The sequence below is a fragment of the Castanea sativa genome, chromosome 1, assembly GCF_040712315.1.
Source record: "Castanea sativa cultivar Marrone di Chiusa Pesio chromosome 1, ASM4071231v1".
NCBI lineage: Eukaryota > Viridiplantae > Streptophyta > Magnoliopsida > Fagales > Fagaceae > Castanea > Castanea sativa.
The window spans coordinates 86,518,881-86,590,969 of NC_134013.1; the positions used below are offsets into that span (position 1 = coordinate 86,518,881).

Here is a 72,089-nt window from a genome sequence, read left to right on the forward strand (position 1 = left end):
AAAAAATACTCTTTAACATGTAATTAACGTTAATCGTATCAAAAACTGAAAAATGAAAACAAATAAGTAAAATAACATAAGATTAATATATATATATATATATATATATATATATATAAAAGAAAGTTAAAATTTCTTAAAATGAGATCACCCCTTATATGTTTCTTAAAAGTAGCAGCACACTCGGTGTATTTGGTTCGCTATAATGTGTCTTTAATGTGAAGCACATTACGATGATATGACATTAAGAATTTTGGTTTATTTTGAGAGCTAGTGGAACTCCTTGTTACAACTAGATTGCTCTGCATGATTCTTTTTTTTTCTTATTCTTAAATAATTATCATATTTTTCAACTGTCATCTCTATATATTAGTACAATCTTAACTTCCTTATTTTCTTTTTCTTTTATACCATTTTGGATAATCTTCCTTTTCGATTGCAAATTTAATTCATCCGAGTTTTTATACATGAAATGCTTGGAGATTCAAGAGAGAAGGGTTTCTTTTTGCAGAGTTAGCAACATATATATAGGTCTGAAACTTGCATCTAAACAAATTTTCTTCCCCTCCTTCCCAATTAATTAAATAAAAGAATTATCCCTCTGATTTGCAAAAATATATTTCCTTTTTTTACTTTTTTTTTTTTTATACAAGATAGAATTTTTACTCTAGCCTAATTTAAGTGTATACGTGTGTGAAGCTCTCTCCTGGAGACTTGAACCCCGGCTCTTGCCCCTACACCTCACAAGCATTTATACTTGTGGAGTGACCACCGCACCAAGGGTGCGCAGTAGTCTTTTTTTTTTTTTACTTTTAATATTTCCATTCAATGTGTTATAATACTTCTCATTTTTTTTCCTTTTTTTTTTCTTTTTCTTCACTTCCTTTAATTAATTATCTCTTTAAATGCTTACAGTAATTTAATGAGTCACAATATATAAGGATGGTCTAATGAATCGCCAAGTAATGAATTGGATTAGATGAAAATTTGTGTTTTCTTTATATTTTTTTTTGCCAATCACTTTTCATTTTTGTTTCTTTTTCTTTAATGTTTTGGCAATTTTTTAAATCATATTAAGGTGTTTAAGGATATGTATAAACTCATTTAATTTATTTCCATTTCAAGGTTTTAATTCTTCTTTTTTTTTAAATTAAAAGTATAGAATTTAATTTACTACAACCTAAATTAAATTGTAATTTTTCTCACTTGAAATTTGAATACAAAGTTTCTCCACCAAAAAATTAAAATTTGAAACCAATAAATATGGTAAAAAAAACTTTTTTTTTTTTTAAATTTGATAGTGTCTACAAAGCGCTAGCATGGAAGAGTGTAAAACCCCCCAAGGTGCTACTTTACCCACCAAACTCATAAAAAAAGCTCCAACCAAGAATGAGAATCTAAAAATATTTTGCAACCTGCTACAGTAAAGTTTGGAATTTTAAAACTTACTGTAGCAGGATGGAAACTCACTTTTCCTATTCTTTAATATATTTTCTCTTTCTCTCATCACTCTCCCTCTATTTCTTCTGTTTGTTCCTTGCTAGTGAGAGAGAAAAGAGTGATGAGAGAAAGATAATTTTTTTTTTCTTTTGCTGAATAAGATAAAATATATTAAAGAATGAAAAAGGTAAGTACCCATCCTCTACAATAAGTTCTATAAATTCAAACTTACTGTAGCTTGCAAAATATTTTTTTTAGGTCCCCATCTCCCACTGAAGCTTCTTTTTATGGGTTTGGTGGATAAAATAGTTACTGGGGGGTTTTACACCTCCAATACTAATGCTAGTGCACTTACATCCTTAAATGCCTTTTTTTTTTTTTTTTTGGACAACTACCTTGAATAGGATTTAAATGTTAACAACTACCTTGAAAACGTCATAATATAAGAATCTTGAAAGTAAAATAATAAAATAAAAAATAAAAACAGCCTTGAAGGTTGAGGAGACAGATAGGACGCCAAAGTTTTTGATTTGCACTTCAATATTTACACTGCCATGTGTAGTTATTTATTTATTTGCTGGCGAAATGATGGCATGGGGTATTGTTTGTCAGTCCATATAAATGCCCCATTTGATGAGAGATAGTACAACAATAAAAACTCATGAAAAGATGTGGTACTCAGAATTCAGTTTAATAATTGAAGAAAAATAAAAACCCCACACCATCTTTTCTTTCAATTTTATTTTATATAAAACAACTGCTCTGTTTTAAGGTAAGTATAACTCTTACCCTTTCACACACATACAACTCTTTTTCTTCCTTCTAATCCTGTTCTCTATTTTATTTCATAATCACTAGGAAGTAGCAGCGAGTAGTGACACTATACTTTAGACCCAACCAGTAGAAACATACATAAAAAGTCAAAGAGATAGTACTCTCTTATGACACATGTTAATTAGATAGCAGTGACAGCAACTTTCATTCCAGATTGACAGTGTCCAGCAATACTGCAGATGAAGAAGTTTTGGCCTTTCACAAGTTTGATCTGATCCTTTCCTGTCTTGTAAACTTTGGAACCTCTTGGTGTTGTGCATGTATTGTAACCCACTTTGTTCACAGCTACCAAGTTGTGTGCTGCAGGACTATAGTTGAACACTGAAAAGTCAAGTGAAGACAGCCTTCTTGGTCAATATATATCACAAAGTTTGTCATATAACAAAGAAAAGACAAATAATAAAGTTAATTTTTTTTTGGCTAAAACAAGATAAAGTTATTACTAATCTTTGAGTTGTAATTGATACCGACAACAACATAATAATTTTTTTTTAATTATTTTAAAATATTTCAATGTTTGTCGTATCAATTTGTATGTTTTATATAATAAATTTTATAATATTTATAACATTGTTTTTTTTTTATGATGCTTTTAAAAATTTATACTTATCCTACCAACACTCCATAAAGATAGAAATAAAAATAGGAAGTTATATCTTACCAACCCAGTACAAGCTTTGGTGATTATTGTACATAAAGCTTTTACTTTTTGTTGGTAATGTCGTTTGTTCTTTTTTGCCCCACATTTATTATTGGTAAATTGTATTCTTTTGATTTTTCAACCAAATCCAATCTCATAATAGGGTCATGTCGGTTTCACAATATATTTATATTTCTTTATTCTATTTTTTTCCCCATGTTGATGTTATAATCCCTCATTTTCCATGATGCTATAGTTAAAAGACTAAGCTCCTAAAATTTACAGGCCTTACACAAATCAATTTAGCTTTTTCTAAGGAAGAAGTATATATAGTCTTAGATAACTCGGTTTATGTTATCATGCTCCTATGATTAATTCTCCTTCAATATTTTACTAGATAATGTCATATCTGTTGTATGATCTGTTACAATTGGAACATTATTACATTAGTTTTATGTGGATCTATTACTGACACTTTAATAATATATCGATAAATTCATTATATTCACTTGATCTATTACTGACCCTCTAACTGCTGGCATGCAGTTTTTGTTGTGGTGTGTGAGTGTATTTCATCATCCCATCTCATACCCATATATATGTGTGTGTTTCTCAAATAAAAAAAGATCTATTATTGGGAACAATATATGCACTCATGAAAATGTTGTCCCTAGACTTATTATTACAAAAATAGCAAGGACATTAAGGATCTTGTACTTTAAAGTAAAGCTTCATATACTAACCAAGTGTGTCACCAGCCCTGAACCGCTTTCCCTTAGGCCAGCCAGCAACGTTGAAAGTCCAACCACCTGAATCTCCAACAGTGTAGGTAGCTGCATGAGCCATCTCAGAATGAAGCATAAACATCAACATGCACAGAAACACTGTGGCAACCATTGCACTCCCTCTTCCCTGAGCCATTTTTGCTAAAAACTCAAACTTTGAGAGAAACAGAAGCGGAGAAAGATTGTGTTTGTGTTTGTGTTTGTGTTTGTGTGTGTGTGTGTGTGAACTTTGCTAAGGAAGTTGGCCTCTTTAACAAGGGTGGTAGTGGACTTGTGGGCCCATTTTGTTGAAACATTTTTCACAGAAAGAGATGGGTCTGGCCAGTGTCATAAATACTTGCTTGGACTTTAATGTTTGAAGTTGAAATATTGTCCAGAAAAGATTATGGGTTTGGCAAATAACAATCAATGACTGGGGTCTTCCACTATTTCAGTTTAAATCCTTGAGTGACACCTTTCGTTTTTTAGACAAAATTTTTTTTTCTTTAACTCTTGAAAATTTGTGACAAATAATGGTGTCATCATGTAAGCATCATTACGTCCAACCATGACTTCCATTTTAGTACATAATACATATACATATTTCTAGTTAATTTTATTTGTTGATTTTGGCACTCAGTTTATTTTAGTGTGTTTTAGGAATTTGGATATATTTTCAACTTTAGCTTTTTTTTATCTTACAGTTTATGCATATTTTTTATCCTTCAGTTTATGCATAACTTTTTAAAATCTCTTTTTTTTTCTAACAATATTTTTATATCCATTTACTTCTTTAACTAAATAAAGTGTCTCAAATCTGAACGAATGAAATTTCACCTGAATCTTATCTTCTTCTTTTACTTGCAAAGGATATTATATTATAAATAAAAGATAAGATACATAAAAATAATAATTAGAAAAATAGTCATGTTAACGAGTGTCCTTAAGGTAATTGTTAATAAAATATTTTAGAAAATTTTTGACACTACTATTATTGAAAATATACAAAATTACCAAAAAAATTAGTTACTTTTCTCATTTCTCATAAAATAAATTCTAAAAATATATCATAAAGCAATGACCTTACTTTTCCGTTAAACTTCTCCCTAAAAAAAAGAAGAAAAAAAATCATAAAAAAAAAAAGAGCTCATCATAAAAGTCTATGTTGAGCTTCACAAGTCAAAAAAAGTACAAAAGAGTTGCATCAAGATACCATAATAACCCATTTAGTAGCACATTTATTACTCACCAAAAACCTGTTGGCTCTAGAATGAAGTAGATTATATTATCATTATATACTGTAGATCAAGAGGGAGTACCCAATTTTGAATTTTGATTTTTTTTATCCAATATAACATCATAACATGGCATGTACCTTTCTTTCTTTTCTTCTTTTTTTTTCTTCTTTAATGAAACATCATTGCATGGAACTTTCTTTCTTCTCTTCTTTTTATTTTTTTAGTGAAATATAATGGCATGTACCTAATTAGTCAATTCCCAAAAGTGAAAATTCCAAAAGATTGGGCTAACTACCACCACAACCAGGGTCAAAAAGTTATTAACTTGAAAATCTTAGTTCTTTACTCCCCCAGTCCATAAGTTGTAGATTTTCCGCACCACATATTCCATGTTTATACACCTTTTATTGAAATCAATGGAGAAAAGAAAATTTGTGTCCAAATTTCATGACTGTAAAGCATCTAGAATTCGGTAGAAGCCGAAAGCCCGATAGTGAATTCACCCCCTTTCCCACCTACCACTCAGTCCAATTTTTAGTTTTATTATAAAAAAAAAAAAAAAAGGAAGTCCATTGAAGAAGTATGTTCTAGTTCCATACACAGATTCAATTCACGTAATGCTAGTCTAGCTAAACATGTATCTTGTTAAGATAAACTATTTCTCCATTGAAAATATCTTTCTTGGAATATATTCAGGTCGGCTCAATACAATTTCAGATCTAAAAGATAATGGAATATTCTTGTATATTTCAAATCAATTAAATAGGATGTAGCAAGCAAGGAGTCAACCTCATACCGAAAGTTGTACCAATTTGACCAGTAAAATGATATATTTTGGTACGTCAATACCAAGGTACCGTTTCAAGTTTATCACTATTTTTTTTATTTATAAATAAATATATATAATAAAAATAAAAAATTTATCATAAAACATTACCTCAATTCAAAATAAATTATTCATGGTTTTAGACTTTAGCATCAACTAAAAGAAAAAAAAAATAACACAATATAAAAAACAAAAAGCTTAACGTCTGTTTGGTAGCTGATTTCAAGTATTGTTATTTTAAAATTATGTGACAAATTGAGATTTAAAAAATGTTGTGAAAACATGTGTTTAAAGTATTCATAATACAAAACAATGCGTTTGGTACCATGTTTTGAATAACATATTTTAAAATGTGAAAAAACATAATTGTGTATTTGATATATGTATGTGTTTTTTTAAAAGTTGACAAGTACAATAAAAGTAGTATTATTTTATTTGAAGAGAGAGAAAGCTCCCTCATATGGTCTAATCATATGAGACCTATAGTTTTTAACATATTTACAAAAATGTCATTAAGGAATGTTATTTAAAAACTGAAAATTAGTAAAATGAGTTTTCTAAATTCGGTGTTCAAATACCCTAAAATGAAAAATGTAACTCAATTACTCCTAAAATAAATCATATACGAAACGCATTGTTTTATTTTTTGGAGACCACAATTTTCAGCATTTAACTGCTGTTTGAACCCCCTTACCAAATAGGCCTTTATAGTTCATTTCATACTAAGAAAACAAATAATACAAATTAAGTTACCATTTTGCACTTACAAAAATTCCAAAACTAAAAAAAAAAAAAAAAAAAATTATGTATCAACCGATACGCCTAGTATTTAAACCAGTACAAAACGTTAAAATTTCGGTACCAGTGCACGTACCGATACAATAGATTCGTTGGTAACAAGTTTTTGTATATAAAATCAGTTTTTCTCTATTTTTTAGATGCAAAATTTTTATAAAAAAAATTGATTCAAGTTTTGCTAACTTCCATTTATCAATTGATAATATCATTAAATAGGATGTTATCAATTTTAATTTTAGATGAAATAATGTTTACATTCCTTAACTTCAAAAAATATGGGTTCTAATTAGTTCAACTGGAAAGTTTCAAATAGTTGAATAAGATTTCTAAAGTTCAATACCTACCTATACTAAAAAACTTATTGGTGTCTTGATCTGATAATAAAAAATTATTATTAGAAGCAGACGTCATAGATTAAAACTCTCCACAAAAAAAAACAGTTCAAAAAGTTTGATTTTGTCCATAAACTTTAGCAATCGTTCTAGTTTATATCCTTTCATAAAACCAACATGGCAATTTTTTAGCATCAGAATCAGATGATCTGACTTGGAATAATTTATTTAAAAATAATAAGAAAAAACAACACAGGACACCAAATGGTTGGTCACACAAACTACTACATGTAACTAAAACAAAAGATCTTTTTTTTTTTTCTTCCTTCGATGCTGAACAAAGTAAGAGCAGGCTAAATTTTATTTGAGAACTTATCCATGGTAAAAAATTGCAACCTTCTCGCATTTCGTGCAAGGTTAAAAGAAATAAATAATAAAAATAAAAAATAAAAAACAACAACAACAACAAGGATTTATATATTTCTAACCCAACAATTCTTTTTAGCTTTATACCTCAATGGTAAAGCTTGCTCTCCTTTCTTGGTTTTAGGTTCAAATCTTACATCCCCACAGTTGTAAGTTATACCTATCTAATTATCAAATATATAGTTTTTCACCCTTTAAAACTATATTTGGCACTCCACAGTTGGCTGGTAAGCACAGCCGAAGTGACGACAATAGTAAGGGCACCATCTAGAATAACCATAACAATAATAATGTCTCACTAATTTCTTAGTTTCAAGGTGACGTTTTAATTCCGTAAACCCTCTGATTTTTTTTTTTTTTTTTTGTGTGTGGATATCTTCAACAGCCAAAACAAGGAAAAGCTGGAAAAAAAAAAATGAAAGATTACCAAAATAATGGAAAAAGACCAGGTTACAAAGAGAAAAGTCTAAGAAGTAGGAGTTTCTTGATTATCTTAAATTCTTAATCTGGACAACCCAGCTCTTCCTTGAGGGTCTTCACAGCCTCCAAGACTCCATTCTGAAATAAGTCTCACAAATGTCAGTTTTGCTATGTGTATCCATTTTGCTGTCAGATGTTTGTATGTGCTTCAAAAGAACAAGAGTCTTTAGAAGCATATAGATTAGGGACCTATGTTATTCTCCAACCCCACCCCCCCCCCCCCCAAAAAAAAAAAACCAAAAGGAAAAAAAGTTGTGTATAGCTCTTTTACATGTTTTTTCCTGTTAGTTAAACGTTGTCACAGCTGTAAATAATATAGTAAACAATTAGAAATGAATACATATATAACAGACACTCAAATGTTTCAGAAATATCACCAACAAATGCACACACATAATTGAAGTTAGGTATTACCTCTAGAGAAATCCTTTCAGCGAGTTCTCTTGCACATGCTTTCACTTTAGGAGATAATGCATCATTTATCGCCCTTGATAGCACATTTGCAGCTTCACGGATGCTCATATCATCGTTCTTATCAGGAAGTAACTGATCTCTTTTCAGTGGTTCTGGCGCAACTCCAAGCCAAAACATCCTCTCAGCCCAATAGAACTGATCTAGCATAAATGGACATACTACCTGTCAAACAATATTAGAAGTGAGAGAGAGAGAGAGAAAGAGAGAGAGAGAGAGCTTAATGTACTAAAAATGAATCACAATGAAACAATATTTTCACAAAGGAACAATCCAATTGCAATTTGCATTGCCCAGTTAAACATTAAGAGGTTGAACATGGATATTAAGTTAACAAAGCTTGCTGATGTAGTATCTATGCTATGAAATACATAATACATGTGCACAGGCGCACACAAAATGCTTGTGTAATCTGGGGGGTTGAAGAAAAAACAGAGGTCACTATTCTTATTTAGAGACCCCTGCTTATATTACCATTGTTGGCCCACAATAGGCCAAAACACCTGAGCACTAAATCAAGTACGATTAGGATCTCTCTTTTCCTGGTAAAGAGATATAAGTTACAAATCCTCTGGTTGTGCATGCAATATATCACTATAACAATGTCAATGAAGTACTTAAAGGCAGCTTTCGAGTATCGTTTTTGAAGTGAGAAATTTTAAATGTGTTGCTATGAAATGAAAAGGAATCTGTCAATTCTTCGAGGTTCCAAAGGGCTAAGAGAACAGAAAAATGAAGGATAGGTAACCTAGGAGTCAACACCTAGGCCTACTTAGAGTCAACACCAAGAAAAAGAGAACCTCTAGGAGTCAACACCAAAACATTGGGAGAAAATCAAGAGAAATTTAATTCAGCACCAAAAATAATCTATCTCCAAAGGAGTACAATACTATTCTTATATAGACAACTAAACCCTAATATTGACTGACATAGGAAACCCTAATTCTATTTGACTAAGGAAGTCTAAGTATCTAACTCTACGTGACGGGAGATCCCATCATTGAATTATAAAAAATAAAATCAACTCTAATAAATAAAATACTAATAACTTAATTAACTACTAGGACCTAAAATAAACTAAAATCAACCAATAAAAATACAACTGACTTGCAAAATTACATAAAAGTAAATTAAAATATATATTTCCTCATACTTCCCACATTAGATCATGTTCAAAGACTATCTACTCCTAATCATGCCATGAGTTTCAGGAATAATAATCATATAATGATGATTCCAAGAGGACCCATAGATAGCCTGTATCTCTAGTACCATTTGATACTTCTCAAGATAATGGCTATCCTATCTTTTCATGTCCATTATTGCAAGAAAAGCAGTCATTATATATAAGTTTTAATGGCTAAACCGTGTGATCAAACATTAGCAATAGTGACAACAAAACAGCAAAGAGTTTAGATTTACATCTAACCTGTGGGATTCCTGTATGTAATGCAGCAGCAGTAGTTCCACTAATCTTACACAAGGAGAAACAACAAAAAGCCAACTAAGTAACTTGACTATTGCATATTTCAATAAGATGCATAATGTCAATATGACTCACAATGGAATATTCCTACCTGCCCCCATGATGAATTGCAACCAAACATTTTGGAAACAGCCACTTGTATGGCACGGAACTATTGACATGATAAGAAGATTGAAAACAATGATTAGAACCAACTCAATCACAATTGTAAGATTCCTAAAAGGTACCGCATTGTATATTGATGTGTACACTATCTATGATATAATGCCAAGAGTAATCAACTAGATTCAGCAAAACTAGTGTTAGAGCATCATATTATAATATGGTGACTAACTTCATGCCCATGATACTATTTGAGTGAATTGCTTTTTCAAAAAACTAGTGTTAAGAGCACATGTTTTGCATGTGGACCTAGTTTACTAATGACAACATAATTAAATTAAATATTAGTTTGCAGGCTCTGAATTATCTACTCAACCTGGTGAATTTAATTTTAATTATAATAGATTTACATTTTTACATATTGCAAATGGCACCATTTAAGAAGTTCCATCTGCATGTGCATTTATGCAGATGTACTTAGGTTATATAATTAGAGTGTAGAATACACATTTTCACTGTACGATGAAACAGTTAATGCAACTTGCAAAAAAAAATTCTAGGCTCTCTCTGGCTTGCCTTAAGCAGAGCCTTAGAGAGCTGATAGAGCTAAGTAGCTCTTTAAGAAAAATAAAAAATAAATAAATAAACAAAAATGCTACTGTCTGGTAAGCTCTAAAAAAGCTTTTTAAGCTCCTCCAAAGCTTTACATGGAAAAACTGAAATTTTGAGTTTTTAGGAAAAAGCTTTACAATTTACTATTCATAAATCCAGAGCTTTAAAGCACTATTTACTATAATTTGCCGAACCCTCAAAACACTAAATATCTTTTGAGCTAAAGCTCTACTTCCTACAATAATGTCAGGCACATTATTAACTTGATAACAGCACAATGCCATTTACTCAATGAAAAAAATGATAATATCTCTCCCCTCTCTTTGAGAGCTATATATAATTGTGACCGCTTATGCTTTTGAATGAGTGGTCAATCATTATTATATAGCAGGATATTCACCTGATTAAAAGGTTCCGGCAATGAAGATAAGACACACCAGTGTTACCTTACCAAGTGGCACCAAGTGCCCACAGGTGTAGGGTACATAAATATCAAGAAATACCATGAAAATACTCCTATAACAATCTATAACTTAGCATATAAATATTAAAAACATTAGTTAAACCCTACAACACAAGAACAATAAAAAAAAACACTCAAATTATTATCTAACCTATCCGTATATCCATTATAGGACACCTTGCTTGAAGTAGCTTGGTAAATCATTAGCAGATGATAAGCAGCTTTCAGCAAGTATTGGCAAGTGCTCAGGATAAATAGCTAAAATCCCCTTTTTTTATAATTGCCTATGCAATCCTAGAGTGCACATTTTTTTCCCTAGGTAAATACTCACACCTGAGGGGACTTCAACCCCCACCTTCACCTCCCAACCCATCATGGGAGGTGGAAGTGCCATTTGTCCAAAAAGCCATTGGCACTATAGTGTGTACCAGTTATGTGTTTGATATCAAATAAAATGCATAAGTTGATAGATTGCAATTATCTTTTGAATCTGATAACTTTCCATTAACAGTAGTCATCTTCTTCCAACAAGTTTTCTAATATTTGAAGAGACATACCCAGTGAAGCAAAAGAGCTGACTGTTAAAGAGAGAGATGCAATCTACACTGAGCTGTGTTTGACTTGAACATGATGATGCTTCTGCAGCAATCATACGGACAGCTGCATCTAAAGCTTCAAAGCCAGCTGTGAAGAGGATAAATCTGTAACTTGTGATCTCTATAACAGTTCGAAGTACATGAAGGAATGCTTGGGGATTTTTTAGAAAGCCCATGCTGCAGACAATAAAGGCAAACTTGGTTCAAGAAAGTAAATGAGGCTAATGAAAACATCAACATATCAGTACTATGGTAATAAAATGGTGGCAGTGCAAGACCTATTTGCATCAATATATATATGGAACTAGTCCATTCAAACAGAAGAGCAACAATAATTTAAAAGCTATACCTCCTATAATCACATAATGATATATTTTGACCCAACTAACAATTTGAACAGAGGAGCTCTGGTAAATAAACTTTATGGAGGCATTTAAAAGAAATTGAGAACAAAACAAATACACATATAAAGAACTTGCCTTCCAACAGAGCTCAGCCCAACAAAAATTGGTGGCGTTGACGCAGTCTTTAGAAAAGTGTGTAAATCAATATGAGCTGAACATAGTTCATCTTTTCTCTGCAGATTCCCTGAAGAAACAAGCGCTGAGATTTCACTGCACTCCTTACAAGAAAACTGCCACTCCATAGGCAGAAACCAAAAGCCACAAACCCGGACATTTGAAGGCCAATAACCTGTTAATATCATGAAATAAACATGGTAATGAAATTGGCGAAGAAAACTTGACAAATGAAAGAATCTGTCTATCATGGGGCACATTATATTATTTAAAAAGAACTGGGCAACCTTGTTGTTACATGGCAAATGGCCTCGTCATTATACGTTCTTTGTCAAGGGAAAAATCTATCTCCAAACAACGGCTACTTAGTTTAAATATTCTTTGCCAATCATAAATAAATCATGCAATCCTATGCATACTATTCACCACAGAAAGCTAGTATTAGCTGTAGTTTTAGATAAACTCTTATGTACCAGGTTAATATTTGAGGTCTCTTTGGCAGCCTAGAAATCCATTATCCAGCAGAAGTACAAAAATGCTTCACTAATAAGATATTGGATTATGATAGAACTGAAATGATTTGAGGGTTGTAAATAGCAGTAAAAGGAAAGAGTATGTAAATCATGATATAATTTTGACTTCAAGTGTAGAATGCCCTTTTAGGTTATTCAATGCTCTATTGGTAGAAGCCATCCCTAGCTCCCAGCATGTGGTTTGTACAAATTTGAAATCCTTTTTACTAACCATTCACTAAATCTTTTTCAATAAATGAGTATTACAAAACCAAAAGGAAATTTTTTTTTCCTTTAATATTTCATGTTTGCTGTTCTTTCTATGTATTGCTATTTTCCTATGTATCAGAGTAATAAATTGGACAGTGATGGTGCATGTATAGCATGATTAGATATAAACTACATCCTTTGCAAGCCAAATGCTACAATGATTACCTTCAGATCAAGAAAGAAGCATTTCTTATCCTTGGTAGTTAATTAGGTCGTAAGTATTTTGCTTTATATTTGGGTTTTCTTTAGATTGTAGAATCAGGGGAATCTTTTACTTTCTTTTTTTCTTTTTTTGATAGGTAATAAGACTTTTATTGAAAAAATTGAACGTCATGTTCATGATGGTGAACACTCTAAACAAGAAACAGATACAATATAATCAAGAACTAAAGGAAATAGAGACTAAAAAATCAGATAAAGAAATACAATTTGTACACCTTCAAATAAGAGCCCAAAGGAACAGAGTATCAAAGAGGAGAGATATTAGATGATCTAATGTTCTCTCCTTGTCTTCAAAAGTGCGGGTATTGCATTCCTGCCTAACTAACCACATTAAACATGCGGGGACCATATTCCAAATAGTCGAATGATGCTTTCCAAACCAATTTCTCCACATAAAGAAAAAAGAGCTGACTGACCTTGGCATTACCCATTAGATCCCAAACACTGCAAAAGCTTCACACCATAAGGTGTGAGAAAACTTACAATGAAGGAGAAGGTGATCTACTAATTCCCCATCACAGTAACATAAACAGCACCTATTAACCAGAAACTGACCTCTCCTGACAAGATTGTCAATGGTGAGTATCCCATCATTAACTGTTGTCCATAAGAAGAAAGACACCCGTTTATGTACCTTTGCACGCCAAATGCCCTCCCAAGGAAATTCATCAGTGTTAGGACTAGATAACAGATTATAAAAAGAGCGTACATCAAATACCCCAGATGTAGTCAATCTCCAAACCAAGTGATCATCCCTCTCACCCCTCGGCATAGAGGAATAAATAAGCTCAAAAAAGGGATAAACAGTTTCTGCCTCCCAATCCAGAGGACCTTGACGGAAAAGTAAATTCCAGCTCCTATTTCCTTCAAAATTAGATATTACCAAGTCAGAGACCCATGCTTCTTTAGAAAGAGAGCAAGCAAACATAGCAAGAAAAAGTTCCTTCAAAGGAATAGGCCCACACCAAGGATCATGCCAAAAATTAACACGGCAACCCTCCCCCACATTATACAGAATTTGACTAAAGAACTTCTCTGTGCCTTCCTTAATACTCCTCCACATCCCACACCCATGAGAACCTCTTACCCCTCTAGTGCACCAGCCTCCTCTCCCCTCACCATATTTGGCTGCTATATAACTTGACGCCATAATCTGTTACTTTCATTCCTAAAACGCCATAATCACTTCCCAAGTAAGGCCTTGTTAAACAGCCCAATCCTCCGGATCCCCAAACCACCACTCTCAACAGTCTTTTTTTGTACAAAGGAGATTAGAATTGACTAATGAGGATTTGAGTGTTGATCGTAGAAGACATGGATTCACTTATGTGATTTTCCTCCCTCTCTTTCCCTTCTTTTTCTGCTTTTTCTTTTTCTTTATTACTGTTCCCATCATTCTTCAGTACTTCCTTGACAGCAGACAGATCTGACACTTTCTTCCCTTTAAAGTTTAAACCCTTTCCCTTAACTATCAAAATCCCAAAGCCCACATATATTACATGACTATTAGCCCTGAAATAGTCCTTCAAATGTCACTTTAGAAACTCTTTAATCCTGATTTTATGCTGCTCAGAGTTTCCAGAATTTTGCAACAGCCATCAAACTTCATTCTTTTGAACCCAGACACTATATATATATATATAGCTTAACCACTTCTAAAATCCTAAAATCAAAAGTTTCAAAAATCAAAACTCATCGAATTAGCAATTGCAGGAAAGTTTCTAATTTGTCCTATCCCAAACAATCAATCAGAACCTATAATCTGAAGAATAAATAATAATAATAATTTATGATTCTATGCCTAAAACTAAACCCAAAAAGGCTGAAATTGTCTCTTCACCCCTAAATGTTCCCATGCTTTCTCGTATTTAGTAGAAAATTACTAGGTTTATACTTCAGACATTCACCAACCTTTTGCACTTTGCACTGAGGGGAAACAAAAGACTAACAGTTTAAAGTTCAAGAAAGGAAATTTTGAAATAATAAACGAAAAAAGATAAGTATACCAGGGCATTCAACAACTTCTTTGCTAAATCCATACCTGTAATACAAAATTAGTGAACAAATAAGAAACTGGAATTAGTATGTTTCTAGTCAAAGTAAATTCATTATGACGATGAGGGAATTTGTAAAACAGGGATGTCATCAAAACTTAGTCATCAATGAAGAGAAAATTAATCATCATACTAGCACACTCTTACTTGTTTAAATGTACTGTTCATTTGCTTATGAAAAATATTTTATCTCATATCTTGTAGCAAAACAAAATTAAAGAAGAAAAGAACAATTAAAATAACAGCCTCATTAACTGACAGGTTAGATTTCCGCAATTTATTTTAAACCTAATTGGATGAACCAGCTCCATGGAATACACAAGCAACAAGGCTTGATAATTTCAACTAATGCTTGAGAAGAAGATCCAAACAAACACTTCTTTTTTTCTTGTGTTACATCATAATAGAAATTATGTTGATTTAAGCCTTTCTCTTAAATTTATCTCTCTTATACGCACACGCCCACACACACACAGAGATAGTGTATGAAAATCATGACTTACAATAATAGAGGAGATGAAGGCCTATCATGCCACGTGGGAAGACCTGTTACTGGATCCTGAGTTCAAGAAATAAGCACTCGGATGAGTTTAAACAGAAAGCCAGAGAAGCCATGTACCTCCAAACAGTACAAGCATACAGCAACATTTCAACTAGGCACTTTAACCATCTATCTTTGTTTGCTTTATCTCTTTTTTCTTTTTCTTTTCCATTTTTAAATACAGCTATATTCTGTTTCATGAAACTTTTCAAATAAAAATTTTGTTTTATAGATGACTGAATGCACCAACTTTTTTTTTTATAAGTACTAAAAGCACCAACCGTAAAAGGGCAAGGGCTCAGATTCAAATCATCACATCTCCAAGATCCCCAACTATCAGTGAAAAGAGGCCACATCCAATGAATCACGTCTTTCCAACAGACCTATGTGCATAGAAGTACAATAAAGATTACATATACAACTTATGAATGTGACTGTTAACCTATTTTAATAAGAGAGAAGCATAAAAATATGTTTACTTGTTAGTGATGCCTTTACCATCAATGAAATTGCACATCCCATAACTAAATTTTTACAAAATGTTGGTATTTTTAATAGTGTATGAGTACCTTGTTAGTTGTAGCTTCCTGAAGATATCTATACAAAAGAGGAAGTTCTTTTTTAAAGTGGCGCTCAAATGACGAAGGCGCACTACACAGGAAAAATAAATAAATATATAAAGTAATATGTCACACATAAAATTGCGGGAAATATCACATGAAAATTGACTGAGAAAAATATATGGTATTTATGAGTGAGAAAATATGAAATGATGGAAGAAAATACAAAAAGTTCCTTGGAATCTCTAAATGCTGAAAGTGGTTCAGAATTCAGATTCACCAAAAAATAGTAGATATAAAAGTTGAGAAGGGGCATTGAGAAAACAAGTGCTAGTCAGACACAGAATACTCGAGATCATTGTAATTTTTAAAACATGATACCAAATTTTCCCACAAAGTAATTTCACTCATCATGATGTCAGAACCTATAACACCAAAATGGAGTAAAATCTAAGTTGTTAATGTAGGAGAGACTACGGCAATGTTAATTAATAAGGAAAACAATTTATGACTAGCCAACACAACAGAAAACATATTAATACATTATAGAGAGCATTCAATTGTATGAAAAGAATATGAGATTCTTCCATTACCTGTAAGGGACAACATATGGAGCAGCAACAATGCAACGGACACGAAATGTTTCTGCAAGGCTCCACCCTTCCTGCATCATAAAATCAAGCAAGGACATCTTTCAGGTATCAATCATTTAATTACACCTACCGGTTGAATTTCAAATTCATTTTTCAAATCAACAAGTCTATTGCGTGTGTGTGCATACATGTGGAGTGAAAGCAAGAGAGGAGACTTATATTTGTTATCTTGTGGAATGCCATATTCAATTAATGTCTTTTATTAAGGAGGGGAGGGGGGTGGGGAGAAAGACAAAGAGATGAAGACATGCAGTATAACATTTTCTCATATCTTCTATAACTTATCAGACCCAACCTACTCTCTCCCACCATCCCTATCATGACAGAAAGACTGTTTGCATAACGATCAATTATTGATAGCAAAGAGATAAATGTTAAAGTTAAAAGGGGCAGATAATTCTGTTTCTTCAATTTTTGATAAATAATTATAATAGTTTTTAAATTTTTATGAGAATATTAGTTTCATGCAAGTAGTTTTATCTCCTTAAAAAATCCAAAAGTAAAGTGCTTTACAGTTTTATTAAGTATCTTGATTGTATATTGACTCTAATTCGATGGTATCTCCATCAGCATCACAACATTAATCGTCATAAACCATTGCTGAAACTTTTTGTGAAAGTTTTCTTTTGACTTAAGGTTTGTTCCAATTAGAGAATACCAATGCAAAGAAATTTATCACAATAAAATCACCATCCAAGCTTTGGCCACATCCAAATATCCTTTGAACTAGAGAATAGCATTCTCGTCTATGTTCTTTTGTAACCATTCTTTTTTGCAGTGAGAATGACAACTCCAGTAAGCCTGACCCTGATAAGACAAAGGAATCCGATATATTTTACTTTAAAGAAGTAAACTTTTTTGTCTCTGTAGCCACAGCCAGTCTCATCCATGGTATTAAATTAACAAGGAGACCAAAGTCAGCAATCCAAACCTGTAGTAGTCTCATGGTTCTGATCTGTAGAAAGGACCGGTGGTGATGAAATTGGATAAAAGGCAACATGTTTTCCTGCCAAGTGATGACCTAAGTTCTGCAACCAAGGAATCATGACATCAACATGCTTTGTTCAAAATTTTTATTTAATTGTGAAAATATTTACAACCCATAAAGGTTTTTTTTTTTCTTAGATGACGTAGAACGTCACCAAGGCAGGGGGCCTTTGGATCCACAACTGAGGAGTAAACCACAAATAGACGACTCCACCCACCAAAATCGTATCAAGTAATCCAGGGGAACTCCTAGTGGGGATCAAACCTAGGATGTCTGAGTCTACAGCTCATCCCAAGCCTCCAACTACTAAACCCTAACGGGTGTTCCATTAAAGTATTATTAACTCAGCAATATGATAAAGCCATTCAAAATTAATGAAGTAGGAAATTCAAAAATTCAAAAGCAATCCGGCACAAACCTCATGTGCTGAATGAGTTATTAGGACCACATTGTATTGTTTCTGGTCACAAGCATAAGCGGCAGCAATGGCCTGGAAACAACAACCAAAAAAAAAAAATGAAAAAGAAAATATTCAGTTAATCAAAAAACCATATTTCAAATATAAAATGGAAACAAAGTAAAGAAACTGGAACAAATGGCACCACCATTACAAAATCTAGATGCAATTCAAAGAGAAATCAATCCATATACATAGCCAAAATAACAGCCTGAATTCTTTAAAACTTTTTTTCTTTCAGTAAAAGAAATAATTTTTTTTATTTTAATTAACAGATATTTCTTAAATCAAAATAAAGGCTTAAAAGTGATGTTAGTCCCTGATGATTAACGCAATCACTTTTAGTCCCTCAGATGACATGACTAAACTCAAAACTGACATGTCATCACACCATAGGGACTAATAGTGATCACTTTAAAGGGTGCATTTTTATAGGCGGTTGTAAAAATGTGTTTTGAGTTTAAAATAAGCTTTCATAAAATAAAAATAAAAAAAGTTATGATAAGTTGCTATTGCAAAATGGATTTTTGGGTTTTGGGTTTTAAAAACGGTCATTTAAGCTCCCAAAACGTCTAACCAAATGGACCCAAAGTATGTTAGGAATTAAAAGTGATCACTTTAAACTTCAAGGACGGAAATCTCTAATAAGCTAAGCTAAATTCAAGGGACCAAGACTATATTTTGACTTGAAAAGTGAAAGTAAATTTCTTTTCTGATGACATTGCCAGTGCCCACTTCCTCATTTGTAATTTTCTTCCCAGAGAACCAATATAAAATTAATATCAAGCTCATTTTTTTAATTGCTGAGAAAACTGAAGAAAGAAGAACATTTTCTATTCTTGTGATTATCACTATACAGTATACACAAGAATGGAAAGTGAAATCACTCAATTACACAAGAATCAATGAAATCTGGGTACCCTTTTGCTTCGTTTTTCTATAATTATTTTCTGAGCAACCAAACAGGAAATGCAAAGAAAGAACAGAGGGACTCACAGCGATGGGGTAGACGTCGCCTTTAGTACCGAAGGCCATGAAGATAGCAATTGGTTTGCTTCTTTCCTCCATCTCCATCTCTGCCTCCATTGTTGTTTGCTTCTTTTTGCTACAGACTAATATTATGAGACTTCTGAATTTGGACTTCCATTTTCGAAAAGTGCAAGAAACAAACACCCAAAACGATGAAGATTTTGCATTATTTTAAAATTTTTTAAATTGGGAAAGTGTTTTTTTTTTTTTTCTTTAGTGTTATAAATTAGGGAAAATTTTATTTTATTCCCTAAATTTTATAAAATATTTATTTTTTATATCAAAATTTTAAAAAGTTTATTTTTTGTTCTGAGAAATTCATTTTTCCTCTTTAAATTATTGAAAATTATTTTCTTCATGTTCTTAAACTTCAATAAATGTTTATTTTTCGTCTTAAAACTATTTACACTATTGAAAATTATTTTGTAAGTGCACAATTTGTATCTTGACCCAACCGCGTAATGGGTCCAGACCCAAAAAGCCTTATACAATCAAATTTATAGAACGTAGATTTGAAACCTAGGTTTTATGGATATTGAATAACAAGTATGGTGAGTTAGATTGTCATTTCCTACACAACAAATGAATAATATAACAGAAACTCTCCTTGGACATAAGCCGAGGATCACTTGTATTTACTTTCCTTCTCTAGACAATATATTAAAATTGAAGATGATGTCTACAGTGCTTTCTTTCTTTTTTTTCTTTTAATATTCCGTCCCCCTTTTAGAATGCCTCTCATTTCCCTTTATATCATCCTCCTTCTTCCATCCATCTTCCACGTATGGATCAAATCAATAATCCAGATATTTGTTCCATCCACCGCCCTCTGGAAGTCTTCAAACAACAGCTATAAGGCTAATCTATACTGTTCAGATATCATTTCCCCATTAATGAGGCCAGAAGGGTAGGTGCAGAGTCTTTAATGCGATGATAGCAGCTTTTTCCTTGATATTTCTCATTCGTTCTTCCTCTCTATAGCTGAGTGAAACATATCTTCACTCCACAGACCTTCTAGAATTCTCTTCCAAACACCATGACGTGTCATACGATCTTCACTTGACTTGGTCAAGGAGATGCCCCTCCTCGAACAACCCCATCAACCTTTCTAGCAAGAGCTTGCTTGTGGACTTCAAGGATCTGCTCGGACAAATTAATACCTCTAAATCCGGCCTAAGGCCCAAATACGTATTTTGACCATCCTGCCCCCACAATTTTCTTTATATCTTTAAATTTTACTAAAAGTTTATTTTTCGTTCTTAAATTATTAAAAAAATTTCTTTTTAATCCTTATTTTTGTCTCTAAACTATTAAAAAAACTTTTTATAAAGTTTAAAGATGAAAAAAGACTAATTTAGATACTAAAATAGTATTTTACCTTATAAATTATAAAGTGGTTTGAATTTTTTAAATTTTTAAATTTGAAAGGAAAAAAAAATTATATATAATAATATATAACTTGAAGTGTTCATACCTTAAATCCATTTAACTCAATTAGTATCTAATATATTTTTCAATATATAAATATTAAATATTAAATTAATATTAATTAGGTTGATATTTATATCCATATTATACTATAATTAAGCTCTTTCCCTCTCATAAATCAAGATGTTGTGCATTAGATATCATTTTAAAAAATACACATGCTATTTTTGTTAATTCATTTTTTGTTGCATTGATTTTAGTCCTTTAAATTTGAGTTTTTTATTTTGGTCCACCAAATTTGATTTCATTTTCAAAATTGTCCTTTCGATATTTTCAACAACAATTCAATGACAATTTGGTCATATAGTACCAACATCTCTCTCTCTCTTGACCATTTTGAAAATAAAATCAAGCTAGATAGACCAAAATGAAAAGTGTGGGGAGGTAAAATGATTAAAATATGTATTTGGGCCTTGGGCCTGATTTGGTGGAGAAAGTCTATTCGAGCATAGCCTTTGAGGCTCGCAAACCAGTTCATGCTATAAGGGTTGAAGGAGTTGTCCGAGGAGGAGTATCTCCTCGGATGGGTCAAGTAAAGGTCATAGGACATGCTAAGGTGTTTGGAGGGAGAACTTTGGAAGATCTGTTGGGTAAAGGTATAATCCACGCGGTTATTAGAAGTAAGAGCGTATGATAAATATCAAAGAAGAAAAGGTTGCTACTACCACATTAAAGACCCTACACCTACCTCCCTGGCCGCATTAATGGAAAAATGACCTCTGAACAGTAATGTTCAGCCTTCCAGCTGGTGTTTGAAGACTTCAAGAAGGTGCCAGATGGGACAAGTATCTAATTGGAAGATCTGTTTTACACGTGGAAGAAGAAAGGAAGAAGAAAATGGATATAAAAGAAGAAGAGAGGTATGAGAAGGAGGGAAAAAAAAACGGTAGTTGTAATATTGTTCTTAAGGAGAGAAAGGCAGTACAATTGGTCCGAGAATTACGTCCAAGGAGAGTTTCTTTGCTATTTCCATCTATTGAACACACAAATAACAGCAATCTAGCCTGATTCTTCTCTTTATCCAACATCCATAGTCTAGGTTTTAAGCCCACACTCTACAAATTTTATTGTATAAGGCTCTTTGGGCCTGAGTCCATCTAGTGATTAGATCAGGTACAAATTGTACTCCTACAATTGGCGCCGTTTGTGGGAACCTAGTGTGAAAGGAATTGGAACATTATGGCAGGCTTAGGTTCGCGTCATGCAGAGTCCTAGGGGTCCCAGCGTGAGGATCACTTTGAGCGTCTCGAGTGTCAGAGGGATCGAAAGGGAAGTGTGCATACGGTACACCTCGATACAAGCCATTCGCGTGGTGGAAGCAAAGCCACCCATGAGGATGATGCCAAGGCCATGCAAAAGGAGATTGACCACCTTAAGAACAAATTATGCCGTGTCAAACGAAGGCAGGCCTCACCTCTTTCCAATCCTTCCTCTGAGGGTTCCCAGGGAAGCAGTTACAGTCCAAGGTCCAAGACTCCTCCTAGCGAAACCTTCTCTTATGAGAAGGATGAGCTTCCGGGTCGTAGGCATAAAAAGTTTCCCCCTAGGGGCTTAGGAAATGACGTTATGAGCAGGGCGTTGCATCAGCTCTCCAAGTCCCCTTTCTCACGTAGGATCGAAAAGGGAAAGCTTCCACGACAGTTCACCCAGCCCACTTTCACCATCTATAATGGCAAGACCGACCCAATTGAGCATGCGAGTCATTTTAATCAGAAGATGGTGGTACACTCTCAAAATGAAACCTTGATGTGCAAAGTCTTTCCCTCTAGCCTAGGACCTGTTGCTATGAGGTGGTTTAACGGGCTGAAAGCGAGTTCTGTTGATTCTTTCATGGAACTTACTAGGGCATTCGCGTCTCGATTCATTACATGCAATAGAGTTCCTCGGCCTTTGGACTCATTGTTGTCCATTGCCATGAGGGAGGGAGAAACCTTGAAAACGTATTCTGATAGATATAGGGAGATGTTTAATGAAATTGACGGCGATTTTGACGAAGTGGCGATTAACACCTTCAAGGTGAGCCTCCTAACTGATCACGATTTAAGGAAATCTCTAACCAAGAAGCCCGTGAGGAGTGTATGTTGGCTCATGGATCGCATTGACAAGTATAAAAGGGTTGAGGAAGACCAACAACAAGCTAAAGGTAAGGCGAAGGTTATCCCTCAAGAAAGGAGGGATTTCAAGTCGGATAGGTATAGTAACAACAGGCCGAGGAGAGATTTCTCCGGGCAATCTGGCTCAACCACTCCTCAAGTAGTTAACACCGTATTCCGAGAACCAATGCACCAATTGTTGGAGAAAGTCCACAAGGAGCCCTACTTCAAGTGGCCTAGTAAGATGGCTAGGGACCCTACGAAGCGGAATCAGAACCTTTTTTGCCAATACCATTAGGATGTAGGCCATACTACTGAGAACTGCCGGACACTTTGGAATCATTTAGAATAGCTGGTCAGTGAAGGAAAGTTTGTATCAACCCAACGGACAAGGAAACCATTCGGGTCCAAATAATCAGAAGAACAACTCATCTCGACCACCTTTAGGAACGATTAATGCTATCTTCGCTGCACCTAGAAGGACTAGCTCTTGTCCTACAAGGGTGATGACGGTGTCACATACTCCAGCCAAGGAGTCTGGCTCGAGGCTAAAAAGGATCAAAAGGAGTACACCTATTTTAGGATTCTCAGATGAGGATAAAGTTGGGACCATTCAACCACATGACGATGCCCTGGTGGTTACATTGAGGATAGGAAATTATGACATGAGGAGAGTGATGGTTGATCAGGGTAGTGGTGCGGATATTATGTACCCTGACTTATTCAAGGGGCTTAAGTTAAAGCTAGAGGATCTCACTCCCTATGATTCGCCGTTGATAAGCTTTGAAGGAAAGCTGTCATACCGAAGGGACAAATTCGTTTGCCCGTACAGTCGGGTCTGGAAATAATTGATGTAGATTTCATTGTGGTTGATGCATATTCCCCATACATGGCCATCGTCGCAAGGCCTTGGTTGCATGCTCTGGGTGTTGTCTTCTCGACTTTACATGTTAAGGTGAAGTTCCCTTTGGGTGGGTTGATTGAAGAAATTCTTGGGAGCCAATCAATGGCAAGGAAATGCATATCGACTGCAGTGCTACATCAAGCCGAATCAGAATCCTCAGCCTCAGCTGTGAAAGACTTATAGCAATTAACAACTCTAGATGAGCCCGGTGCGGTGACAGCAGAGGAGACAACATGCAAAGAGTTAGAAAGATTTCTTATTGATGATGACCCTGAAAGATTCTTCCAGGTTGGTGGTCGGCTACCGCATCAAGAGAAAACGGAGTTGATTAAGTTTTTAAAAGATAATATTGACATGTTCGCATGGGATCCCTACGAGGCTCCGGGGGTTGACCCAAGCTTCATTTGCCATCATTTAAACATCAATCCTGCCGTTATTCCCAGGAGGCAACCACCTCGGCGTTCTTCCAAAGAACATGCTGAGGCCGTCAAGGAGGAAGTGCTCAGGCTCAAAAGGGCTAGGGCCATTAAAGAAGTTTTCTACCCGGAATGGTTGGCACATACTGTTGTAGTAAAAAAGAAGACCGAGAAGTGGAGAGTATGCGTGGACTTCACAAACCTGAACAAAGCCTATCCCAAGGATTCATTCCCAATGCCTTGTATCGATCAGCTGGTGGACGCTACGGTTGGGCATCCTCGGATGAGTTTTTTGGATGCCTTCCAAGGTTATCACCAAATACCTTTGGCATTGGATGACCAGGAGAAAACCGCCTTCATTACTCCTACGGGAAATTATCACTATAAAGTAATGCCATTTGGTTTGAAAAATGCAGGGGCTACTTACCAAAGGATGATGACCAGGATGTTCGAGCCCCAGCTTGGAAAGACTATTGAGGTATATGTGGATGATATGGTGGTGAAGAGCAAAATGGTACCTATGCATGTGAAAGACTTAGATGACACCTTTCAAACCCTTAGGAAGTACAAGTTGCGCCTTCATGCCTCCAAGTGCTCTTTTGGGGTGGGCTCTGGTAATTTCCTAAGCTATATGGTGACTCATAAAGGAATAGAAGTAAATCCGGCACAGGTCAGGGCCATCCATGGCCTGCAACCACCTCGGAATCCGAAGGAAGTTCAGAAGTTGACGGGGATGACTGTTGCTCTCAGTAGGTTCATTTCTCGATCTGCTGATAGGTGCAGACCTTTTTTTCCAGTTGCTTAATAAGTGGAAGGGATTCCAATGGTCTAAGAAGTGTGCTTTGGTTTTTCAACAACTTAAAGAATATCTTTCCCGGCCACCCATCATGTCTCGGCCGGAGGTCGATGAAGTCCTATTTGCATACATAGTTGTAGTTATCCATGCAATTAGTTTGGTTTTAATACAGGACGATAGTGGAGTACAGAGACCGGTTTACTACGTTAGCAAATCTTTGAATGAAGCCGAGGTGCGATATCTACCTTTGGAAAAGACGATTCTGGTCGTAGTTCATGCTACGCGGAAGCTTCCTCATTACTTCCAATCCCACACCATTGTGGTTTTGACTCAACTTCCTCTCAAGTCGGTATTGCGAAATGCTGACTACTCAAGGAGGGTGGCCAAGTGGGGAACTATTCTGGGAGCCTTCAATATCAAATATATGCCTCGCACCTCCGTGAAAGGTCAAGTCCTTGCTGATTTAATGGTAGAATTCACCGAACCCTCATTAGAAGAAATACACAAGAGTTGCACAGGGATGAAATAGTTAGACGATTCTTCACGAGCTTTTTAGGAGGAAAGAGAATGAGTAATTCTTAGATGTGATTGATTTCTGAAAGGATGGATGGAGATTCAGTTTCCTAGGCATTTTGGCATGTGGAAGGCGGCCTCGAATCAAAGTTATCCCGTCCAAATTTTAAGAAGGACCCGGACCGTTGGATGCGCATCTCACCGTTGAACGTGGGGAACAAGACGTAACTTACAGTCATTAATGCGAGTATTCCGGGTTTCGAAGCATCAGGGGCGGTTAAAAAGAAGCGAGATGACCCCAACACGTGTGGCGGTTCGCAAAGTGTGTGGAGGCTGCGCTGTTGGTTCAAAACTCCATTTATCTCCTCGGATAGGGGGAAAATGAAGTTTTGAGGGGCTATTGTGGGGGGTAAAATGATTAAAATATGTATTTGGGTCTTGGGCCTGATTTGGTGGAGAAAGCCTGTCGAGCATAGCCTTTGAGGCCCGCAAACCAGTTCATGCTATAAGGGTTGGAGGAGCTATCCGAGGAGAAGTATATCCTTGGATGGGTTAAGTAAAGGTCATAGGACATGCTAAGGTGTTTGGAGGGAGAACTCCGGAAGATCTGTTGGGTAAAGGCATGATCCACGCGGTTATTGGAAGTAAAAGCATATGATAAATATCAAAGGGGAAAAGGCTGCTACCACCACATTAAAGACCCTGTACCTACCTCCCTGGCCACATTAATGGTAGGGGTGTCAATTTGGGTTAGCGTGTCGGGTTCGTATCGTGTCAAGGTAGGGGTATTTGACTAAATGGCTCAACCCTAACCCGACCCATTTAATAATCGTGTCATGATCCTTCAACCCTAACCCGACCTATTAATAAGGCTGGTTGACCTGACCCAACCCATTTAACACGCTTAATAAATGAGTCGCGTTGGATTGACATGAATGTAACACAACCCATTTCAACCTACATAATATGTTAAGATGTTGTGTGCGTGTGTACTTAGGGAGTGTTGTGCTCAGTAGTTGTGCATGTAATTGTACTTTGCTTAGTCACATGCTATACAGGTGCAAGGCATAAGTGAGTAATTGAGAATTAGTTAATAAGGTGGTTAGAGTTGGTCAGAGTTAGTTAAGTGAGTAGTTACGGATTAGAGGATTTGGGAATTGGTTGTAATTGTATATAACTCCAATTGTTGACAGAGAATGGGTAAGCATAGAATGAATTCAGTTTCTTCCCTCAAAGTCTTTTCTAATCTTGCTCTGTTTGGAGGAGGTTACCCTCAAAGCTAACCAACACTTCTTCTTTCTCCCTTTCCATTTCTTGCAATCTTTCTAATTTACCAAGCTCTTAACATAATATTAAATATAAAATCCATCTAGAAATAATGTTTTTTACATCCCAAAAGCAATGCATACACTTCAAGTCTTCAACCCACATTCAAAATAATATAGTTCAACAAAAATATAACATTCATCTAGAAATAAGTTCTTTACACTCTAAAAGAAGTGTATACACTTAAACTCAAATTCAAAATAAGATAGTTAAACAAAAGTGAAATAATGTAGTTCAACAAAAATATAATATCCTTGGAACTCACCAAATGCTAAGTATCAATATTGAAAAAATTGGAACAAACAGTATATTAATCCTGATGATGACTACAATTATCATCCATAGATTCTTTGTTGATGTCCAAATTCATAACATCTTCCACAAGCTCATCCAATTTCATTTGTACAAGTTCTATGCCAAAAAATATATATAAGTATTAGTAGTTACAAAATATGATCATGCCTCAACAGTTTTAAAAGCAACACCCATTAGATCTAGTTTATAAACTATCTCAATAAACCCACTTGCAATATATGCAGACGATGTCCAACACTAATACAAACACAAAAATAAATAAATAAAAACACACGGCACAAGACAAAAGCTACAACCATGGCCTTAATTAACAATTAATATATCTCATATATTAATAGAGGCATATGGGTTCAAAGTTTGTAGAACAAAAACATTATGCATAAAAAATTACTACAAAATTTTGAAATACCAAGAAAACGGTTTTCTTTAATTCTAAAACTCACTAAAAAAATGAGAGAGAGAGAGAGAGAGAGAGAGAGAGAGAGAGAGAGAGAGAGAGCAATAAATGATTTTAAACTTTGAGTTTGAGAATTGGGCATGAGTTTATACCAAGAAAACAATTTTCTTTAATTCTAAAACTCACTAAAAACATGAGAGAGAGAGAGAGAGAGAGAGAGAGAGAGAGAGAGAGAGCAATAAATGATTTTAAACTTTGAGTTTGAGAATTGGGCGTGAGTTTATACCAAGAAAACAGTTTTCTTTAATTCTAAAACTCACTAAAAACATGAGAGAGAGAGAGAGAGAGAGAGAGAGAGAGAGAGAGAGAGAGAGAGAGAGAGAGAGAGCAATAAATGATTTTAAACTTTGAGTTTGAGAATTGGGCGTGAGTTTATAAAATAGTAGAGTGAGTAGTACAGCTGAAATAAAAAAAAAATAAAAAAATTAGATATTTTCAAGAAGGTTTAGAGATTTAGGGTTTGTAGGGTTTAGAGATTTATGATTTGTAAAGTTTCAATTTTCAATTATATCCCTTATAAGTTTTTGTAATTACTTACATTTCTTTTTAAAAAATATATGTTGGATAGGTATTTGACAAATCTAAAATAATTTGAATATTTATTTGTAATACGAGTTAAACGGGTTATGTTAAGTAGGTCATTTCGGGCTGACACAAATAAATTAGCATGTCAAACGTGTCTATTGCGGGTTACACAGGTTGACCCGCTTATGACACGTTTCTTATCGTGTCGATTTTGGGTCGACCCATTTATGACCCAAACCCATTAAGGCCCAACCCTAACCCGCAAAAATCCGAATCGGATTCGTGTCCTGTTCACGGGTTGGGTCGAACATTGACACCCCTAATTAATGGAGAAATGACCACTGAACAGTAATGTTCAGCCTTCCAGTTGGTGTTTGAAGACTTCAAGAAGGTGCCGGATGGGACAAGTATCTAATTGAAAGATCTATGTTACACGTGGAAGAAGAAAGGAAGAAGAAAATGGATATAAAAGAAGAAGAGAGGTATGAGAAGGAGGGAAAAAAAAAACGGTAGTTGTAATATTGTTCTTAAGGAGAGAAAGGCAGTACAATTGGTCCGGGGATTACGTCCGAGGAGAGTTTCTTTGCTATTTTCATCTATTGAACACGCGGATAACGGCAATCTAGCCTAATTCTTCTCTTTATCCAACATTCATAGTCTAGGTTTTAAGCCCACATTCTACAAATTTTATTGTATAAGGATTTTGGACTTGAGTCCGTCTAGTGATTGGATCGGGTACAAATTGTGCTCCTACAAAAAGTATAAAATTAAATAAATAAATAAAACCTCAATGAAAACAAATCCAAACTTTAAAGGTTAAAAACATGATTTAGCTTGTCTATATATATTATATATAATAGACGAAGCTGAGAGAAAGTTGGTTCCTGCATTTAAGTACATGTTGACAAATATGATAACTACCTATTTAAAATTTAGATACGTATATAGTTTTTAAAAAAATAGTCGTACGTTACAATAGTTGGCTTTTTAAACCCTGCCACGTTGCATCATTTCAATATCATTAAAATTTTAACTTTTACTTCTACAACACCATTTGAAAGCATCCCACTATAAATAAAAAAAATAAAAGGCTCAAACCAAACGTTAGACAAAAAAAGCATCCGCTGTTTCCATTCGTTAAACACAAGCCGGCCAAAAGAAAAACCCTTCCTTGCCGATTTGCTTTGCAGTTTGCCTCATGTTCTATTTCCTTTCTGCAACAGAAAACTTGCCCACTTAGATTTCTGCCATCAAGTCAAATTAGAGTCACAAGAGAACAATCGTTATATCGTACGAAAATTCTTTTAATAACCATTTGGAATTAGCCGATACAGAAGGAGAGAGGACGATAGAGAGACGGTAAGTTTGAATAACCAGTTCTGTCATCACCATTAGGGCCTCTGCCCATAAGTTCTGTTTTTAATTTTACAAATTGGGGTTTTTTTTGGGAGAATCATTTGGGCGTTATTTATGATTCGGGTATTTTGGTTTGATCGGTTATGATTTAGGTTTTTCGGGTAGAAGTAGTTTTGTTTAATTTATGTTGATAGACGGGTTAGATTTGGTTTTATCTCTTACCCTATTGTCTTCTTTAGGTTTGCTGTTAATTTAGGGATTTGAAATCAGGGAAACTACCTAGAAGATCAAATTCTAAATGAATTGTTATTAGGAATTTTTAGTTTCTGGGTTTGTATCAAATTGTGTTATTAGGAATTTTCAGTTTCTGGGTTTTGTTCCTTTGCTTTCATGAATTTCAGTTTCATATTTTGTTTTTGCCTATTTGGGTTGCATTCGTTTTGGGTATTTGTTTAAAATCAACATGCATGACTTTTTATTTATGTTGTTTTTTTTACAATTGGTATTTATTTCATTCCTTCTTTCTATGTTTTTGTTTCTGATGTTCTCTTTGTTCGTTTTTGTCAAGTTATTTGAGTGCTTTTTATTAAAAAATTAAAATAAAATATAATTTTTTTCCCTTGCAGTTGCGATACATAGGCTGCAATTCACAGATCATAGTGATTGAGGCATTGCATTAGAACGAGTACCAAAAATTTTGAAAGGTAAGTTTTTACGAATGTTAACGTTTAAATACCCACGCCGGTTCAGTATGTAACGTGTTTATCTACCTTCTTATATACTGTTTCTTCTCTTCAAATTTTCCCTTTTATTGTTATGCTCTTTTTCCTCTGTGGGAAGAAACCCAGTGACGCTTGATGAGAAAGAATAGAGGCCTGCCTTCACTAGCCTGCCACCACTGGTCAGCCAGCGAAATCACTACCGGTAAAACTGATTTCTTTATTTTTTTCCCTTTCAGTTGTACTGCTTTGGATTTTATTTCTTAATCTTCTTCTCCTTTACTATTATAGAGTGATCGGGGAATTGAACCTTTAATTAGCAGTAGTTGGATTTGAAATAAACTCATTCTATTTTGTAGAATAGATTAGGTGATTATGTTGGTTGTCATTACTCAGTAGGATGTTATTATCTCATTAGCCAATTGTTTTGGCTATTTTAATTCTAATTAGTTTGCTATTTGAATTATTTTCAATTGGATGTAATACATATCATGGCTGTATTTTATACAGAAAGGTATAGAAATAAAGATCATTAGAAAAATTAAACCAACACTGTCTTTTCTCTCATTAAGGAGATTAGACATCTCAAATTGACTAAAATCCTCTGTTCTTTTCGGTTGCTAAGGAAATTTTGCATGCAAGTTACTCATATGCAGTCAACGGATAATTTTGATAGAGGAGGTACAGTACTTTGTCCTAATTTACTGTCGGTAAATGTATGATATAACACATAAAGTTGTTAATCTAAGCTTGTTTTATATTCTCTTTTTTTGTGCCTTCATCATCATTGTTGTTGATGATGCTTATTACAAAGCCAGTACCCGTTTTCTTTCTGTTTTCATTGGTGGATAGGATTTTCTTTTTTTTGACTTTATGGTTTTCATTTGGTAAAAGTTTGGGTTTTAATTATTACCAAAATGAGAGGGTGAAAAACTATTCTCTTTCTTTGAATAGTGATCACCTCAATTTGTAAAAGAAACTCTAAATTCCACTATTGGCTACAACCTGTTAAATCTTCTAATTGTTGATGTATGCTACAAGATCTCATATTACTTCATTGGTAGATAGGATTTTATTTTTAGCAAATTTATGTATTTCATTTGATATAAGTTTGGGCTTTAAGTTTTCCAAAAAAAAGTGGATTTAAAACTGTTCTCTTTCTTTGAATTTGTTTTCAATACTATCAGATTTTTTTTGGTAATTGTATTGTCAAAGCTATTGATATGTTTTTGTATTTTAATCTGCAATTACCAGTCCTGTTTAGTGCCTATGATTATGTTTGATGATAAGTTAGAATTAAAGCTTTTAATTTTGAATGTAAAAGTCTAACTTTATATAGGTTCTCAAAAAATATAATTGGGAAACTTCTTTACAACAATGGAGAGGGGAATTTGAACCATGTTTATCCTATAAGTTAAAGCAACTACCTTATGCAATAAACATATAAATATAATGCATTTTGGCTAAATTTTGATGCGTTTTGAGATGATACAATTATGTAATTTGATTTATGTTATCGAGATCTAATCTATAATTTTACATTGAAATTTTATTCATAATGTTCTACTCATACCAAAAGAATATGTTCTACAGAGTGCAAAGGCAGATATTAATGTGGAGAAGGTTTTCTTTTCAAAAGCAAGGGTTCTTTTTTTTTTTTTTTTTTGAGATCAAAGATATAAAGCTTTATTAAGATAGCAGAAATACTACAAGTTGAGTTACAAAATGGAACAGTGGACCCCCAGATAGTAAAACACAGGTCTATATTCAACAGGGCAGGGGCCATGAAAAAAGAAAAAATATGCAGCAATGGGATACAATAGAGAAACAAAGGATGCTCAAGTTGTTTGTGCTGTCATGAGGTGCTGGTAATCAGTTAAGAGACCCGAAGCACCCTCAAAGATGTGCTGTGGCTGAAGTTGAGTCTTTTCAAAATGATATTTGTTTCGTGCATTAAATGAAGGCTTGCTAATACTAATTCCAAGATTGAGGTATGTGCGCATCAATAACTTACTCCATCAGTAATTTGACAGTTTCAAGCACACTTTGCAATTTGGTGTTGGTATATAGTGTGTCATATAGTTAGATGAACAACCTACATTAAGCTTAGAATTTTTCAATATTTACCCAACATTAATATCTAATTATGAAATTCTATTAAATGAACATGTCCTAAATGGATTATATAGTTATTTTGTAATCCATTCTAAATTTTGAAACAGTCAATATTTAAAATAAATAAAAAACAATTTAACATACTTATCATTGCATAGGTGTTCACTATAGGCCTCAAATAGGTAAATTGATTTCTTATTCTTAAATGATTTATCTTCTCCAGTGTTGGAGCTTAAATACTCTAAAACATTGAAAGAGAAAATCAAGTAACTTATGCAGTAGGTGATTGATGGAAGATGTGATTTGCAAATTGTCCCACTGTTTACATTTATGAATGATGAGAAAGAAGACATTTGAGGTCTTTTGCTTAGGCAATTGTACTATCGCATGCTGTTTTAAGAGCCATAATTTAAGAAAAAAGTTTCATGAAAGTTTCATTTCATATTTGTCATACAAATTCCTTATTTAAAGCATTAACATTTTTATTTTATGTTTTAGTGTCAATTAAAGTGTCCTTTTTTTTTTTAATAATGTAATCTACATTTTATTTGTCTACTTAAATAAGGAAAACAATTTATTTATTTTTATTATTATTAATTTTTTTATGGTAGTAGGTAGACACCTTACAATTGGTAAACAGCTGAACATACATATACATTACCCTTATCAATTTTAGTATCTTCCACTTGGGTTTTTACCAAATTTTTCTTTTTTTTACTCTCAGATCTTCCATGGAAATTTGGCAACACCTTATTAAAAGATAAATAAAATATGATTATATTCTAATAGATACTTTCCTTTTTTTTTTTTTTGGATTTTGTTTTTAAGTAAAATTTCGATTTAGAAATTTTTATTCGACATGTTGAAAGGAAAAAGAAATAATAAGAGCTATTTAATGCTCATTCACGTGATATAGATTTTAGATGGTAGAACTAATTTCGCATTTGTATGTGATCTTCATTTGGAATCTATTTAACATTAACATTTTGTTCTGAATCTTCTGATATGTCCAGGTATGCAAAAAGATCCTCAATGGCTTGGTTGCTTACATTATTAGAACCATAAAGACTTTTAATAGAGAAAGCATGAAGTCCATAAACAAATGGTTAAACTATTTGACTTTTGGTTTATTTTAGGATTATAAATGTTATTTTGAGTTATGAATCTAAATTTTTATGCTGTTATGAAGAAAGGTTTTTGTTTTTCTTCTATTGTAAGTTTAATTTTTTCCCGTTATTCAAATTATGTTAATATAAATTATTATGATGAAGTATTATTTACTTTTGATGATGTTATATAAGAAAAGAAGTGTACTTTTGATGATGCTATAAACAAACAACCAGCACAATTATAAAAATCCCGTGCATTTGCACGGGTTATAAGCTAGTTTTTATTAAAGGATAAAATAGTGCACATAGAAAACTAAAAGCTTGGAATTCTCCACTTTACATACTTATTAAAATTGTTTTTCACTTTCCAGCTTTAAGGGGAGAGAAAAAGTCCTTCAGCAAAATTGCCAAATGGGTGTCAAATTTTACTAAAAAGCTCTAAAGAGCTCTTTTACACAATGCCCGCCAGAGAAAATTTTGATAAACAAAACTTCTCTTTAAGAATTGGACAAAGTTTGCCATATGAACCAATCAATGGCACCGGGGACCCCCTTGGCATGCTGGGCAGTGCCACTGCCTTGATGGTCAATCAATCTCCTGGTAGGTAGTTTATCCATTTCTTCAAAGTATGCCATGAACCACTTGCTCTTCTTGAGTGTCTCATAAGCTCATTTAACCTGAATCTAAATCAGAGTTGTAATTGAGAGGTCATCACTAATTCACTATCACAAACAATCTCTGAGTCATTAACAACCATTATTCTCAATATCAACATAGTGGGGTTTGGGATGATTTCATCATTCAACTATCCATTTTTTGAATACTTGGACTGAGTGTGATCAACTCTAGCAAACCAATATGACCTTTGCTGTAGGGGTGGAGATACTACAGTTTGTCGGCCCATGTGATTGTTCTGCCAGGAACCCTTAGTCTGTTGGATAGGATTCAAGCATTCACTCTGTCGCTGAAGATCAGCATTTTGTGTCTGCATGGAATTGCCTTTAGCCATTCCTGAATGGCTGGCACCACACACTGAGCTTCTGAATCACATCTGGATGTCCCCATGCAATAGATCTTGTATACACATTGTGAATTTAGGATGATGATTGCTATAAGATGATTCAATTAATTGACCTGTGGACAAGAGTTTATATACACTTGTGAGCTAGGGAAATGGATCGCTATTATTGGCTATAAGAGGATTCCACCTGCCATCTCTGGAACTCATCGTTGTAAGAATTTCTGTCAGTGTATAATTTTTTCACTTAACCAAATTCAGCAAACCGTTGAACCTTTAAAGAAGAAATTACGAAGAGGAAATGATCCTTGCAGTAACTAGTAAAACCAAGCAAAGGCCAGTGTACTAAGTTTGTGATAGGAGTAATATTTTTTATACCATATGGTTCAATGATGTAGGACAATTAGAACAAAATTAAAATAACAATACAATAAATGAATATGACCTAAGAGTTAGCACCTAGGCTTGGCTTGGAGTCAGTTCCAAGCAGAGAAATCACTTGAAGTCAGCACCTAGAGTAAACCTGGAGTCAGCACCAAACCAAAGAGATACCAAAATGCTATTTTTTTTTTTTCATTTTTCAAAATATCAACTATCTCCTCAAGGAATACAACAGGTTACATATAAAAGATTGCTAAATCCTAGTTCTAATTGGCTAGAAAATCCTAATTGCCTTATTACAAAAAAAAGTCTTACTTCCAAATTAAAATCTAATAGCATAATAAACTACTAAGACTTAAAACACAAAAATAAAATTGACTTACAAACATAAGTAATACTAAATAAATATCTTCTTGCGTATCCCCATCATTCAAGAGATGTCACTGTACTTCATATGTACATAATAGATTATTCTTAAAGATTAGCCTAACAAGATTGTAATACTTGAAAATTCATTTATCTGCTTTTAATAAGGTGACATGGGTCGTGAGTTCCAGTTAACTTAACTAGTAAAATTTCTGATAGTCGCCATAAGTTGAAACTCTTTAAAAAAAATTAAAAAAAAAAAAAAAAAAAAAAAAAAAAAAAAAAAAAAAAATAGGTGACATGGGTGAAATAGTCAATAAAGCACTCTCGTTTGTTCCTTATGTCAATGCCACGCATGCTTTTTTTCCAATAAATCAATGACACGCACACTAGCAGAAACCAAAGATACTAACGCACAACATGACAGAGCAAGTTTACCGGTGGCCAGTCTCAGATTTTAGACAATGATAATTGTAAATCCTTGACATGTGAAGAAACGGAACAGTATGCTACTGAGCATGAACTTGTCTACTGGAAAATAAAGGTAACTGAGCACATTAAATTCCAAGGAAGACTTGATAGAATCAACTCTTCGATCCTAACAATTCTGGTACAAGTTTTAGAAAATTTCTGCTGATCATTTTTTTTTTTTTTTAATACAAGATAAAAATTCTACTCTAGCCTAATCTAAGTGTACATGTGTGTGAAACTCCTGAAGACTTAAATCCTGACTCTTGCTCTCCACACCTCATAAACGCTTATACTTGTGGAGTGACCATTGCACCAAAGGTATGCGGTGGTTCTACTGATCAAATTCTGATTAGGAGATATATTGAAATTTGAGATATTGATTTTAAATATGGAAATGACTACAGCAGCATCTAGAATAATTATAGAAGATTTAGCATAACAAGTAGAAAGCTTGATATATCGTACAAAGATGCTGAGAAAAAGAACAATGAGATACAAGCACAACATTTTATACAGAAATTTTACCACAAACTTTGCGAGAGGTTTCTTTCGCATACAAAATCAGAGAATGCAGTTTAAAGGTCAAAATTCAATAAGAGATCTAGACAAACCAAAAGGATGTCATTAAAAAAAACAACTAAACTAGTTAGATAAAAACACATAAATTTTAAAAAATAAAAAAATGTAGTAACCAAACGAAGATATACAACACATAGCTCTAGCACAATAATAAACTACAAATTATACCACAAGTTCACCAGTTAAGTGTGGAACTTAGTCAGAGAGCACAGAGCTCCTGACAACCACAGTCTCATTCACCGTCAGTCTGTCAGTAACAAACTCAGCTAAACTGGGCTTTAGTTTTAATAGGATCTCTTCTCTTAACCCTTTTCTTCATCATCTCAGCCCACCTTGCAAAAACATTGGAGACTTCAAACTTACCAGCAAACTTCATCTTCTGAGCCAACTCCTCAAGTATGTCTGGTTTCCCAGCTCTGGAAAAATCAGCTGCAAACTTGTTGTAATCGAGTTGAGGTGCTTTCATTCCTTTTTCTATCATTTGCTCCAAATATTTACAAGCCTCTCCTGATCTTCCCTGACTTATGAGCCCTCCAATGAAAACTGTATAGGAATTATCATCAGGGCAACAACCCTTTTGGATCATCTCATTCCAAACTGCACAACCCATTTCGTAGTTTCTTGTTTGAAAGTAGGATTTCATTATCATGTTATAAGTGTGGATTGATGGTTCAATGCCATTGTTAATCATCTTCTTATATATCCTCACCGCATCATCAGGCATCCGTCGACTTGTCATCAATTTAATCAAGGCATTGTACGTGCGCCCATCAGGAGGGCAACCTTTTTCGTTCATCTCCTTCAGCAATCCATATACCATGTCCATATTCTTCTGGTTTCCAAACCCTGTGATCAAACACGTGTAAACTGCAGCATCTGCTTGGCATCCAGATACAATCATTTCACCAAAATATTCAACCGCTTCTTTCATCTTTGCTTGCTTGCATAATTCCCGAATCAAAATTGTATAGCTCCGAACATTGGGTGAAGGACCCTTCTCCTTCATGACTTCAAACAACTTGATCGCATCAGACCTCTTCCTACACCTCAACAACCCTTCAAGCATAATATTATGTGCAACTATATCAGGCTTAAATCCCTTGTCAATCATCTCATTCCACACCCTCCCTGCTTCCATCAAATTCTTCACTCTGCACCAACCATTAAGCAGTACTGTATAAGTTTGCAAATTATGTGTAAACCTATCTTTCAACTTCTCAAAAAGTGCCTGCGCTTCTTTACCAAGCTTTGCCCTCCCAAGAGTGTCAAGCAAGCAATTAATCGTATCAACACCCACTTTAAATTTATACTTCTTCATCAAATCAAATATTCCAACAGCTTTCTTCCTTTCCTTCCCAGCAGCAAAAGCTTTAATCGCAATCATAAAAGTTTCCATTGTCAAAAGCCCTTTCTCGCCTATCTCTTCAAGCATTGACACCATGGACTCAAACTGTCTCGTCTTCCCTAATATATTCATCATAGCATTATAAGTCCTAGAATCATGAGCAAACCCTGGGTTCTGCCCTGCCCAACAAAAGAACCGAAAGGCCGGTTTTCGAGCATGTTTGAACCGTTCCAACACATCCACAACCAAATCATGTGACAAATCAACCCCACATTCATTGAGAACCGCCTCCATGTTCCTATCTAATGCAAACAATTCATCAATCAACTTGCATACCCTCTCCACCTCATTCGGGTCTGCACCCGACTTAACTCCAACACTTTCATTACAATCCCCACCACCACTATCATCATCTCCACTCTCATTATCAGCATCAGAATCAGTACCATCATCTGTAACACTACCAAACCCCCTATAACTCAAAGCCAGCATATTTCCTTGTAAATCAATTATGGGCAAAATTGAACTTTTAAAATTTATGACCCTAGAGTTTAAAACCAACATTTTTCCACTTGAACCAATAATGGGCAATCTCTTTTCAACTCCAAGATGAAAACTTGTAGAGCTGGGAATCAACAACCTTTCTTGTATATTAGAGAATGAAGTGGGGTTTGGCAAAAGAAATGGAACTTGACAATGAGAATGATAGAGACTACAATGAGGAGGAGAATGATGCATAGGAGACAGGGACATAGAGCTACAACTAGGAGGTCGAACTTGCTCTCTGAGACATCGTTTTTGAATGGTGAAGTAGTGGTGGCCATTGAGATTGAGGTAGTAGCGAGGGTAGTAATGAGTAAGAAAGAGAGAGACTTTGGTGGGTTTTCTTAGAGAGAGAGCCATTGGGTCGCCGCTCGCAATGTATGAGACATGGGATTGAGAGTTGAGAGTGGAAGTGTTGGTTGAGGACTTTCGTCGAACAGATGGTGTGCACTCTGAATGGAGACTTGTTATGCTCTTCTTGTTGATCCAAAGCCACACTCTGCTCCAAATCGATGTTGGGTATCTGCTCGGCCTTGCGCTCCTTGGCGGAGAAGCACTCGCCGGAGCTCGACCTCGAGATTGACACGATCGCCTCCGCGTACTTTGGCGGAGGCGGCGTTGATTGGGGATTGCTGTTTGAATTTGGCAGTGTAAAAACTGAAAAGGAGGAAAATGAAATCTGAGGGACCAAAATGAAGGAAAAGAAAAGGGAGGGGAAATTGTATAAATTAGTATTATTTTTAAAAATATATATTTATTAGATAAAAATAAATCGCAAACTTTTTTTAAAAGTGAAATTAATAGAAATTACTGTTCAAAAATTTATTTAAATATAAAATTTAATTTTTTATATTTAAAAAATGACCAAAAAAATAGGACACATGAATTTGATCTTTTAAGTAATTAATTACTTCAAAAAAAGGTTAAGGGTAACAGACTTATAAAAGTCCATATATAAAAGTGCAAAATGAAACAAAAATATAGTTATCTGAAATAACTACTATTAACATTTTTTTTAAAGTGAGTTTCAACCTATATAACATTAAAAAAACAACAAGATTGAAATAAAATCATATCGTTAAGGTTTTTTTTTTTTTTTTTTATAAAAAACTTTTGGGTTTTCACAGCTTTTATCAATTTTTTTAATTATAAATTTGATATTCTTTTCATACCAACTCGAAATTTTGTACATTTCGCTAGTTTGACGCGAGATGTTATGATAACTATGTTATCACTTATAACTAATTAAACAATAAGAGGATTGTTTTTGATATAAGATAGAATTTTACTCTAACCTAATCTAAGTGTATATGTGTGTGAAACTTCCTCTTGGAGACTTAAACCCCGATCCTTACCCCTCACATCCCACAAACACTTATATACTTATAAAGTGACCATCACACCAAGAGTATGCCGTGGTGAGAGAACTGTTGATTTGGCATGGAAGTGAGTAGATTTCAAAGTGCTAACATGACAACCTTGCCTTTAGTTGTCTGTTAACTTGATAGTTGAAACACACTAAACAAACAAAGGAAAATGACTCGATCAAGTGTGCATAACTTGTCATTTTCTTCACTATCTTCCCGATTACATTAGTCATGACATTTGAATTTCACAACATTTAAAGCACCCTACCTACCTTCTCTCTGTCTAAGGCAATTAACATTTTACTAGTGATGTGTTGTAACACCGGAGAAATAGTTTGGCATGTAAGGGAGTAGGGTTTTAAGGTGGCAAACATGCAATTGATCAGCTTGAAACACACTCATTAAGAAAATTGGCTCTATTTAATTTTTTTTTTTTTTGAGAATACTAAATATTTTTAACACACACACGGAGAGAGTAAAGAATATTTTAAAGAAACTTACCGTGGCTCCATTCAATTAAGTGTGCATGACTAATCCCTTTTCTTTCCAGAAGATAGGTGTACATAACTTGTCATTTTCTTCTCGATCGTTTCAATTATATTAGCCATGACATTTGAATTCCACAATGTTTAATACGTTTTACCCACCATCTCTCTTTTTAAGGCAATCAACGTTTCATTAGTGATGTATCGTAACACTGTAGAAATGGTTTGGAATGTAGGGGAGTAGGTTTTTGAGATGGTAGACATGCATTTGGTCAGTGTGACAGCTTGAAATACATTCACCAAGGAAATTGGCTCCATTCAATTAAGTGCACATGACTTGTCCGTTGGCTCCATTCAATTAGGTTTTTGAAGTGGCAAACATGCATTTGGTCAATGTGTCAGCTTGAAACACATTCATCAAGGAAATTGGCTCCATTCGATTAAGTGTGCATGACTTAATCAAATGACATAAGCCGTGATAACTTAGATTACACAACATTTTGTGTACCTTACTTACCTTCTCTCTTTCCAAGATAATTTAACATTAAACTAGTGATGTTGCGTGCTGTGAAATTTTAAAGTGCTCGCAAGTGTATGATTGTAAATTTTAAAGGGATCGTAAATTTTAAAGTATTCGCAAGAGATGTAAAAATTGAACCGAAAGTTATGCTAAAAATACTAACTAATGTGCAGGCTAGAATCCTAATCCGAATTGGACATAGATTTGGTGCAAATTTCCTTTAATTCTTTGCTCCAATTGGACTTATATTTAATTGGGTTAACCTTCTTTAACTTTATCATGGCCCTTGTAAAAGTAAAGTTCATTAACTTTCTTCTTTGCACAAATCCACTTATTTAATTCCATTCTCCCACAAAAAAAAAATTCACGCAATAAAATTCAATTAAACACAAAATTGATTATTCAGCATTATTCCAAAACCAAATATAAAATGTATAAATTAACTCAAAATAAGTATGATAATGCTTTCTAACAATGATATAAATATGCGAAATTAAGCCATTATCAATGCACATCATTGCATGACAATGGTCTCTAATGTAAAAACAATCCCAAATAACTATAGGATAAGTCTGGTACATTATTATTTTAACTCACTTTTATGTTTTGAAGTTATTCTTTTTATGTTAACGCAAAAATATTTCCTCATTACTTATTTATTTTTGAGGAATAAACTCTTCCATACCATTTGTTATTTCATTTCAAATACATATCATGTTATTTCATTACTTGGAGGAAACACAAAGGTCAATAGGTGACCCATTGTCAAGAGTTTCGAACTCAACTCCCTCAACAATCCAGGTTCCAACAAGAAATGACAACGAATATGCTGGCCACAAAAAGACCCCAACAGTATCAATGGAGGGAAAGGAAAGCAAATAAAATTGCCTCAAACAAGAACCTAATCTCCTAAGTAATCTTGCAATTTTCCATTACATATCCCTTAAGATATCCAAGATCCAAACTGAGCCAAAAGCCTTTGCCTTTAAAAAACAAAACAAGGAAAACAGAAGTTCAGAAAATACATTCTTCTACCCGCAGAAGATTTTGATTTTATTTCTTTCAAATTGATTTTTTTTTATTTATCATTTCATCCAACAAGAGTGCAAATCATAGCTTTTAAGTATTAACCATCTGCTCATGACCATGAGGAAAAGCATAGAACATTTGTTTTTTGGGTAAAATGTCATCACTGGATTCATTACAACACAACAAAGCAGAAATAAATCATAACAACCTCAAGGGTAGTACAATCAACTGGGAATCACGCTTCACTACTTTGAATCATCCCCTCCCTCTTACCTTGGGATCAAAACTTACTTAAAAGAAGGAAAAACAAAGGGCAGAAATAACAGTAATGAACTAGCAGGCTCATTCTTTTTTGGTATAGCATTCACCAAAAAACTACAATTGAGCCAAAAACCAAAAGAAAAGCTACAGACCCACATACTCCCATTGCTTTCTGATTCTGAGTTTGCCACACTCCATCTTATGAATGGAAGCTACTGGCTGTTTGTTCCTGAAGATGATGAGGGGGCATACTTCTCCATGAGCTGGGTTATTTCAGTTTCATACTTCTTCTCCAGCTCAACCTCTTCCTTCCAGTACCTCTGCCTTAGCTTTCGCTTCATGTATTCATGATCTCTATCCAGCTTATCCCTCTCATCTGCAAATTGTTCCATCTCTTTGTCCTGCAACTGTATGAATCTAGCAATTTCCTGCTGCCTATTGGCAAAACAAAATTTCCAAATATTAAAAATCCATACAATTTAATTGTCAACAATTCGGTCTCTCTTACCATGTCAGTCAAGTTTTTGTAAGTAAATATCAGGCAATGTCATTGAGCTACAAAGTTATTGGCTCTTTGGCCTGGGTGACGAATTGGAACCTTTTGGTAATGTAAGGCCTAAGGAAACCTAGTGTACTTAACAGATCAAAATTTCAATTATCTTTTAGGATACCAGTTAGCTGTAGAGAAGGTCAGACTTTTTCTTTGGGAGGAAGGGGGGTGGGGCTTAAGTCTATGTAAGACGTTACCTGATTCTTAGATCCTCTATCTTAGATGAATTTGCCATCTTCACTTTCTCTCGCTCCTGCTGCTGTAATTGCTCAAAATTATCTTCCTTTGCATCTATAGCTTGTTGAATAGCTTTGAGTTGATCCTTAAAAAATTGTTCTTGGGCATCCATCTAGAAAAGAACACAATACATATTCAACATCAGTGAGGGAAAAATCAAATGGACAACCAAATAAACTCTTTAATGAAGAACAATGAATGCTCTAACACAAAAGTGATGCAACACAAAATACCAAAAATAATTGTGGGAAACAAATGTAATAGGGAAAAAATAAACATAGAAATCAACAACTAGAGTTACTTGGAATCAGACCAGGAAAGAAAAAGGAATCAAAATCTAGGAATCAACACTTGCTTGCAATACCGATTCATGAAAAAAATTCCAACACAAATTGTTTTGATCAAGCATATAATCACAATACTGAACTTTGGGGCCTTTAAATAGAAGTCAAAAGGGTTTTTTTATTTATTTAAATTTTATTGATAATTCGATCATTACGACAATGGGGGAGTGGGGATTTGAACTATAGTTCTCCTTATAAGGGAGAGCAAGCAATGCCACTAAGTGACAAAGTTCATAACAATAGGAATCCAAATTACATCAAAGAAGGAACTAACTTTTTAACCAAATAAGGGAAGGAAACAAAATCTGAACCAAGTAGGAAAGGTAATAACTCTTAAACAATTACATGAAAACAAATAAAAAAAATTAAATTCCTAAATTAAATAAGTTCACTAAATCAATCAGGCCCAACTGGCAGTGGGCCTCCATCATCCAGCAATGGTTTGGGGCCTATATTTTCTGTCTGCATTACTCCTCACCATGATGGTAACCCTTACAAAGATGAGATCACAACCATCAATTCAATTTAATCTAATTCTTCTAAATCTGCCTACTTTGAGTCACATGACTATTTAAAAAGTTATGAACATTATTAGTGGTCACATGGCTCATTCAAATCTAACATGACTCAATGATTATCACTTTGATCCTCCATTACCTTACCTTACAAAAAATATTGCCTAAACACACCCGCATAGAGACCATCATACAAAGAACAACCAAACCCAGGTTTTCACCCACACAAAACATTAGGTCCAGATGAACCTGGCAAAGGCAGTCTATTGGAAATCTTAGATGACTGTTATACTCAAATGCTAATTGCCGCACTTCATCTTCTCTCCCACTTCCTCAAGGTGTCCATTCTACTGTTAACACACCTTATCCAAACCATTAGTCTCTCTCTAATCATTCTGTTACAAAGGTCATGAAGTCCAGACCCAAAAAACATACATACTATGCTAACTCATTCAATAATATTTTTCTACCATGATGCATGGACATTCAAACAAGAGGCAGAAATTAAGAAATATGAAGATTCATTAACAATTCAGTATAACACAAATTATGTGCCCTTCTATAATTATTTGGGATAAGAATAAAGGGATATGTAAAAATTCCAGAACAAGTGAGTAAGCCAAAGTAAACATATATAGGAATATAAAATAATCAATAATTAGGAAAACAGATAGGAAAAGTGATTCAGATTAGATGTATGCTCATGTTTTAGAAGGAGAACAAACAGTTGATGGACTGCTAAACATGTTTCTGTAGAAGCAATGCTGCCCCTGGAAAATGATCTATGATGTACTCTGGCTTTCCTCAGAGACATGTATCTTGTAGATTCAAAGTTTGTATCAGAAAGTAGAGATTATAATTTATAAATTGCATTTAGATACATTAGCAAGATGGTGGCTACCTAAAATTAAATTATGACATCCCCTAGGTGAAAAAAGGGCAAAGAATAATGTGAAAGTAATCTAACTACAACAAAGTGCCTTTGAGAGAAGACATAAAGAACCCACGAGACTGTCCAAGTCATAAAGAAATATATCATCTGCATGAGTATACATGAGATATGAAGAGGTTGATCCATGGTTTTATAGGCTTCAATACCTTTATAGGATTTAAAAATGTATTATATGCATCTGAGGTTTTAAAGATTCTTCGTCTCCATAAGATTTTATCAATTCAAGCAGAAGCACCAGCAAAAGTGGCCACCTTGAATGTCCATTACCAGAAAAGTTCATCACAGCAGTGTTAAGCAGTAAAATGTGTTGATTAAATTGAATCAATATAACATCTTCTTTCCCACAGACCAAAATACTTCTAGAAATAATAAAAAATAGTAAACTCCCAGATCCAAAACATTACCTCCTCTTTGTTCTCATCATGCTGTATTTTAGTTCGCTCTCTGACAATACGATTTTCTTCTGTTGCTCTGCGCAACTTCTCACTGACTTGAGATAGAGTAGCTGCCAGAGTTTGTGAATGCTTCTTCTCTTTAGCAACCCTTTCTTTGAACCAGTTAATCTGCTTTTTATCATCATTTATATCCTTTATCTTGCTCTCAACCATCTCTTGGTATGATCTCATCTCAAATTTCAAGTTGGACCTACCTAAGCAATTGCACAGCTTTTTAAATACAGCATGCTTATGAGTCTATATATCCTTCAAGAATAATTTAAGATACAATTAATTTTAGGAATAAATAAGAAAGACTAGTGAAGAAAAAAGGTCACTTGTTTTTGGAGCAAGAAAATGTGTTTGAACGTACTTTAAAATACAAATATGCTCCCCCCCCCCCCTTTTCCACCTTTCTTTTTTGGGTGTCCTAGGAAAAAATTGAATGTGAAACTAACACTTCCATTTGCATGTGACTTCCTACAAATTGTCATATTTGTTAAGCAAATTCTTGCCTAATAAGACAGTTTTTAGACTCCCAATCTAGGACATACATACCAGAAATTTTTGATATAATATAATAAACATTAGTCTGACTCCTATTTCAACATCATTACATTATGCACCATGAAATTGGACCAAAAGAGAGATAGAGAGAGAACCATGGGCGTGTTGGTTGAAGACATCCAAGTCATCTTTCACAGCCAGATAACCATAAAGTTGACGCTTCCCACCCGGACAAAAGGGGGTCTTACAACGACCCCATGCATCCCTATCTCTTCCTTGCTCTTTGAAATGTTTATGCAAACGTACAGCCTCTAAATACCCTGCTGCCGAGCTCTCAAAGATTAGCACACTGATGCCTCGGTGCCCTTTTGGACCATATGAGTGTCGAGCCTTCAATGCAGAGTATGAGCTGAAGTAATCAAGAAGCTCTTGATTTCCCATTCCGTTCCACTAAAAATCAAATTCAGAAAAGGAAAAATATTGATTGAATATTAAATTCAAGAAATCAACCCTGCTCTTTTTCCAGCCACCTAACCCCCCCCCCCCCCAAAAAAAAAGCAGCATATTATGGCTGCAATGCACATCAGTGATAGGAAAATTAAATAAAGAAAAAAAAGAGTAAGCATTCATCTCATAAGCATAGAGTAGAATATGATAGTACCTTATTGTTGTCATCCTGCTGATATCTTGTGTTCATTATGACAACCATTGGGGGCCATACTATTTCATGATCATTAACCTTTGCATCTAGTCCTTCCCATTTACCATATGCTTCACCAGATAGTGTCAATGAAGTTCCCTTCCTTTGCAACTCCTGATCCAAGATTTCGACAAACTTCCTGTGGAGCTTTACTCTTCTTGCTTGTTTGTTCCTGGCATGATGCATTAAGGGCTGCAGGCCTCGATACCAATCAATGGCACCAGGAGCCCCTTTGCATGCTGGGCAGTGCCATTGCCTTGAGGGTAAATTAATCTCCTCGGTAGGCAGTTTATCCATAGACTCAAAGAATGTCACGAACCACTTGTTCTTCTTGAGCGTCTCATAGCTCACTTCACTTGAATCTAAATCAGAGTCATAATTTGAGAGATCATCATCACTATCACAAAGAATCTCTGAGTGATCATCATCATCATTCTTCTCATCATCAACACAGTGGGAGTTTGAGATGATTTCATCATTCAACTGGCCATTTTTTGAGTCACTAGATTGAGTGTGATCAGCTCCAGCAGACCAAAGTGATCCTTGCCGTAGGGGTGGAGATACTACAGGTTGTTGGCCAATGTAATTATTTTGCCAAGGACCCTTAGACTGTTTGATCCAAGCATTTACTCTGTCATTGGAATTCTTAAGATCAGCATTTTGTGTCTGCATAGAATTCTGAGGAATCCAGGGTCTTGCAGCCCTACTTCCAGCTCTGTTATGTGACTCCCTTGGGGTAACATTGCAGTCACTAGCTTTTGAATTTAGATTGATGTTCACTATATGATGATTCAATTGATTAACCTGAGGATGAGAGCTTTTATATACACTTGAGAGCAGGGGAAATGGGTCAGTATTATCAGCCATCAGAGGATTTCCACCTGCCTTCTCTGGAACTTATCGTTGTATGAATTCCTGTTTGTGTATAATTGTTTCAAATACAAAATTCTGCAAATTGTGGAATATTTAAAGAAAAAAGTACATGACTGTTGCATTCACTAGTTCAACAAAGCAAAGGCAGTGTACTAAGTTTGTGACATGAGAAATATGAAATACCATATGGTTGAAGAGATATGATTCTAATTCGTATGTACATGATAGATTATTCTTAAAGATTAACAACCTACCAAGACTACTAATTGAAAATTTCTTTATCATCTTTTAACAAGATGCCATGGGTGAAATAGTCAATAAAGTACTCCCATTTGTTTCATTTGTCAATGCTACACACACAAGCAGTACTCTAATCTAAATTACTAACACACAACCTGACAGGCACACCAATGGCATGCGCCAATTTTAGACAATGATGACTTTGTAAATTCTTAACATGTGAAGAAATAGAGCACTACACTACTGAGAAAGAACTTTTCTTCTGGAAAATAAAGGTAACTGAGCACATAAAAATCCAAGGAAAACCATGTATATGATAAACTGAGCTGACGAATGTCATTTAAAACTTCAATCAAAATGACTATGAATTTGGGCATGACATTTGAGGTGACCTGATATAATCAAATTCTAGATCCTAAAAATTCTGGTATTAGTTTTTAAAAAAATTGCTGATCAAATTCCAAATAGGAGCTATATTGAAACTTGGGATATTGATTTCAAAATTTAAAGATGGAAATGACTATAGCAGCATGTAGGCTATTTAGAGAAGATTGGGCACAAAAGAGGAAAGCTTGATGTAACAATTATCATACAAAGTTGTAGAGTAAATAAAGAATGAGATACATCCTCCTAAATAACTAGCAGCAGATAGCCTGTGTAATCAAATTTGTGACAAACTTTGTCCGAGATGTCAAAGACTCAATTAGGACTTCAAATTTTTAGTCTATTAGAATGGTGACTCAATATCATAGCCTATAAAGAACACATATTTGTACAAGGTTGAAATGAAAATGAGATTACTCATAATGCATTTAACAATCTAATTGCAAACAAGAGTTTCAATGCAACTAAGTTGCAGGTCACAACATTAACAGATAACATAAAATAAACCTTAGCAATTTCTAGCATTGAGTTGTTGTGGCAAGTTAATCAACTTGTGAAGAACAGAATATTCCATCTCCATCTGGGTTCAATCTAATACCTTTTGTTTCTTCAATGGATCAATGTATATACCATCTCTATCTGGGTTCAATCTAATCCCTGTTTTTTTCTTCAATGGGTCAATGTATAAAAAAAGATGCAAACTTTATAAAGCAGCATTTGAAATTGCCAAACAAAGGACTGAAAATCATCAATGGGACAATGCAACCCAGAGAGAGAGAGAGAGAGAGAGAGATAAAGAGCATACCAAAGAGAAACATAGGAAATACATGTAGTGAGAGGATGTGACAGGGGCATTAATGCAAGTACATGGAAAACAAAAGTTACTATTAAAGCATTGATAGAAAATTGCACACAAAGCAACCAGAACCATTCATATATCATCAAAACATTATCTACCCTTTTGAAAGCTCGCACTTCCCATGCAAGCAAACAACTTTTTCCTTCCACAAATCATGAAAGTGACATATATCACATGCAAATATAGCCAAGAACAATGACACAAGTTGATGATAATGCAAAAATTATAAGCATGCAGAAAGAGATTTAAAAAAATGGAATGGAAGAGTGGATGATGATAATACCAATACCAACATCAATGGGTGCTGAATTGGGTATTGAATTTGAGCTGGCAGGAAAAAGAAGCAGAGTATTACGTACGTAGAGAATGGCAATCGCTTGACAGTGCAACGTACCAGCGCTCTGGCCTCTGGGGACACTATTCTATGCCAATGTTTTTTTTTTGTGGACCCCACCCGGATAAGGTATTGTACTACTGCCTCGGTTCAACGCAGAACTGCACAGCACACCAAAAACTAAGTTGTTTTTATATTGATTAAGGACAATAAGTTTGCTAGGGTAATTTTATTTTAGGGGCTATTTGGTAACGTTGTAAAAAAGTGTATGAAAATGCGTGTAATATTGTTTAAAAACTGAAAACATGTTAAACTACTATATCAAACAGGGCCTTAAATTCTTTGGTTAAATAAAATTTTGGTTTGCATTGGTCAATAAGTCACACGAGGCACATACGCCCGGCTTAAGCCCACAGCCCAACAAGGCACATAGCCCACAACATGCATACATGGGGCAAGGGATCAACCCTTATTTTTTAGAAACAAATACACACATACAAGGGAGAGAATGAGATAGAAGAATTCAATCATTGGGGTTTGTAATTTGTGGGGTCACTATTTATATCTTGAGAGTAGTGAGAGACTTGTTGAGAATAGGGTAAATGGGTGCACACAACAAACAAGGTCATGCAACGATTAACCAATCTCAATGTCAACACAATTTACTGTTAGTTGGTTAGAAAATCTACCGAAGACCAAAAACGAGTCACATAAGGGAAAAAAATTCTTAATCTTCCAAAGAACCACCAATAAGCCTATGACCTTATCTCCAATTGAACCTTGGACTAATTCAAACCCTAATTATGGCCCGACTCTTGAATAATTCAAATTATAGTAAGGGAGGAAGAGGTGAGGTTTGAACCATATATATTGAGACACCACAAAAGATAACATTAACACTAAATTATCACTTGAACCCCAAAAAGATAGATATACTGTTTATACTAAAATTTTCCACTGTAATTGTGTGGTTGAATTTAATTTAAGAGACTAAGGGCTAAGACACAATAGTTAAGGAATTGTATATAAGACATAACATTTAAAGGGTTTATACAATTGTAGGTGTTTTATTAGATAATAAATCATACAAATTGAATTGAATTGTCTTTGAAGAAAGATAATACATCAATGCAGATACAAAAGGTGTTTCTTTTTCCAATGATAATAATTAAATTCAACTATGTGCTTCAATTTGTCAATTTCGCCGCATAGTTGAATTTAAATAGAAAAACCTAAAAGTATATAGTTGAAATAAATAAATAAAAACTTAAAATAAGTGTCTAAATTTTGCACTGTAATAAGCAATTAATTTAGCAACATAGGTTCTATTATTATTATTATTATTATTATTATTATTATTATTATTATTAAGGGGGAAAAGGGTAAGTGGTGAGATAAATTATGTTATGAATATGACCCTAATAGCAAGATTTAAATAGTTTCAAATAGTGCTCTCTCAAACAAGTTCAGCGACAGATAGTCATTAGTTTTGTGTCTTTGTTGTTATTTTATATATTGTTAATGAGAAGGATGACTATAAATTGTTTGTGTTGCTTTTATATTCAGTTTTAGTGACCGGAGAAACACAAAAATTAAAGTGCCAAAAAAAAAGAGTCAAAAGGTGAAAGACGGATCTAAAACAAATCAGCAACAATAACAGCCTGAATAGGTCAAAAGAATACAGTGTGAGTCAAAAAACAAAAACAGGAAATTAATTATGTTTATTAGTTTATACCTGGAAAGGAGTGGTTAATAAAATAAAATAAAATAAATAAACTTTAATAACTAGTTTAAGCTTATATGCATCTATTTGTCACCAATAATTTTCACCAGTTCATCATAGAGAGTCTTCAACTATGCTAGAATTTTTCTCGTTAACAGAGGTTGATTTGAACAATGTTAAAGTTTCATAAATAAAAAAAACAATGTTAAAGAGCATATCGTTTTGATTTGAAAACAAGGCTCATTCAGCAAAAAAAGAAAAAGAAAACAAGGCTCTAAAACCAAAGCTTTCTTTTTTTCTTTTTCTTTTTCTTTTTTAGAGAAAATAAAACCAAAGCTTTCTTGTGTCCTAGAGATGAGGACCTTAGGTGAAATGTTCACAGTCGGTGGGAGTGCAACCGTCTAACTTCTAAAGTAAAAATTACATTTGGATTGAGCCAATATATAAAGTAGGGCAGAGGAAGTGGAAAATTATCTTATACGTCCATTCTATGGACCGGGCACACGAGATACTTTTATTTTGTATTAATAAGGAGCTTAACCAATTGAGTTTTGTGAATATGACCAAGGAGGAGGGGTGGAGAAAGAGGAGATAGAATAGAAGATGAATTTTTAAAATAACAATTCATTTGAGGGAATTTGTAAATGGCATTTGTACCCCTAGCTAAAAATCATTTTTATTAAATAATAGATCATCTTCTTATGATAGAATTTTAAATTTAATCATGTGCACAAATTCTTCTAATAAATCTCTACCCAAATACCCCATAGAATTATTATTTGTTGTCACACATTTCTACATAATAATATCACACTACAAGAAAAACTAATTTTAGTTAAAATAATATGTTGTAGCAAAAAACATTTTTTGTGTCAACCAAATAGTTGAAGCAGAGTGATGCGGTATATCATGACACCTAATGTTTGGGAATAAACTAATATGATCATCAACACAAAAAATTAAAACTTGAGTTAAAATATAGAATGATATAGATTAAAACCTTTAAAGCGTTTGTTAATTATAGAAAAAATTGAAAATCAAATGAAAAACATGGTAAAAGAAAGTGCATCTCAATATAATTTTACCTAGAATAAAGAGATCTACCAATTTACGAGGTAAAAATCTCGAAAATGCAAAATATAATAATTTCACTTATGATATGTTACAACATCTAAAATGCATGTTGATATATGACAAAATTGAAAATCTAATTGAAAATCAAATGAAAAGCATGGTAAAAAGAAAGTTAATCTCGATGTGAATTCACCCTAATTAGATTAATAGATTAACATATATAGCACAGGAATCGTGAAAATATCGAAATATAGTAATTTCACGGTGATTTCAATTGGGATTAATTACAGCCTTTGAGATGCATATTGATTTTGGGGCAAAATTGAAATCAAATGAAAAAAAATAAGGTATAAAAACCATCGACCAATTTATGAGCATAAGAGCTATAAAAACGAAAAATATATATGAAATTCACTATAATTTGACATTGGGTAGATTACAACCATTGAAATGCATGATAATTTAAGACGACTGAAAATTAAATGAAAAAAACAGTAAAAAGAATGTGCATTTCATTATAAGTTCACCTCGAATAGAAAGATCGACATATCTATGAGCATAAAAATTGTGTAAATGCAAAATATGGTAATTTCACTACGATTTTTCGTTGGATTGATTATAAGCTTTGATATGCATGTTGATTTAAGACAATTTGAAAATTGAATGAAAATATGGTAAAAAGAAAGTGCATCTCGATCACTATAATTTTACCTCAGATAGATAAGTCACTCTTTTACAAGCGTAAAAATTGCAGAAGATCAAAGACGATGAAGATGCAAATTTCCTAATTTTTGAGGTAGAGAAAGGGGTAAGTGTGTTTGGGAGATTAGGAATAAAGAGAACACAACCTTGAACTCCTTAAATTGAAAAATACATCTAGATTTGGGAAGAAAAAAAATTAAAACGTGGCGTTTAACTAGGGTTCCACTTGTTTCGACATAAGATGTTTTCTATCAAAGCTGAAATCATTTTCAGGAAAATTCATTTGTTTTTCGGTGCTTGGTTGTATTCCTTAAAATACTCTGGAAAACATTTTTCTAGAATTTCCCAATTATGAAAATTCTATATTTTTATATAGATATGAAATAAAAACTTTGATTCACTACTTTAAAAATATTAATATCGAACAACTAAATTCAACTTTAAAAGAAGCACAAGCAAAATAAAAAAAAAACATAAAAAATACTAATATGCATAATTAAAATAAGAGAACTGGCGTTTAATTCCCACCTACACCAAAAACCAATTGATGTCTTGGTCTGATAATAAAATATCTATAATCAGGAGCAGATGTCATATGTTGAAACTCTCTAAAAAAACAGTACAATTGCAAATAAATAAATAAAACAATCAATAAAAACTACCAACTAAACTTACACATTCACATGCATAGTTACAAACACTTGAAACTTCCATAATGATACTTGAAAGTTGTTTTTGTGCACTTTTAGGCAATTCAAATGTTTTTAAGGTATATTGTTTTCATTTTGAAGGTTTAACAAGTATTGCAATCATATTAGAGGTTTAGAAGATATTTTGATTATTTTGTAGGTTACGGGGTATTTCGGTCATTTTAAAGGCTTGGTATTTTGGAGGTTTTATGTTTATTTAGATCAATTTGGAGATTTTAGGGTTATTTGTGTCATATTATGGATTTTTAGGGTATTTTTGTAATTTTAGAAGTTTTCAAATGGTTTTTTTGTCTGTTTGGAGGTTTTGAAAGTTGTCTTGGTTATTTTGAGTGTTTTAAGGGAGTTTTGACAATTCAAAGGTTATTATGATGATTTGAAATTTTTTTTAATATATTTCTTTCATTTTTTAAGTTTCTATTACATATACTAAAGTTGAAAATGTTTTAAGTCTTTTAGGCTCTTAAAAAGCGTAAACCTCATGCATAAAATATTTTGGGTCTCAAAGAGAGAATTCCACTAGGTCAACAACAGATGATTTATGATTTATGCATAAAATGTTTTAGGAAAAGATTTTCTAAAAAATATATAACACTAAAAAAACAAAGCTTAAAACTAAATATCTTGGGGTAGGGGTTTGTACTTAAGATGTATCTATTAAAAACACTAGAAGGTGCCAACTATTTAAGTTACGAAACTTTTAACCATGGGGTACATTATTCAAGACTTTTAAGCTCGAACTTTCTCTCAACTTTAATTTTTTATTCAAATTTAATATATATATATATATGATTGATTAATTAACTAACCAAAAAAATTTTCTATTAAATTAAATCTATGTATTACTTAAAGAGGCAGCACCCTCACATCTCTCAAATCCCATTCTCTAATGCAGGAAAGAATTAATCAACTAAGTTAATTGACACGAACATTTTTTTATCAAGTGCCTCTAATTTTCATAAATAAAAAAATTTCCTTAAAATTAACTATAATATTATCATCACTTTTTAGAAAAGTTTGTGGTGCGATTTGCCCCAAAGTTAAGAAAATTAAAGTGGGCACATAACACAAAATTAGATAATAATTAGAAAATAATATATATTTAATTTGAATTACAATTGTGCTTTGACTTTAATTTAATATATATGATTAAGCTGTTTATCAACAATAAATTAAATTAAATTCTTAAGCTATAGAAGAACCCTAATTTCTTCTCTAAAAAAAAGCCCTAGTTACATACTTACATCACTTGATATAAGTGATCTCTTGATAAAGGGAAAATGTTTAATACATTCCTAGTTATAAATACTCTACTCTTTTGCTATAAAACATTTACCTAATAAGATTTTTTTTTCAATAAGTTACCTTTTTTTGGAGAAATTTTTTAATAAGTTACCTAATTAGGTTATATACCCATATTTATGTTCTCTCTCTCTCTCTCTCCCCACATTTATTTAGAGTCTTGCCACATTTATGAGGGTTAATCTTAATAGGATATGAAAATTGATACTTTCTTAAATGGGTTGGATAACTACAAAGAAATCTTTGGAAGGTTCAGTCATTGAAAAATCCTATTTGGTCATGGTATTCGCATACTGTCAGAAGATGGTTGTGTTTGTTGCCAACCAGTATTTCTTTAGGCATTTTCTTTTAGAAAAATAATTCTTGGAAGACTATGTTCGTTTTGGGAATTTAGAAATCTATGAACTTCGGATAACTTCATCATTAAAGTTTATCTCAAATATTCTTCTAAAAAAATGTTTATCTCAATTATGATGGTTTATCACCAACTACACTCTAATTTCTTTGCCAGGATCTTCTAGAAATTTCTGTGATTACAATTAATTAGTAATCACCCCAATCTATGACTTCCCTAATAGTCTTAATTAAGGGTAAAAATGATTTTCAGATGATCTTTTAGTTTCATTTAAATGAGTTCCTAATAAAATAATTAGCTCCTAGGCTTTTGCACTAGGGTATTATCATTTCACTCATTGTCTTCTATTATTTATATTGAGAAGTCTTCTCCCGATTAGGATAAAAACATTTTGAAGAGGCACTAAGTTTTAAAAGGCTGCAAAAAATAAGAGTTACAAACTATGTCTACTACATCCCTAGCCTACATCATGGCCAAAATCATCTAAGTTTTAATTGCTTACGCAGCAACATCTCCTTTTTCTCCATTGGCAATCACCACAACCATCATAGTTTTCAGTAACAATTTTCATGCATTCTGCTATAGCCTTTGTAACCACTATTTTTACTGTCACAACTCACACAGCCTAAAACAACCTCCACCACTATATATACCAACACCTACACCATAATTTCCAATTTATTGTGCCCCTGAACCTCAACAATTCAGTCCACTTTCAGACTCATACCAAACAGGAGTAGACACCATTTACTGTTGTCTACATTCACCACAAACATATCTTTACTTGCAATTTTGGACCTAATTTTTTCAAGTACTGTTTCTGCTAAGTATTTAACAAAATACTTCTCTTTTGAGTGTCAAATATATTTTGACAAAACTTCCGCAACGGCAAATCTCTACAATCATTTGAACCCAATGAAGCTCAAGCCAATCATGGTGATGCAAGAGAAGGTAAGAGTAATATTGCCTTTCTACCTATCCTCATTGTATTAACACCTACCATAAATTATAGAACTCTTGATTATTTCTCAAAAAGTGAATTTATTAAGTGCATCCAGTCCTGTATTACACTTTCTTCTCACATCAAAATGAAGTCCATATATGGAGAAGGTATCTGCTGCAACCATGATATGTAGCATGTCTCTCACAACATGTGCCTTATGCTGGTGGGGGCCACATGCTGTAAGAGACATCTAGCATACCGTGAATAATAATGGCATATTCTTTTTACCATATGTGGCTCTTTAAAACTATACATAAGACCCATATTTATGTGAGAATAATATATAAAATATCAAATAATAAAATAATTTCTCACAATATACTATATTTGCTCTTACAATTACTTGAAAGGAGGTTTTGAATAAATTTATGTCTATTACACTGTATACAGGAGACTTTCTCATCTTAAAAAACACATTCAAACAGTCAACTAGTTGCAATAGTTGAATGGAGGATTCAAATTATAAATGTTTCCATTAGAAATATTAAGAGATATCAGTTGAAACATAAAACTTCTGACAACTATGTTCAACATAGATTACCTTTATACAATTGTGATTTGTGAGTCCTATTGCATGTCTTCGTGATAAAAGAGCTACCATAGAAATAGAAGTGATGGTAACATTAGCTGACACTATAGTCACACTTTTCCTTTTCTGAAGGGACCAGTAAAACTGTGAAGGGTTTTTTATTTATTTATTTTATATTAATTTCTCTGATTACCATATAAAACTAATTGACTCTTTTGGCGTTTTCTGTCTTTCTTCCTATAATTCAATATAAAATATTGTGCAGATTTTCTTATCAATCTATATTGATTTTTTTAGAAATTGTATTATAGTTTAAAGAGGTATTTCAGATTACTGGGTTGACAGCTTAAGACAAATTTGAAATAAGCTCGAAGAAGAAATTGTTGAAATGGGAAAACGAGGGCCTTGTTTCCATTGTGGAATTGACGGTGAGTTCTCTTTTCTGTGATTTTTCTTAATTGAGAAGCTACAATTTATGTTCCACAAATTCTTTCTTCCTTTTGATTTCTATTTACTATTCTATCACAAAATTTAAGTTTTAAATTCGAATAAATTTTCAAAGTATCACGTGGATTATAATGTCTGATTACGCAGCCATAGTTTGGTGTTTTTTGTGTAGCCTCTATATTTGCACCATTGAATAATTTTCTATTGAATATGTTCTTGTTGTTTTTGTTCCTTTTTTTTTTTTTTTTTACAAATTCAATATACATAGTGTCCTTATAATCTTCATTTGGAAAAATGTGCATGACCATATATTAATAACTATCAAATTTAGAATTTCGTTGTTCAATTGGCACTTCTTGGTGTTTTTAATAGAATACATTCATAGTTCAAATTTCTCATTCTCCAACTACCATATTATCAAAAATAATTTTTACATTTATAAATTGTTAAAATTTCAATTTTTTGCATTATTAAATTATATAACAAAACATTAGTTTATAGATATAATAAATGACATACAATTAACATGAAATTTAGCTTGCCTATTAGGAACAAAAAGAATTTGAAAATCAAATTTGTCGTGGTGATATTTTAATTAAAGTGTAAATCAAATAGAAAGCTATTAAATAGTGGAATAGTAATAAAGAATTACACTAAAATTTATATAAAATTCATGATATGAATCATAAAATAGACCTCTAAAAGTCCTATAGCTCAAGGGAATATAAAATTTATTATCTTGGGAAATTTTACTTCTTAATGCTTGTCGAGACGTTTTTCTTTTCTTTTTATGGATATAATAAGATTTGAATTTATGGTGTACTCTCTACGATAATCACTATTTACCATTAGGTTAAGGCACTTGGTGTGGGTAAGATTTGAGTTCCTACATCTTATTCAAAAACAAAAAATTGTACTAATTAAGTTAACTAGAACCCACAATACTTAAGACCTTACTATTGGTGAAAGATAGATATATAAGCAAGAAGAAAGAATTAGTATGAAAGGGTGTCTTTGAAATAAGAACTAATCATAATCTCATAAGTTATAACTCACATTCATGCGTACAGAATTTTTAAAAAAAATTCCTAGATTTATTAATTTTATGTGTTCAAGGTTTAATTATGTAACTGGTTGTTGTAAAATGTAAACTTAAACATTACCTGAAAGGAAATTTTCTAATTAATGTGAGTGAGGGGATTTAAATGATAGTTTAAAGATAATAACATTTTTTGTGATGCCCCATAGTTATGATTTGAACTCAACTACCTTTCCTTCCCGTACTATCTACCTATCTATCTCCCCCCAAAAAACAAAACAAGCATGAGTAAATGAATATCAAATGTTCTAAAGACATGTTAAATAACAGCAACTATATTTCTTATACTCGTGATAACTATTCTAACCTTATAATCTTATAATGAATACTATTAAGTGGGTTCTCCTGAAATTATTGATTAGCAGGTAATAACTTTAAAAAATTACTAATAAAGTAACTATTTATGAAATAAACTGAATAATCAACTTGCAAGAATTTTAAGTTGTTGATGCTGGAAGAAAAGGATGAATTGAACACTTAAATAAAATTTACAATCTTGCTGATAAATGATAAGAGATTTAGAAGTAAAAGATAGAGGATAGGACTTACAGAATCACTTTTTTGAACAGAGAAATATATTCACTCAAGAATAGGGATTCACCAAACAATTAGAGCACTACTCACCCTTCCCAGGAAAAATTTCAAAACCTATACCAAAAAATAATTCTTATTCACTACTCTTTCTCCTTCTCTTCACACTGACAAGACTATATATAGTAGTGAGTAAACACCTAAGAGAAAACATAGTAATTTCAAAGTTCTAAAAAAATAAAAATGCTAGACTTCTTTCAAGGCAAAGTTCAACTCTTCAACTTACTAGGAGTCTAAAGACATCCCCCTAGACACCACCTTACTAAGCAACATAAATACTAAACACGACCACCACACACTATACAACCCATGAGACAATTTCCAAGACAAGTCAACAAGTAACCCTAATACCAAAAGGATTTTTTTTAATGCAAAAGGAATTAAAGACTTATTAGTAACTTCAAGATATCAAAATTTTCAATATCATTAGTGACTTGCATCAATTGTTAAGTTGGTTCTATAAACAAACTAATAGTTAAATATTTTAGTTGTAAAATATTTGTTGTTATTGAATAAAACCATATACCATAGGATTGACAGACAAGGATTGGTAGTTTGGTACTCAAGGGTTGGTAAAATATTTGTTAATGTTATTGGTTACAACTTTCTCATGTTAAACTATAATTAGCACTTGGTGCACATTCATTTGCAGCTCTTTTTTTTTTCCTAGCTTATTTAGCTTGATGATCTTCCCCCAACAGATATGGTTAATCTGTTCCTTCAGTTTTATTTTCCCTTTTAAGAAGAAGAAACACACAAGCTCACTGCGCGCGCACACATACAAGCCCATATCATTATTCATGATTACTTAATTTGTTGTTCACTCCATATAACTTTCTATATATTGCTTACCAATACTGAAATTGAACAGACACTCCCCTTTGGCGAAATGGACCGCCTGAGAAGCCAGTGTTGTGCAATGCATGTGGATCAAGGTATAGGATAAGAGGAACTCTTGAGAACTACATTCCCAAGCATATCTTGAAGAAACCAAGAAAGTCTCGTAACATAGTTCACAATGAAGGCAATTTGAGTATGGAAGAAGATGGCTCAGGTTATGTCCCTGATTCAATTGTTTCGGAAGATGATACTGGCAATAAATCAACTTCAGATTCTCAGTCTGCAATAACATGGGGCAGCACCAAGTTAGAAAATGTGGATGATTCGGAAGACGAAATCCCAGGTTATTAATAAGTCTCTTTCAAAGTCTCTAAGATATTTAACTTAACAGTCATATTATCAATTGCTCTTGTCCATTTTTGTTTTGTTTTTCCTTTCATTGCCACATGTATATAATAATGTGATAAAATCCCATAATAGATCTTACATGTAGGGAGTTATAAATCCAACATGAGGTCAATTTGAGTTTTATGTTATGAAAGTTTCAATTGTGACCGTTACTTTTGAAGTAGGACTTAGATATGGTTTAACTATTTTTTATTAAATTGGATAAGTGTATTGTGTAGACTTATACAAAGTCTTGTTTATTATGTGAAATTGGTCTATATATGATAGATTATAATCAATTTTTTTCTTAAATTATATAATACAAATGTGACTAGCGCTTTATCAAATAGTAACATAGGATTTTTATTTGAAAAAATGTTATAAAACAAAAACCTCTGTCTATTTTCAAGTACCAAAAGTTCATTTAGTTGGAATGGTTTGAAAAGTTAATATCAAATTGCATCTCCTTTCCCACAAATAATGATCTAAATCAAGAAAGACAAAAATCATAGAATTGATGATCATAATCTGCAGGCAACTGCCAACAAAAATCATGGGTGAAAGTGAAACGTATTCCATCAAGGAAGAGGTCACAAATGACACACCGTAGTTTATCACCCATTGAGAGACTACAAAGAGATCTTTGCAATTTACAAAAACATCAAGGCCCATCTGAATCCCCGGAGGATGTTCTCATCTATAATTTAAACGGCCCAATATCTTCCCATGAAATAGGCCTCGGAAGCATTCTTCTTAAACCACCCAAACATCATTCGGGTCAAACAAGACCCTCATCAAAGTAAGTGAATTTTTTTAATCTTTTTATTGTATTTACTTTTTATAGATAATATGTTATTGTAATGTATAATCTCATGAAATGGTATAAAATGAAGATCTAGGATACCTCAAAATTTTGATTTGAATATATGAAAGTGCTTAATGACCATTAAAAATTTTTTTGGGATGAATTAACTAAAATTTATTTTACCAAGAAGATTGCAAAAACATTTCGAGTTAAACAATAGAAACCCAACAAACAGGCGCTGTGAGGGAACTGACCTATCATCATCCTTACAAAAGACCCAAGAAGAGAGAGATAAGATCGGTTCAACCCCATACCAAACAAAAATCACAAGAATGTGGGCTAAAACAAAAGGAAATGTTGCAAAGATGCTGGAGGAGATTTCTAATGTCAACAATAATTAGGCAAAATTTCCAACAAAGATCAAGGGATGGATTGTTGATGCAGCCAATGTTTTGATGCCTATTGGTTGATGAATTTATTAGAAAACCATAATCAACCTTTTCACAGTGCAGCTACTTTCTTCAAAAATCAGGAAGTACTGCATGCCCATATAAAACTTCCTTTCAAATAAAAATATACATTTCAATGATTCCATGACCATTAATTTCCATTTCTTTGTCTTTAAAAATGCATCACTAGTGATATAAAAAAAAAAAAATCATTTTTCTTTGTCTTTAAGTTTCTTCCACATAAATTTGTTGAATGTTTTATTAATTCCAGGTACTAGAAGTCTAGAACTGCCGTTGGAAAATCATAGGATTGCTGAGAGCTCCAATTTGATTTCCCCTCCACTATGAGCTCGATATTTCAAGCTAGAGAAGTCTGTCAAGCGTCAACAACATTAGACGATAATTCATGGTTGCTCTAACAAGAATGTCTATGACGACAACCAATGTATTCAAACTCAATCCATAAGACCAGCTTTATATATTTGTGCATGACATCCATGCTTCAAATCATGATATTCAGTTGAGATACTGAAGCAATCCATCCAAATCTAAGCCAATGTTCTTTCAAATTATGAATAAGTTTTATTTCAAATAGCCCTGGAAATGATTTTCTAGATGTTAGGATGGAAACTTAAGCTGTGAGATAGAGAGCAATCTAGAAAACATTTTAAGTTCAATTTTCCTAATTTCTCTACAACTTCAAGAAATACATAATTTTTCTCTTCTTATTTGGCCAATTAGTGCATTAAAAGGAGTCTATTTCACTATTTGGCTGGAATTTTTTTTTTTTCTCGCATTTTATCAAATACATAACAAGATAAAACTTCCAAAAAAAAATTAAACTAAATTTTATCTTTTTATCTCACATTTAGATAATAAATCATCAAAAACTATGGATACCCAACTCACTAATGTATATATCCAGGGTTGAAAACATCTATCTCGGGTATAGATCCTTTAGATTACAACTTAAAAGACATCACTTCAACCTACTTATCATGGAAAAGGTGAAAATGTAGACATTGCCATCAGTGCCTTACTGGCTTGTACTTCAAAAATGCAATTGCAACTTTCACAATCTCAAGGGAGATATCACTCACTGTCTTATCATTATATCTTTTGTGCCTTGCTAGCTTCTCTCCACATGCATGAACACCACTAATCATTCAATACTTCTACAACAATGTTTATATTGACTTCTCTCATATGAATAGTAGGTTTTACTATGAATATAATTAATAGAATTCACCCGATTGCCAAGTTCTTGTTGTAAATTTTAAACTTCAAAATTTTTTATTAACCTATTTTGAATATATATATATATATATATATATATTTTTTTTAAGCTAAAGTTATATTAGATTTTTCTATATGGTAGATGAAAATACTAAGGACACTACTCATCAACTTGATCTAGAATTCTCAAATATAAATATTTTTAGTATTGGATTCACTACTAATATTGAGTTGTGTATTAATAAGTTTATTATAGATTTTTTTTCTAATTATTTAGTTTTTATCCATTCAATACCATGTTTAATTTTATTCCTAAAACTCTATATTTAGTTATTTTTATAAGTGATTTAACTTTATTTAATGTTTCATGTATAACAGGAATACGCATTTTATTTGCTTCTTTTTGTCGAAATATTGGGCTATTATGCTATGAGAATTAATTATTGGACTATAAAAAGGATTCATGTAATTAATTTTTTTTCCAAGTGTGTTTTTGGGGTGGAGGGGGGGGGGGAGGGGGGGATAAAAAGCAATATGAAAAAATATGTTAGACTTGAGGAATTGCTATTCACATTGTACTATACCCAAAAGGATTAGTCAAGTTACAATTCGGCTTATTGGAATCATTTATATAGGCCAGTTTGTGGGACTCAAGGTCCACATTGCATTGCAATGCCCTTAAGCCACCTAATGTTATAAGCTGGTTCTAATACCATTTGTCGCAACTTGAGTAAGGTCTAACCACATATGCACTATATCTTAAAAAGTAGTTAAGTAACAATTAACGTAAGACTTAGTACACAATCAACGTAGGACTCTGAATACCCTCATGTTGTAGACACCTATACAATCAATTGATGACATAACTGTTAATATTTAATCATCTTGAAATTTTGCAAACATGGAGAATGCACAAAAATAATATAATCCAACAGTTATTTTGTTAAAATTCAAATAAAATTACGTTTGGTATAATTTTAACCCAACCCATATATATATATTGGTCAAGATTAAGAGCTCCTTCATTGGATTTTCGGTGGACAAATGGCAAATTCAAATTATGACTTTTAAAATTTGAAGCTATTTTCAATTTGGTCGCATTTGAGATATTTTACTTTAGTTCACTATAAGTTTGATATCATTTTCCAAGTGGTTATTCTATCTGTAGGGTCACATTTGCACCTAAGTCCAAAACAGGAAGAGAATAGGCCCAAAGAGCCTAATACAATGAATTTGTAGAGAGTGGATTAGAAATTTAAGTTTTAATGAGTTTAGTTAACAATCACGGTGAGTTAAAATCACAGTAGGATGAAGCTAGAATAATTGTCCTCGGACTTAGGCCGAAGAGGTTGATTCTTATATTTCACTCTCTTAAGGACAGATTACAGATATTGTTTTTGAGTCTACAATGTTTTCTTTTGCTCCTTCTCTAATCCCCTCTCTCATGGGAGATCTTTTATTTTATATAGACTCTTTCAGATGATTTTGACCTTCCACCTGTTGATTCGTAGGTCATCCCCTAAGTTCCCATCTAGCACCTTTTGTGATCACGTCAGTGCCACCCCCCTTCCCAAAGCCCTTTCTGCACAGTAGAGCCTCCTTTGATGGCTCATTGATAACGTGATCACAAAATCTGAGGGCGTGGCCTCCTTAGCCCACTAATTGTCCTTCTCGGCCAGGTGTGACACGTGACGTGATCGCCTTACTCAGAATCCTTGTACCCCACACTATCCGTTTTTGTAATTTGATTTGGCTATTAAGTGCTAACAAAACAACATTGTTTCTTTATTTTTAAATTACACTTTCGACACTTAATGGTTGGATTAGTTTATAGGAAATATAGAGAAGTACCATTTTGAAAATGAAATTAAACTAAGTGGAACAAAAAAAAAAAAAAACAATCTAAAATTTAAGGGACCAAAATAAAATCAATCCTAAAATTTAAGAATTAAATATGTAATTTAACTTCTTCTTCTTCTTTTTTAAGTCATTCTACCCATACAAAAATTATTTTTCTTAAAAAAGAAAACATTACAACAAAAAAAAAATTCAAATTTATTGATACTTTTAGATTTTTTCAAACTGTTATCTAAATTGAAGTATATTTTAAAGGTGGGTTTCGGCTTCAAAAAAAAAAAAAAGTGGATTATAGTTAGCTCAATTGGTAAAGTTTCTGATGGTTGAATAAGAAATTTGAGATTCAATTTTTGCCTACACCAAAATTTGATTAATGTCTTGATTTAATGATAAAAAGTTATTACGAAGAGATGCTAACTTTATAAAAAAAAATAAAAAATAAAAGTATATTTTAAAGTTTCTCATGGAAAGTAGACAAAATACGGTGGAACTCTCTTCAAACAAAATTATATATTAAAAAAAAAAACCAAAAAACAAAAACAAAAAAAACGTTGGCTATAGTTGATGACGCTGACTTCTGTCTCACACCGACAGTGAAATTGCTTTTGTTTCACTCCAAAGTCCAGTTTCGCTTGCTTCCTCAAAATCTCAATCTGTCCCTCCGATCTGTCTCTCTTTTCGGCATTTCAATTCCCATTTCCATTTCCAGAGGTGGGTTATGGATTCCTTAGCATTGTTATTACTTTCCATGTTTCTCTTACTCTCACCCATTGGAATAAGGAAAAGCAATGCTTCAATCCACATCTACCACAACGACCCTTTCAGAGAAGTGGGTAACGCTTACCTTCTCTCTGGTGGTAGCGAAGGCCTCATGGCTACATCCTTCTCTTCATCAAACCACATCTCTTACATCCGGTACTCTCTCTCTCTCTCTGTGTCTTATGTTTTGTTTGGATCTGAGGTTTTACAATGTCTGTTTTTTCTTGTTTTTTTCTAATGCCAGCCAAACATTAGTTTTTAAGTTAAACCCAAATCACAGTTTCTGTTGAGATTTGTTAAGCTTGGTTAAGTACTGCAGTTGGGTCAGTCTTTTTATTTACTATTTTTCCTCATTGCCCAAAAAAATAAAGAAAAAAAAGAATCTGAATCTTAATAAAAAGATACAGACTTGGTCTTTTTCTTTTTCTTTTTTGGCTGTGACACTTGACATTCATAATTTTAGAGATACCAAGATAAGTTCTTTTGCCAAAAACAGAAGAGGACTATTCTAAATTATTCAATAAGTCTAGAGAGTGGAGACTCAACATTTTTGCACAATTGTTGACATGAATTTTTGTGACTTTGGTGTTAGTGACAGACCCAAGTGAAACTGATGTTGCTCTAATCACAACAGGTCGTGTTAGTAGTTTGTTAGAAACAAGAAAAAACCCTACCATTAACAATAAGTCTAGAAACACAACAAATTTCACATTTTTCATGACGGTTGAGATGGTAGATTGTGATTGGTGTAAAATAAAAATGATGTTAGTAATTGTTGCATGTGAAAATGATGTTACATTAATCACAATTCGTCACCTCAAATGTTGTGAAAATAGTTATGAAATTTGTTGTCTTGGTTGTACCATTAAACTAGATTGAGCAAAGCATTGTATAAATAACAGCAGAAAACAAAAGGTTTTGATCTTTAGAGAAAAGGAGAATAACCAAATGATAATCAATTAAATCACGAATTGATTTTGTAAAGACAAAATGATGAATAAGATAAAGTGCCATGCACTTTTCTCACCCCCCTCATACTCGATTTGTCTTTGACTCTTCTCCGTCTCATGTTTGGTGATTCTCGTGGTCCCTTTGGTCTAGTTCATATACAAAAGAAGTTACACCAATATTGGAAAAATAGGTTCTTAAAAATGGCTGTACCCACTGCACAAAGCTCCCACTTTTACGATGTTTGGGAGAGGTGATTGGTAGGCAGCATTACCCCCAATTCTTGCTAGTCTCTTGCTTGTAAGTTTGAGAAAATGAATGTCTTATCTGGGATAAATAGAGAGAAGTTTTTTTAAGCATGTAAACTCTTGTTCCTTAGTGGATCCAATTTCAATTTATCTTTGTGAATTCTTTGAAACTACAACAAAAACAATTAGCATGAGACCAGAAGAATTTTTTTTTTCCTTTCTGTGATCTAACAGATGCTTCAGCAAGTAAATGTATATGCACCTGTAGTAGGCCACGTGTTCATAAGATTTTTGCAAAATGACGTTGGTATCTCTTTAATAGAGTGAAAAAATCAAAAGAGAATCCGTTGTGACTATCCAAGTTGGTAACAGATAGCATCTTGTTTGAAATTTCAGTTTCCTTTATACATACATTCATGTAACTTGTTAGTATGTTATTAAGATACTTACACGTGAACTTGTGACTATCCAAGTAGAGAAAGTTTGTTGTACTTGGTTCTCTACTTGGTGGTATGGCAGGCATCTGGGTGTAAAAACATATATGCTCCTGTATTAGGCCATGTGTCTGTAAGATTTGATTAAGCTATCGGTTATAACTATAAGTGTGATCTCTGACATTTTCCAATTTGAATAGCTTTGAGAATATCACCTTCTGGAGGAGCAAGGATGTTGCTGACCAGCACTCAGACATGGAGCATAGTTCTGGGTTGGTACAAGCTATAATTTTTGAGGCAGCTGATCGTAATAATATTGGCGGTTCCGCTTATGGTGGACAAAGAGCTATATGCTGCACGCCTGATCTTGCTAAGATGGAAGGTTGTAAGCAAGGTGAAGTTCTTAGGAGACCCTCTGCAACAGATATCAACTGGCCAGTTGTTTTAGATGTACAGTTCAGTGGGAACTCTTTATTTACAAAAATGGATTACAAGGAGGTTCATATCACAAAGACTGGAATGTATAACTTGTTTTTTGTGGCATGTGATCCAAAACTCAAGGAACTAGTAATGAGTGGGAAAACAATGTGGAAAAATCCTGATGGTTATTTGCCTGGTAGGATGGCGCCATTAAAGAAGTTTTATGTATTTATGTCACTTGCTTATTTGATTCTTAGTATCATTTGGTTCACTCAGTATGTGAGGTTTTGGAAGGATATACTGCAACTTCAGCATTGCATCACAGCTGTTATTGCTCTTGGATTATTTGAGATGATTCTTTGGTATTTTGAGTACGTAAATTTTAACGATACTGGAATAAGGCCAGTTGTAGTTACAACTTGGGTTGTAACAGTTGGAGCTGTTAGGAAAACAGTTTCACGCCTTCTTATCCTCTCTGTTGCAATGGGTTATGGCGTTGTGCGGCCCACTCTTGGCGGTCTTACCTCAAAGGTGCTTCTTCTTGGGATAACTTACTTTTTGGCATCTGAGTTGCTGGATATTACTGAGTATGTGGGGACCATCAATGACATATCAGGAAGAGCAAGATTATTTTTAGTTCTTCCTGATGCTTTCCTGGATGCATTTTTGATATTGTGGATTTTTACATCTCTTTCAAGAACACTAGAGCAGTTACAGGTATCACATTTTACCAGTGATTTGTTTCTATTTTGTTACTTAATCTCTTCTAATTTTATCATAGTAACATTAATTAAAATTCGTGTTCCCATGTGATGTTATTTTGCTTTGATACGGCATTTCTTAACAGGCAAAAAGGAGTTCTGTTAAGTTGGATATATATAGGAAGTTCTCAAATGCATTAGCAGTGACAGTGATTGCCTCAGTTGCGTGGATAGGATATGAGGTATGGTTTCTAGTTGATAGTGTAATGGTTTTTGTGCAAATTAATATTCATTTAGTATCCTTTGTCATTTTAAGAACTTATTTACTTCTTGAGTTATTGTGATTATTTTTTGGGGGGTGGGGGGCGCTAAAGGAATGCAATATCATAAAAAAAAAAATCATCTAAATAAATTATGTATAGTACATTATTATGTGTAACAACTTGGTTTCATTAGGAAGCTCCTTATAAACATGCAGAACTGGTTTATCACCCTCTTTAGGCCAACCAGGAAGCCAGTTACTGGCTAAAAAGGATAGCACTTTAGTGGGCACTAGCTATGGATCCTGTGTTTTTTTAGCTCACTAGTTAAAAGATGTTGGTATTTTGTTCAGCAACAGTTATCCTGATGACCCGTTTTACCAAAACTTTGGTTTTCCTGATTATACATTGCAATTATATGTTAAATTTTACTGCTTTTGCACGAGAATATTAAAATTTTCAAGTTGCCTTTTTGTGGTCCTTGTCATTGTAATGATCTACATATTACTGAATGAAATTGTCCCTAATTTTTAGAAATCAACTGTTAAATACCTGTGGCTTATTTTTAACTTATTTGGTTTGGGATGAAAACTCAAAGTCAATCACCCTATGGATATCCCCACACAGCTAAGGAGAGAGTAAGGATGGTGGTTTAATAAGTACCTAAATTACCTTGAGAGTTTTTAGGCGAGCTTGGTATTATGCTTGATGGGTCTCATACATTCTTCTCCAAATCACTTAATAAAAAACGAAAACTTTCGGATTCCATGGCCAAAGGCCCACATTGTTGGAAGGGAATAAAGATGGTAGCTTATTTACTATCAAAGCTATCTTGGGAGTTTTGAGTTGGGTTTGATATTAAGTGTGCGTTTTTGCATTAGCTTATTTTAGCTTTTTTCTGAAAATGTTTTTAGCTTTTAACTTTTATGTAAAACTTTTTAAAAGGAGAATAACAGAAACTTGGTAAAAGGTTCTGTGTGGGTGAGGCAATTTACTTGATTCTTTTGTGTATCTCTTTTCCATATGGGTTAGATTGCTTTTCTTTTCCTAAATTTTGCACAATTGTTGTCAGATCTGATAAGCTTGCTCGTACAGGTCTACTTCAAAGCAACAGATCCATTCAATGAGAGATGGCAGAGTGCTTGGATCATCACTGCTTTCTGGGACATTCTTGCATTTGCATTGCTCTGTGTAATCTGCTATCTGTGGGCCCCATCTCAGAGCTCTCAACGGTGCGTTATAATATGCAAACATCTATATAGTCAACAGCATGGTTCCTTTACTAATTTTTGGCTGAAATTTCCTATGCAAAATTTTTGCTTGAAATGGTGGTCTGCATAAGAAAGTTTAGAAAACAATATCCAAAGTTGTTTCTTCTCTCTAACTTTAAACAGGCTTGCTTAATAAGATTATTTGAGGATTTTACCTTTATGTTAAGAACTAAGTCTAAATATTGGGAATCCTCAGAAATTTTTTTTTTTTTTTGATTAGTGGGAATCCTCAGAAATCTCCCCCAAATAGGTAGCCTAACCAGGTGCTTTTGTTAGTTCAAATTTACATGAATCTATTCTGGAGGTGTATTTGTATTATTACTATCAGAACTTGCACGTGCAAGCTGCCTGCTCCTATAGAATACATCGTATTAAGTGGGAGAAGAATCTGGAAAAGAGGAATTGGGAGAAGTGGGAGTGTAGACATCCTTTAGAGTCCATTTGATTTAGAGTCCATTTGATTGGAGGAGTGGAAAAGTGGGAGATAGAAAATATTTTAGTTTTCCCTCACGGTATTTGGTTTTTGGTGGAAAAGTGGAGGGATAGAAAATGTAGTTTGTATAAATTTACTTTTATGTCCTTACTATATTAAAAAAAAAAAGGTAACAAATTATAAAATTTAAAAAAAAGAAAAAAAAAAAAAGAAAGAAAGAATGGATGAAGCCAAAAATAAATAAATAAATAAATAAATGAATGAACACGATAAAAATAAATTTAAAAAAGAACAACTGAATGAAAAAAAAAAAAAAACCAATGAAGGAAATTAAATATTAAAAGAGTGTTGAACAGAAAATGACAAAACTATTATAAAAAAAAAAAAATTTAAAAAGAAGGCAAAACCCAGTTGACGTTGAGCAGCACAGAGGTGTTATAGTCCATTTTTGTTCTCTCTAGTTTTCTTCCCAATTTGGGAAGAACATTTTGGTGGGCCCGGGGAGAAAACACCTGGGCCCCACTAGTTTTTTTCCTCCCCTCCCTTCAACCAAACACTCACCAAAAATGTTCTCTCACATTTTCTCTCCTTTTTTTTTTTTTTCATCCTCCCTAAAATCCACCCAACCAAACATACCCTTACTGTCTACATTTGCTAGGTCATCTCTAGTCTTTCTTTCCTTTTTATTTGGGTGAAAGTTCATAAATGTCTCTTTTTTCATGCTTAAAGAATGTAACAAAGTAAACTATTCACCAGCACCTTTTTGTTGTAATGTTGGCTTATACTTCCAATTATCACAGGTATGCTTACTCCGAGGAAGTGGGAGAAGAATCTGATGAAGAAGCTCATTCTCTAACCAGTAAAAAGGGGGAGGGAGATATCAGTTTAGTCAAGCAAGAGAAGAATGTTGGAACCAATGATGATTTTGAACAAGAAGATGATGAGGAAGAAGATAAGAGGGAATGATCACGCAATAATTTTTGGCTGTGCGTTATGGTCATGTTAATATGAGCTCTGGGGTTGAGATCAGCCTATTCTCCCTGGAGTAACATTTATTGCTTCAATGATGACCCTGGTATGCAATGGGGTGGTGTAAGATTTTGCAAAAATGTTCGAGGGTCAAAAGGCTGCTTACTATTTTTTATTTTTTTTCCACAATATTAGCTTTGTTTCTTTGTGCATGTATAATATATGTTGCAAATGGTGATGTCAATAGAGTAAAGCAGCTTGAGAGAGAGAATGGGATTGAAATATTAGATGTCAATATCCTTGACAATACGTGTGTCATCATGATTGTGAGCTTGGATTGTCATGTGATGCCATTTCTTCTCTATTTCTTGGCATCTAGTTCCTGCAAGATATCTCTTCTCATTTAAGTAGTCAGAACATCTAGTTCCAGTAAATGCTCATTTGTATTTGGCAGAGGTTTGTTACAGTTGATTATGTTTCCTTCATAAAAAGATTGTTGCAGACTTGTAGGAATGTTCAACTACACTTAGAAAATAATCATATCATTTTAAGAAGGATTTGAGACTAACACTTATAAGTTGCATCTACAATTTTCATTTTTCACTTCATCAAAAAAGAAATCATCAAATTTTATAGGACCTTATTCACTCAAGTCTTTTACTTAATTTAATATTATATATATATAAATTATATTTTATTATTATTTTATATATATACATGCATAAGATTTTTGTATCACCATGTGGTAAAGAAATCACTCTTGGCTATAACAATTTAAGGGCTTGTGTGGTAAGGGATTTCAAACAATAGTTTTTAGTGTTTAAATATTGAAAATTGTGGGGGAAAAAAAAGTGTTTGGTAGGAATTTTCAATTAGGAGAGTTTGAGTTACATGTCTTATTTTATGATGTTTGAATACTGAATTTAGAAAACGTTTCTTACCAGTTTTTAGTTTTCAAATAACGTTACTTAATGATACTTTTGTAAATATGTTAAACACTAAAGGGCTCCCCTCATAAGACTACATATAACAGAAAGTTTTGGGACTCTCCACTAACGCCGGAACTTCTTTCTCTCTCTCTCAAGTCTCAAGCCTCAAGCCTCTAGTCTTCTTTTTCTTTCTTTTTCCTCCCATTCACGCCCTGGACCTTCCCTCTCACGCAGGGTCCTATTCAAACTCTGGCTGTGCATCTATGTATCTTCCTATGTATAAACTCCAGAGTTTCTTCCATATATGGACCATTTCATATATTAGGCATGTGGAAGAATGCTGACATGGCTCCAATTACTTACATTGTCTACCTTCGAAATTTCAAACCTATTCAAGCCTTACCTGAATCATAATCATAGTTAAAATAGCATACCCAACTTTGAAAAAAATGCTACCTAAACACCAAAACTGGATAGCACCAACAAGAAGGGTAGCCTACAACCGGTTTTGCAGTCAGATCTGTGAATTTTCAGAGTTCAAGCCGTACAATTTGATGCGTGGGTTTTGCAGTGGTTGTTGATGGAGACAAAAGCAACTTGTTTCCCCTTGGAATGCTCTGATAGAGATGAGAACCTCTAAGATAGATGTAGTAGTGGGTTCTGAGGACACAAAAAAATAGGAAAGAGAGGAGGAGGAGAATAGAGTAGTCTGAAAAGAGGCAATGGTAAAATGAGGGAGTTTTCTCTCTTCAAATAAAATAATAATACTTTTTTTTAAATATAAAAAAACACATATACATACCAATGGTTAAGCAGATCTGTCATTTGTGAAAGACATAACACAACTTACAACAAAAACATGGGAAAACTGTA

The 72,089-nt window shown here is 33.5% G+C and overlaps 5 protein-coding genes and 1 long non-coding RNA gene across 17 annotated transcripts; 2 read left to right on the top strand and 4 right to left on the bottom strand.

Moving 5' to 3' along the window:
• Positions 1-2,166: 2,166 nt before the first annotated feature.
• Positions 2,167-4,106, bottom strand: LOC142617545 (basic blue protein-like). The gene is made up of 2 exons (XM_075790458.1): positions 3,658-4,106; positions 2,167-2,595 (listed from the first exon to the last, which is right to left on the bottom strand). The coding sequence occupies exons 1-2, from the start codon at positions 3,833-3,835 to the stop codon at positions 2,396-2,398; spliced, it is 378 nt and encodes a 125-aa protein (XP_075646573.1). The 5' UTR covers positions 3,836-4,106; the 3' UTR covers positions 2,167-2,395.
• Positions 4,107-7,621: 3,515 nt separating this feature from the next.
• Positions 7,622-19,475, bottom strand: LOC142628570 (sterol 3-beta-glucosyltransferase UGT80B1). 6 transcript variants are annotated; one of them, XR_012843024.1, is made up of 15 exons: positions 19,280-19,475; positions 18,245-18,316; positions 17,770-17,866; positions 17,497-17,645; positions 16,779-16,849; positions 16,195-16,276; positions 15,907-16,008; positions 15,588-15,643; positions 15,037-15,071; positions 11,988-12,201; positions 11,470-11,685; positions 9,827-9,886; positions 9,679-9,723; positions 8,193-8,387; positions 7,622-7,856 (listed from the first exon to the last, which is right to left on the bottom strand). XR_012843024.1 is itself a non-coding variant. In XM_075802689.1 (15 exons), the coding sequence occupies exons 1-15, from the start codon at positions 19,367-19,369 to the stop codon at positions 7,800-7,802; spliced, it is 1,536 nt and encodes a 511-aa protein (XP_075658804.1). In that variant the 5' UTR covers positions 19,370-19,473; the 3' UTR covers positions 7,622-7,799. The 6 variants fall into 6 exon arrangements, 4 of the variants coding, with proteins under 4 accessions (XP_075658804.1, XP_075658777.1, XP_075658850.1 ...); XR_012843025.1 differs by having other exon boundaries at positions 8,193-8,414; positions 19,280-19,474; XM_075802689.1 differs by having other exon boundaries at positions 9,679-9,718; positions 19,280-19,473.
• Positions 19,476-29,236: 9,761 nt separating this feature from the next.
• Positions 29,237-34,919, top strand: LOC142622617 (uncharacterized). Of its 3 annotated transcripts, none has more exons than XR_012841935.1 (6): positions 29,237-29,504; positions 30,128-30,205; positions 30,342-30,425; positions 30,846-32,211; positions 33,349-34,044; positions 34,137-34,919. It is a non-coding gene; the product is annotated as an uncharacterized LOC142622617 (long non-coding RNA). The 3 variants fall into 3 exon arrangements; XR_012841934.1 differs by having other exon boundaries at positions 31,814-32,211; positions 34,137-34,917; XR_012841933.1 differs by having other exon boundaries at positions 30,342-32,211; positions 34,137-34,918.
• A 1,251-nt stretch (positions 34,920-36,170) lies between these two features.
• LOC142639816 (uncharacterized) lies at positions 36,171-38,825 on the bottom strand. The gene has a single exon (XM_075813957.1). It carries the CDS (start codon positions 38,505-38,507, stop codon positions 36,522-36,524), a length of 1,986 nt encoding a protein of 661 aa, XP_075670072.1. The 5' UTR covers positions 38,508-38,825; the 3' UTR covers positions 36,171-36,521.
• Positions 38,826-41,666: 2,841 nt separating this feature from the next.
• LOC142609702 (protein SUPPRESSOR OF GENE SILENCING 3-like) lies at positions 41,667-48,796 on the bottom strand. 5 transcript variants are annotated; one of them, XM_075781384.1, is made up of 6 exons: positions 48,688-48,796; positions 46,010-46,963; positions 45,504-45,798; positions 44,812-45,056; positions 42,557-42,708; positions 41,667-42,244 (listed from the first exon to the last, which is right to left on the bottom strand). In XM_075781384.1, exons 2-6 carry the CDS (start codon positions 46,913-46,915, stop codon positions 42,022-42,024), a joined length of 1,821 nt encoding a protein of 606 aa, XP_075637499.1. In that variant the 5' UTR covers positions 46,916-46,963; positions 48,688-48,796; the 3' UTR covers positions 41,667-42,021. The 5 variants fall into 5 exon arrangements, with proteins under 5 accessions (XP_075637499.1, XP_075637530.1, XP_075637522.1 ...); XM_075781415.1 differs by having other exon boundaries at positions 48,694-48,772; XM_075781407.1 differs by lacking the exon at positions 48,688-48,796 and adding an exon at positions 48,351-48,497.
• A 15,598-nt stretch (positions 48,797-64,394) lies between these two features.
• On the top strand, positions 64,395-70,778 carry LOC142622097 (uncharacterized). The gene is made up of 5 exons (XM_075795527.1): positions 64,395-64,759; positions 66,434-67,370; positions 67,501-67,596; positions 68,710-68,846; positions 70,119-70,778. Exons 1-5 carry the CDS (start codon positions 64,563-64,565, stop codon positions 70,282-70,284), a joined length of 1,533 nt encoding a protein of 510 aa, XP_075651642.1. The 5' UTR covers positions 64,395-64,562; the 3' UTR covers positions 70,285-70,778.
• The last annotated feature ends 1,311 nt before the right edge of the window (positions 70,779-72,089 follow it).

Bases quoted from the DNA above. Each gene is read 5' to 3' on its own strand.
- LOC142617545 (XM_075790458.1), bottom strand. From the start codon at position 3,835: ATGGCTCAGGGAAGAGGGAGTGCAATGGTTGCCACAGTGTTTCTGTGC. The intron at 2,596-3,657 runs GTTAGTATATGA...TTGACTTTTCAG, and splicing joins CAGGGCTGGTGACACACTTG to TGTTCAACTATAGTCCTGCA.
- LOC142628570 (XM_075802662.1), bottom strand. From the start codon at position 19,369: ATGGAGGCAGAGATGGAGATGGAGGAAAGAAGCAAACCAATTGCTATC. The intron at 16,009-16,194 runs GTACTCATACAC...CTATGCACATAG, and splicing joins AGGAAGCTACAACTAACAAG to GTCTGTTGGAAAGACGTGAT. The intron at 11,686-11,987 runs GCAAGTTCTTTA...TATTGTCTGCAG, and splicing joins GGGCTGAGCTCTGTTGGAAG to CATGGGCTTTCTAAAAAATC.
- LOC142639816 (XM_075813957.1), bottom strand. From the start codon at position 38,507: ATGGCTCTCTCTCTAAGAAAACCCACCAAAGTCTCTCTCTTTCTTACT.
- LOC142609702 (XM_075781384.1), bottom strand. From the start codon at position 46,915: ATGGCTGATAATACTGACCCATTTCCCCTGCTCTCAAGTGTATATAAA. The intron at 45,799-46,009 runs GTACTATCATAT...TTTGATTTTTAG, and splicing joins AGCAGGATGACAACAATAAG to TGGAACGGAATGGGAAATCA. The intron at 42,709-44,811 runs GTAATGTTTTGG...GTTCTTTTCTAG, and splicing joins ATGATGAGAACAAAGAGGAG to ATGGATGCCCAAGAACAATT.
- LOC142622097 (XM_075795527.1), top strand. From the start codon at position 64,563: ATGGATTCCTTAGCATTGTTATTACTTTCCATGTTTCTCTTACTCTCA. The intron at 64,760-66,433 runs GTACTCTCTCTC...CAATTTGAATAG, and splicing joins AACCACATCTCTTACATCCG to CTTTGAGAATATCACCTTCT. The intron at 67,597-68,709 runs GTATGGTTTCTA...TTGCTCGTACAG, and splicing joins TTGCGTGGATAGGATATGAG to GTCTACTTCAAAGCAACAGA.